This window comes from Diuraphis noxia, unplaced genomic scaffold, assembly GCF_037042655.1.
Source record: "Diuraphis noxia isolate RWA-SAM2 unplaced genomic scaffold, SU_Dnox_SAM2 contig0001, whole genome shotgun sequence".
Lineage (NCBI taxonomy): Eukaryota > Metazoa > Arthropoda > Insecta > Hemiptera > Aphididae > Diuraphis > Diuraphis noxia.
Genome location: NW_028301711.1, coordinates 91,667,818 through 91,728,765, shown reverse-complemented (window position 1 = coordinate 91,728,765; position 60,948 = coordinate 91,667,818). Strand labels below are relative to the sequence as shown.

The following is a 60,948-nucleotide window of genomic DNA, read 5'->3' as shown; positions in this document are numbered from 1 at the left end:
ATCATAGATAATAATATTATTTTGTACTTACATTATTCATTTCTTAGCAGTGAATACAGCCGTGTTCTATAACTAAAGTTAAACAATTAACACGTCTCACACTTAATCAAAAAAACTGTTTTCGAAGTAAAAAGTCTTCAGGTGTAATTTTCGTTTATAATCATGAAAATTATTATCATAATATTATTATTAATTTATCACGTAAAAATAAAATAATAGATAAGACTTTATTCGCGGGATGTAGTTAATTGTTGACTCAAAATTTGATTATACAATAATATTTATTGTGTAATATTATATTTTAACCAATCAATAATATTATATTTTTTAATTTGTTATTAAATTAAAATATAAATTACTATTGAATAAATTGAAAATGTAGCTCACCGCCCGTTTATGACGTCATCGCGCGAAGAAAAGAACTGGGTGCTTGCTCAAATTATTCTATAATTTCGACCACGACGACGACGACGACGACATACGCGGGTCCCCTCCTCTCTGTGCCATTACTTTTGCCGCATTAACGTACTAAGCATCGGCCATATGGCCCCATAGGGGCGGCCGCTGTACATTCGCGGCAAAAGTAATGGCATAGACACCAAAATATTAGAACTAAAATCACAGGCAAGAAAATTAATGGGGCGTAAGCATCAAATTATATAATAATATTCAATCTTTACTGATATAAGTGTTTAACTAAAAAAATGGAAGAACAACTGTCTTAGTACCACTCATCTTTTTTATTCTTATCATATATTTCTAAATTAAAAATATAATGATCAAGATGCAATTATTGTTGAAAAATAGTTTTTTTGCTCTCCTGAATAATTTCAAAAATATCGCTTATGCCCTTTTGCATTGTCACCATCGATATTTTGAATATGGTGTAATGCTATTAATTTTATGTTCAACAACAGTTATTTGTTTTAAATGCAGTTTCAAAATTGTATATTCATACATATTAATTGAATATATATTTTAATATTACATAATAATATGTACATAAACATAAGATACAAACAAAAGTAATGTATAAATTATAAAACTAAGATTTTAAGTACGTATTAAAAAAAAAATTATAATGCTGAAATTTAAAATGTAAATATGATGTATATTTTTTTCGTATAAGTTTATCAATAAATAGAAACAAAATAAAAACATTCAAATATACATTAAATTATTGAATAGACAAAATGTAACTTTAAGAAGTATGAAGTAAAGAATACAATGATGAGTATAGTAGAGATGGTATTTACTTTAATGAACTGATTCATTTTTTCAATTAAATAAACTGGTTCAGACTGATTCAGTGAATTATTAATCACTTTTAATTTAAAAATTATAAGTACAATATTTTTTATAAGTGGACAAGTAGAAAATGTAATTTAAAGTAATTAAAATATATACAGTATATTTTATTATATACAACACACTCAGGGATAAGGTCCAATTTGTTGTCGAACATAGCCATCATTTCGGTGACCAGTCCTCCTCAAAAACATAAACAAGTCACTGTCTCTGTTTAGTTGTTGTACTAATTATCTTATTATCCGTGTTGTATTTTCCCTTTCAGATCTGGAAGTACCATCTCTAATCTAAAAAAGTAAATATAATTGACATAATTCAAATGCAATCAAAATAACATATTAACATGTTTATTCAGAAAATTAAAAATTAATCAATTACCGTGAGGTTATTTGTGCACTGTTGAAATTCTATAAAGAACTGATTTTCAACAATAATAAGCCTTTCTGTTAAAAAAAAATATGTATGTTAATATTTAATAATATAATATTGTTGACGATAAAAATAATTTAAAGCAATTGTTTCATGCTACAAATACTCATAAAATAAATAAATAAATAAAATATTTATCAACATGGACAATATTTATAAAGCACAAATATTCACCACACAACTAATATTTATAATGCTAGATTTACATATAAGTTATTATTTTAAGTAATAATTACTTAAATTTTTCTTGGCAAGCTTGTCAAGGCAATAATAAACAAGTAGGTAGAGAAAATAGAAAACAAATTTTATATTAAAAACAAATATTGATGGGACTTACTAATTTTATTCCTAAGAATTGTTCTTACACTGTTGATCATATTAAACATGTACCTAACAACACAAACATAAAAACACATAACACAAACATTTATAGGATAATGTAACATAAAGATCACAATAAGGTCAAGTGCTACTATGACGACTCACGAAGAAAATCCCAAATATTAGGGTGGCGTCCAATTTGTGTGAGCAATGTTGAATGAAATGATTCCAAGTAATTGTTGGTCCGGTGATCTTGACCAAAAACGCTTAAGCGACTTGGACAAATTTGCAAAAACCAATAATCGTGAATATAGTCACTCAGGAAACGACTCATAACCTCACTGATGTCAGGAAATTGTAAGATGTACTCTACAATCTTTTGAAAACCATCTACCATACAAAAATTAGGGCATGCGGGATTACCCCTTTCAGCCGGTAGATGAGGCAATGCTAATACCTGAAATATAAAATAAAATTGAAATACAACAATGTTTACTTGTAAATAAAACTCAAATTTACCATTCTGAAAATACGAGCTGCCACTTCATTTCTCTTCACCAAATTCAAAACACCATTAACTTTTCGGTGACAATATCTAACAACTGACTGTAACATTCATATAAATTTAAATAAATATTATTAGGTTGATGTGGCAGATATGGTCATAAAAAATTGTTCTATATTACCTGTGTATAATGGAACCAACAGCAGAGCAAATCGCTATTTGGAAACGTTCGCTGGACAGCATTCATAAGAGCACGCTCATAATCAGTTACAAAACGGATTCTATCATAATTCAGAGGTAGAATATTGCGTATAACAGTGAATAATGCAGAGTATGTTTCTTCTGTTTCACTCCCCAAAAGAACATAGACCATTGGAAATGCCTAAATTGTAAAAAACAATATATTAGAACATTATGACAATAGTAATATACTAATAACGAATATCAACAGAATAAATTGCTTACTACACTTTTGTAGAGTACTTGAAATGTCAGAAAACTTCGCAAGTCTCCTGGCACTTGAGGAAGTGTCTTATATGTACCATCTATTCCAACCATCTCTACTGTAGCTAACTCTTGACGATATCTGTTAATTGCAGAAATGTTTGCAAATATAACTCCTACGCTTACTCCATTTACAATCAATTCTTGATTGAAAAATGCTTTAGAAGGAATTTGAAATGTAGAAGCGTAATTTAGATTTCGGGGATCCCTCAACATTTCTGATAGTTCATGGATGTCCTGAGGCAATTCTGGGCGCCTTGATTGTCTCATCTTTTTCGCTCTCGATAGTGTCTGGAGGAATGTATAGTTTATGGCAGCTTGAGGATGTCTACCAAAAGTCAAAGCTGGGCACTAACTAGTTAGAAAGTTAAAATTAAGTTAGAAAGTTACTTTTTAAGTAACTTTCTAACTTAACTAGTTAGTTTTAATATACAATAACTTTCAAACTTAACGAGTTGAATTGAAAGCGTAAAATAATTCTAATCTAACTCGTTGGAAAAATAACTAACTAGTTGTTTATTATTATTATTATTACTTTTTTTTCATTCCAAAATTCTAAAAGCTATATAAAATATATATATAGAATATAATATAGAATATGGATTATAGGCTCATGGATAATAATTAGTAATATTTACTATTTATAATAATGTACTCACAGGAACCATGGCTTTTCCGCTTAGTCCGTAGAATGTAAATATAAATACTATCTATACGGGTGGGTTAAACCGAGAGTAGGCATTTTACACGATATCGAATTTTCGTGGTAGTGTTATTGTTGGTCTTGGTTTGCCCATTTATCTATATAACTATTATTACTATTGTCTATTGCAGTATTACACTATTTTAAATGATGATACCAATGAAATCACATATGATGATTTTTTACATTTTGATACTATAGAAAATCCAGAAACAGATAAAGTTCAAAATCTATTTAATGATTATTCAAACTCTTCTCCTAAACTTTCATTAACTGTATTTTCTAAAGAAATACAAAAATTGTATATTCGATATAATACTAGTATTCCCTCTAGTGCTCACGTGGAGAGACTTTTTAGCGCTGGAGGGCAATTATTTGATGAAAGGCGTGGGTCTATGTCTGATAACAACTTTGAAATGACACTTTTGTTAAAATTTAATGATTATTTTAAATAAAACATAAAATATCTGATTACACTATGACTGTTATGTATTGTTATTTTATATTTATATTTTATGTTGTCATACTGTTATATATATTTTTTTATTTTGTTTCATCATTTATGTTCTAACTTAGTTAGTTTTTTTACTAAAGTAACTTAACTTCAACTAGTTAAAAAAAATGACTAACTTGCCCAGCTTTGCCAAAAGTATAACAAATTAATATATATTTAGCATAATTTATATACTTGAATTTCACCACAACAATGAAGTAAACTAACTTACCTAATTATTTCGCTGTTATAAAGACTTCGAATTGATGGGGTTGTAGTTGTGCGGTCAACAGCCTTTTCACCAAGTACGTTCCTCAAGAATGGTACATCTAAGTCAATTGCTTCTGGATTATGATTGTGAGGAGTTATAATAGAAAGTTGGTTGTCCATCTCATTTCTACTGATTGATGCTGAACCGTAACACTTATGACCTCTGGGATTTCTTTGCCGCTCACAAATTAACCTTTTTGTATTGACCTGTAACTTCTTTTGATAATATTTGTATCCCAAATTATCCACATAAAATTTTGAGTTGAGTCTAATGCCGGGGATTGTTCTGTATGTTCTTGGTTCAGCATCTATCACAAGTTCTTGTGCTCCATCTTCTTGTTCTTCATCATGTGCTGGTACTTCTTCTCGCTCTTCATCATGTGCTGGTACATCTTCTCGCTCTTCATCGTGTGCTGGAGCTTCTTCTTCTTCACCAGGTGCTAGTCCATCTTCTACGGTTTCTCTATCTTCTTCCTGTTGGGGCTGAATTGGAACTACAGGTAACTGTTGGACGTAGGTGTGATCTTGCAGGTGGATGTTTGGAACACCAACTTCTTCTTCTTCTTCTTCGTGATTGGCTGGGATGACGTAATTGTGGTCCCTCAGTGACATTTTGGAACTAAAAAATTTTCTAAAAAAAATGCTGAAAAACTTAAAAAATATTAAACAAACAAAAGAAATATAAATGATTAACACAACTAGTTGGCTTTAAAAAAAACCGTTTTTTTTTTTTGTACTCGCAGGTAGATCGCAGGTAAATCGTAGGTGTATTGCAGGTAATGTGCAGATAGACAGATCTATATAAAAATTTAAAATTATATCAGTATCACAGATATGATAAAATATCTATTCAATATAATTATTTTTTTGGTTACATTTACGTATTAAATTTGTTATATTAACGATTTATAACATAATTCATTAATAATTATTCACATTACTTAAACTGAAGTCGTTTCAGTTAAAAACATACATAATTTAGGGTAATCGAAATAAAGATTGATTACTAATATTATTTTTGGTGTTTTCCGTAGTTAACTAAACAATAAGTTAATTTTGCAAATGCTTAAAGTCATTTGATACAACATCATAAAATAGGCAATATCTAAAATTCTTCTAAACAGGCCAAAAAATTAATTTCTATCATCACTGTCATTAAATTTGTAAATTATTAAATATTTATTTGAAAATATATTAAATTGAGGAGTGCACACATAGTAAAGTTAATAATAGTGAACGAAAATTCAACTTTTCCAAACAGGACTGTTAACATACACCTATATCAATGAAGGTATATTCAAAATTTGTAAACATATTATTTAAAACAAAGTAAAAAGTGGCTTAAGTTTATCTGTTTTTAATTTTGGTATTAATACAGTTATTATTTTCATGCTATCATATCTTAAAATTAAATTTAAGACATAATATTATGATTGGGTTTGAATACTATTTTAATTAATTAGTAAGACATGTTTAAGAATTGATCAATTGTTTAACACTCACGACTGAGAACATATCAACATTTTAAACTTAAAATAAGGGTCTAAAAAAACCTCCAATGATCTGAAAATAGTGACCAAGTTTCACACTAGTCTTCCTATAATAATCCTATTTTTTCCAGAATGAGTAAACTTGAACAACTCATCAAATATCCATCAAAATATGTATAACCGTGTAATACAAAAGTTAGGTTTAAGTATTCCAGGAGTGACATCAAAATAGCCATCATCAATGACTATCACAAGGTCCATGGTTTTTACTGCATGAAATACATTTGGAAGATTTTTGAAAGCAGCATTTGGTATTTTAAAATCTGTAATTTTTGGATTTATTACTATAGTTTGTTGTTTGTTATACAATATATATTATTATTATTTATTATATCAGGTTTTTTTCTTTGCCTAGTTTAGTTGACTACAAAATTTTATAATATGTACAATTTAATTGTATTATCAATATTTGTGGACTAGTGTTGAAAATAAACTGACATATGCATGTGTCTGAACCACAAATATTAAGAAATTATCACTTATAATTATAATTTTGTTATTTCCTAATTAATCATGTAGTTATTTATGGTACAAAAATGAAAATAATAATAATATTAAAAATTAAGGTGAATATAAAATGTAAATCCATATTCACTTACAAATATCTTATATTTTAAATATAATAAAGCTAAAATAATGTAACTAAGCTGTAATGTAGTATTAATAACTTATGGATGGTGGAGTTGTGGGAGGAGAAGCCACCCACGAGACTATATTAAATAATGTTTCACATGGAACACAGTTTTTAAATTGTTAGATTGAGCTCCTCTATTTATTAATTCCCAATTCGAGCACTGATTATAAGTAACTAACTCAATGACAGAATACCTACATTCAGTGGTTAAAGTGAGGGGGGACGGAGGGGGACGGAGTCCCCCTTCTTATTTACGGTAAGATTATGCGTCCCCTTTAATTTAAGTCTCCAAAGTCCGGGGGGACGCTACCAAATTTTAGTAATGTATAAAATAGCTCACTCGTCCACACACACACATCGATTATTCACCGAATTTAAACGTATTTTATTTCGCGTCAATAATCTCCATGTTTCTAATGATAGGGGCGCGTGCAATATGTGATTATTAAATAATAAATTATAGTGACTAATATAGTGTATAGTGGTGTCTAATTATAGATACACGGTCGCTCGTGTAGATAGCCTGATAACACGTACTCGGGCTATACGTAGAAACATACGAACGCCAGAACGTGGGAATACCGTTTAGCGAGACACACAATAGTCAATAATATAACATAAATGATAAATCATAATATTCATAATACTATTGATATTTATTATTTAATGCTCTATTATTGATATGATATTGAGAATGGTTGTGATAGTGTGATTAACGATTTTAATGAGTAATGACCAATAAATAATTTTATTAGTTAATACTTACCATCAGTTGACAGTTGGTAAGTTTTCATTTTTTTGATTTTGGTGTTACCTATAGTGTACTTTTTACAAGTTATTACGATATAATATAGTAGGTAAGTTAATAAGTTTTAATAATTTATATTTTTATTGAAGATCTTTATAATTAAAATAAATATATTCCAAACCACATTTATATTCTAAATTAATTTCATTGGTAAGTTTGTTAATTGTTATTGAGTTACCTAGTTTTTAATTTATACAGAATTGTATCATGGCTGGCCTACTAAAATACAAATTTACCAAGATCAAAAAGACTGATGGTAGTGAGAATGTTGCACAAATTATTCAAAGTCCATGTACAGAAAATACGGTCTCTTCTGTCAAAAAATATGTCGCTGAAATACCAATAATACCAGACTCTAAATCAGAGTTTCCTGAATGCTGGGATTTTAAGCAGGTAGATATAAGTTATTTGATATGAATAGGGTAGAGGACTTATAGTAGTTTTAGCTCTAAAAAGTCACCAATTTATTTATTTATTTTGTATATTTAAGTGTAATACATTTAAGTATACAAAATAAATTAATAAATCTAATTAATTATGAATAAAACTTACTAATTGAATGTATGAACAATGAACTACTTACTTTATACAATATTGTTTAGGTTTTATAAATTTCAAAATTGTTGTTACTTTTACAAGTTATATATAATTATTTTATATTTAGTATTTAGCACCTAACACTAAATTAAAATTAATATATTTTTTAAAATTGTTAAGTAGGTATATAAAATATTTATTTTACAAATTCCTTTTATTATGTACAATTTAATATAGCAAATGATGAGTATTTGATAAAATATGGTATCAAGATATAAACATAATATAAAAATATCTAAACCTCTATCAGGATATTTAACATACCTTTTTTTTGCAATTAAAATTTTAAAATTTTAAGATATTAACTAAGTTTTGATATTAATTATTAGTATAGGTAATGTACCTATAGCCATTGATAAAATATAGGTACTATATATACTATAGCATATGAATACATTTAAATAAATATTATTATCAAACTGTTAGAATGTCTGTTCTATTTTTTTAGATTACTTATTTTACTAAAGAATATCCTTGGATTTATTTTAAAAATAAACATATTGGATGTAAGATCTGTAGAGATGTAAATCAAAATTTATTAAATCAAAAAGGATCACATGTGGCATCTGAATGGTCTAATGGAGAAGTTTATTCATCAGGTTCTACATTAGAAAAGAAAAAAACTAATTTAAGAAAAAAAATTTCTAAACACAAGAATTCTGCTGCTCATTTAAATGCACAAAAAGTTATATTTTTGTCTGAAAAAAAAGTTATTGATGAACATATTTCAATGTTGATGGTGACTGATCAAGAAAATACTGCAAGAATATTTCGCACAGCTTATTTAATAGCTAAAAATCAACGCCCTTATACAGATATGCCAAAACTTACAGATCTCCAAGAATTAAATGGACTTGATATGGGAAGAATACTTCAGACTAACGTATCATGTTCTAATATTATTGATCATATGATATATGATAATATTGATAAATATGATAATATTATAATTTAAATAAATTATTTATTATTTGTTTTTTTAATTAAATGTTTAAAAATAAAATGTAAACCCATATTTTTTTTTTTTAACATTTCAGGCAATGAATTGCAATTTATATTTTACATTACTTAGCAGGCATTATATATTTTAAATCATTTCTTTAGGAGAAAATTTGATTTTATATACTATTAACATAAACTTTTTGTGAAAAAATTACAAGGGTGTGTGAAAGAAACAAATTATACCTAGTGAGTAGTGGGTTTCTTAAAAAAGTTTGGTTAGATATAGACTTTGGAAGAACTCGGGAACGCTCCTCAATTTTTAGTGACTTTAGTCCCCCCTCAACATTTTTTCCACTTTAACCACTGCCTACATTAAATACAATACAATTATAAATCTAAGAAAAAATGTCACATACTTGGGTACAATTTTTTTGGATTTTATTATGTTTAAAAATATTTAACATCTGAAAATAATTGGTTATTAGTTGTATATAATTTATAACTAGTAGGTATGTAAAATATATATAACTGTAAAACATATTTATAAAGACTTTTGGGTCGTTTAAATAATAAAGCCCCAGGGCATTAAAAAAAAAAAAAAATAGTTGTTTACATAAGTTAGTGATTATTAATAAATAATTCATCAGTTTATTCTATTAAAATCACTAAACAATAATTAAAAAAAGTGTTAACAATTTTATTCATACAATTTAGTTTTGAAATCAATAATTGTATACATCTAAATTTGTGAATGCTGACCGACACATTTATTCTTTAAATTTATTTTAAATAACAATTTTTCTGTCTGTCAAATAGCTATTAAAAAATTTTATTGTTATGAATCATTTGGTTTTTTACAAAACATTATTATTGAAAGAAGATTTTTCTAACTTAAACAAGTTGTTTCAAAATTGTTAAAAATAGTAAGGTACAATTCAAATAAGTCCTGTAACACACGAAGGCAGTTTTTTAAGAATGCATCACATTCAAAATTGGTTGAATGTATGTTACAGCAACGGTTAAATTAATTATTAATTTTAGTTATTTAGAAGGATATTACAAATAACATAAAAACAGAATCAGTGTTAGATACCTATGTACAGCACAATAAAAAAAGGAAAATAGTACACAATATAAAATGTAGGTACTATGTTATTTGTAGCTTTTAAAGTATTATATTATTATAATAATAATTAGATTATTAACTTTGTCAGTGTAATAACATATGAGCTATAATGTTAAACTCGTGTTACAAAAACGTGTTATTTAGGTCAATAGTTGCGCCAATGGGTAAAAACTCAAATGTAGTGAAACATCTATGGATAATTAATATGAACACTCAGATAGGTACATTAAAAACAATTCTTCTACGAACCTATAATTAAAGTAAAAACTAAAAAAATACAAGTTTTACTTACGTTAACAATTTAACATGCTGAACCAAGCAGCCAAGCCAACGGCCAGCCATCGACCAGCAGCGGCAAACGTAAAATGAGTAACCATTTACCGTTAATAAATAATTAACGGTCATTCAATAATTTCGGCCGACGGATAAATAATGTATCTGGTCTTGAACGACTTGAACCAGGGTGAGAAATTCATATACTCAAAAATCGTACTGAAATATTTACAAGGCCTGATGGTTGGTATTAATTTGTATTTTTTTTATTTGAGGTTAGAGTTCGAACTCTTGATTAAGATTATCAGCTATAATTTCTTATCAAGGGGTCCAACTCTTATCACAGGGGTCTAACTGCACCACGATTAAAGATATACTGGTTGCCGAACGAGTAATAATAATTCGATATTTATTAACATTTATAAGTTCTTATCAAAGTACTCTGACTACTAGCGCATCCGGTGTTGAACATTTTAAATTATACAAAAATAAATATTAATATGAATATAAATATAAATATAAATAATATAATATTAATAGCTTAGGTATAAATATTATTCTTTATTTCTCATAAGTCGTTTCCTATATTTTGACATTTTGTAAGTATTCCATTAACTATTAGCATTGTTTAAATATACAGTAACTATAATATTATAGTATATTTAATCAATAATAGGTCTCTACTTGTATTTAAACACGTTATTTTAAAATCCAGATATAGTGCAGAACACCTCGACAGCCTATAATATTTAAAATATTCGATACCTATATAATAGCCTTGCCTATTTGTATTTATTTTTTCAATACCTGAATAAATTATTATAGAATATTACAAAGATACCTACTAACAACTTTAGGCTGGGATTATACATGGCGATATTTACCTCGAAATTCACCGAGCGAATTAAATACATAGGCACGACTTTTCTTTTATGAGCATTTAAAATTCATATTTTGACATTTCTCATAATTTTTAAAATTTACAAATTCATAAAATTTTCAGTTTTTATAGCTAAGGATTGAAAATTTAAATCAATAAGTTCTAAAGGTATTTGTCGTCTACATCTTACGAGAGCGTAACATAGCAAATTTAAGCTCAGCAGATGACGTTTAGCTCCGTTAGTTTAAAAATTAAAGTAAATCGACCTATTATAAAACTTATTGATGGTAAGAACATTATCTGTGTTCGTATATTGGTTTTTTACAATACTTAAATTTTTTAGCAAGTTATGCTTATACCTAATATTGCGTTAATTAAAATGCTCATAACAGTCATAACTCACTTTGAATAATCGTAAAAAGCCAACATACGAACACAGATCATGTTATACCATCAAGTTTCATAATTGGTCGATTCACTCTAAATTTTAAACTAGCTGAGCAGATAACAGCTGAGCGTAAATTTGCTATGTATGTTATACTTGTAACTTGTAAAACGGAGATAACTATAAACTAATACCCGTAGTAAAAAATCTAAATAACATACATACTTAGTTTAACTTTCCAGTAGATTTTTTTTTTTTTGTTAAAGAAAGGAAGACTTAATAGGAATCTTGTACTTATTCAATTTTCAAATTTTAGAAAAAAAAATGTTTATGATTTTCTACCTTAAAATAATATGCACATTTTCATGATTTTGAAAAATGTTGCCATAGTTCTAATTTCAGACCCTTATAAAAATTGTGGATTTACGCTCAAAATTTTTTTAGTTATAATTAAAAAATATTATGTATAGGTACTTGAAAATTTTAAACTATATTATGTCAAAATTATGGTAAATATTTTTTTTTTAGATTATAAAATCTCGGCAAAAATATTGAGCGAATCCGTCATCCGAATATTGCCGTATATAGCTCCAGCCTTACTTAACTTATTTTTAATTTAAATATAATAAATCAAATATATTATTAATTATAATTATTTACCGTGAAAGTCTCCTTCGTTTGACGTCTAAATTCGATGGTCGTCATCAACAAAATGATAAACATAGTAGGTAGTAGGTACATTAAAATAAAATATACCTATTATTATTATTATGAATTTTCGATGAATATACTGTAATATCGTTATAAATACCGAGCCCGGTTCCAATAACATTACTGGAATAACCCGCTGTCTCGCTGTGGTTGTAGCCATTGCTTCTCAACATTGTGCTATCAGTTATCACGCTGCCGTTACGTATCATACGAGTACGAATAATTAATAAATGAGTCAATCCGCCCTATAGCTATTAGAGTTACCTACCTATCCCAAGATGGATAAAAATGTATGGCCAATCCCAGGGGCGGCGTGTTTTAAGAACACCAGGAGCGCCTGCTCCTGAGTTGAAAATGGGTGGGTGTTTATCTACTATGAAGTAAAATATGCGAAACCAATATATAACTAAATCTTATAATTATTTAGCATGTAAATATAGTAAAGCCATAACAGCAAAACAAACCACAATGTAATAGACTATAGTACGGCCAGCGAAAAATGAGCCGCGACGGCAACGTTACTAGTGGTGCATTTTAGTGTAATCAGGGGTTCTCCGTTTAAAGCTATTGGCGCGCTATATAACAACATGTTTGGAATTAATGTACGCGGCAAATAGTTGTAGAAGCCCTAACGAAATTCGGCCTCCCAGAGCGTTGGTATCGCGGCTCATTTTCGCTGGCCGTACTATAATAGATAAACATAGCAATATAACAAACATGAAACAACTAACATGTAAGGATGTATATTACCTTTTATATTACCAATTACCTTTTAATTTATAATTGTGTATAAATTATAATCCATATACCTTGTATACCTACTATAAAATATAATATGGTATGTAAACGCGTTAACGTATCTATATCACGGTATAGTTATCTGCGCAGACATATTCTATACCAACTTATTATACAAGTCTGTGGTTATCTATTATCTGTTATCAGCTGATTATGCATAATCGAAGTGTAATAGGGGAGATTAGTGTGACGTCACAATCTATAATGATAACGCGTCTGGTTCCAAACAAACTGTTATCACGGTTCATTCCATAAGAAACGCATTGACCGTTTATTTTTTTTGATTCTTTTGGTTTTTAACCCTTTAAAAATTGATTTCTTATTTTTTAAACTGGCTTTATAGTGTTGTATATATCAGAAACTTTAGGTGTTAGGTCTTTTAATCGTGGTCAACTGCTGGGCACCCCAGTGTTCACATAATTCTGTAAGAGAATCGTGTTCTTTTTTTCGTTTTCCGACAGATGTGACACTACGAAATTCTTGGGCGAATTTAGTTAGGTAAGCTTTATTGTTTATTATATTATTGTGTTACTTATACTATTAATTCTATAGTAATATTATTATAATTGTTTTATTAGGAGGGCAGATTCTATTCCATCAAATAATAGCCGATTGTGTAGCTGTCATTTTAAAGATGGTTTGAAAGAAAACAGTCCGTCTATATTTGCTTGGAATGAAAACAAAATAATGCATTTTGTTTCCCCTGAAAAACGTAAAAGGTAATTTTTATTGTAACATATTATATTTATAATTATTATACACTTTATTTACATCTTACACATGAATACTTCATGGAAAATGGAGAAAAACCACGGTGCATTTCTTGTGGAACCAAACTAACTGTCAACCACTTAATCATTGAATGCCTCCAATACACAGAAATGTCTATATACCCAACATATAAGAAGCAGTATTTGGACAGACACAGACACCATCACACACATTTTTAAATTCTTAAGCCATACCAGCATGTGTTGTTTCCGTCTTACATACATACAATATAGCAAATATTTGTTCTGCGGAATCAATTTTATGCTGTTAGCTTTAATAATAGAGTAAATTTACTTATTATCAAACTTAAATATAATAATATTATCTAAGACATCTCATAGGCTTTTATTGATATTATAATTTTTAAATGAACTGTAGTTATAACAGCATAAAATTGATTCCTCTGAATGAAAATGTGCTATGTCGTATGAATTTAAAACGAAGACAGCACATGCGGGTATTGTAAATTGAAATTGTAAACTGTAACTAATGGCCTTTGTTGCTAATGTCAATTAAGATCAATAATAAAAAAAAAAACTAATTTAAAAATTACAAAAATGACAGTTTATAATAAAAATATGTTTATATTTATTACAATATTGCAATAAAAATAAAAATATAATAATTTACCTATTTGTTATTCAATTCATCATAGTTACCTACTCCAAATTTCCTTGAGTATATAAAACCATAGGCGTGTCCAGACCTTGGACGCAGAGGGTACAACCTGGTGCATACCTAAGGGGCTAAGGCCCTTTTTTGAACAATTTTTCTTAATTCATGGTGCTACATGAAATCGCAGTGGGTGCAGGTGCATACCCTGTACCCCACTGTGGACACGCCTATGTATAAAACTATATTGATGGCTAATAATAATAATATAGGTAATAATCCAAATTAATTTATAATTTAGAACTAAAACAGTAAGATGTAATGTCGAAGAACAATGTGATAATACTGCTGCAAGTGATTCAATTATTAATGAAGAATCTAATACTGAAAGTGCTGAAATAATTGTTGAAAAAAATACAATTCTGGAGAAAAATGTTGAATGTTATTTTTTGAAAAAAGAAAACGAAGACTTAAAAAAAGAAATTGAGATCTTAAAAAGACATCCATTTGGTCATCATTCAATTTCAAAAAATGATAATATGTTTCAATATTATACTGGATTAAGTGAAGATATGTTTGAAATAATGACAATAGTGACACTGTGTTCAAACGTTACATTTAATTACTACTTAGGTTGGAATGTCACTTGCTTTTCATTAAAAGATCAAATACTTATGACTCTAATGAAATTAAAGTTAAACTTAGGTCATAAAGACTTAGCTTTTAGATTTAATACCAGCTCATCAACTGTATCTAATATTACTTTAACTTTTATTATTTTATTACATGATATATTATTCAAGTCTCTAATGGACAATGTTCCATCTCAACTAAAAAATCAACTTTACTTTACCTAAACAATTAGATCAACAAAAGTTGACTTATAGTAATTATAAGCATAGAAATACTCTTAAAGGATTAATAGGTATAGCACCCAATGGGGTCATAACTTTTGTGAGTAAACTTTATCCGGGATCAATTTCAGATAAAAAAATTGTAGCTGATTGTGGAGTTTTAAATATATTTCAACCAGGTGATCTAATTCTTGCCGATAAAGGCTTTCTTATTTCTGATCTTCTTCCTAGTGGAGTTAATTTAAATATTCCACCATTTTTAGTTTCACCTCAATTTACTCCGAGTGAAGTTGTAAAAACCAAAAATATTGCAAGAGCTCGGATTCATGTGGAACGTGCAATACAAAGGTTAAAAGAGTACCATATTTTGTCCCATATTCCTAAATGTTTGTATGTAAAAGCTTCAATTGTTTTTCAATTATGTTCAGCATTGGTTAATTTTCGAAATCCTTTAATAAAAGAAATAGACAATTTATATATTTCTGATGATTAATTTCTTTTATAATGTAATAATTAAAGTAGGTAGGTACATATATTATATAACAAAAAAATTTTGACAAGATAGTTTAGTATGATTTACAATAGTATATAAATGTATATGAATATTGTATTATTCGATTATAATATAATATTTTAATAACGAAATTGTTTAAACTGTTTCATGTTTAATTTGTATTCGTATTGTTTTTTTAATAACCATTGAATGTACACTGAAAAATAAAAATCAATTAAGCTGTCAATATTTGTAACCCAGTTAATATTTTTTTCAATTTCCACAGCTACTATACTTTTAGTAGTCCAAATGATTAAAATACAACCTTCAGATTTAGTTAAATAGATTTGACCTTGAATTTGATCAAAATATTCATGTTTTATATTTAATTTATAATTATTTATATCTGCATCAAAGTATATTATATAATCTGAGTTGTCCGATAAACACTGTTTTAAATCTTGATTGCGATACTTAAATGGACATTTGATTTCAATACAATATTTTTTATTATTTATAGTAGCAAGACCATCAGGACTTGCACCTATTACTCCTGCTTCATGAATCCAAATACCAGTAGATAAAACATCAATTTTATATTTGCTTTTAAATTAATTTAATGCCACTTCTTCATGATTTTTACCCCATTGAATAGATCGTACTGAATTTAGATTGTAATTGCCTAAAAGTGTCTTAAATAATGATGGTGGAAACTTGTTTCGATGAATGCATTTCAAAACTTTGTGGAAATTGCTTGCGGTAATTCTATATTGTCTATAAAGGGACCATTTTATATTTTCTGATTGGCCGGTTGTGTATGTAGCTATTTTTTCTATTTTATTTTGGTCTAATTTAAATAAATTAGAAATAAATTCTTTTTTACTGATAGCACATTCAAATTCTTTAGAAAATAGTATAGACTCTAATGGTGGTAAATTTACAATATCATTTAAATGGTTAATAGGTTCTGGTTTCAGTAACCAAGAAAATCCTACTATATGGTTACTTAGTTTAAGCTTTTCAAAACATAGTTTTTTTAAATCGCAGTTAGTACTTTTAATTATAGAGAAATTATCTGGGTAGAGATCATCGATAGATTTAACAATATCATCATCAACTTTTCTTTTCTTTTTCCAAGAGCATTCAGAGTCAGTTACCGATATATGTTTATGGGCATGTAATAATAAAGCCATCATATGGCTACATTTAGTTTGTCCTACTGCACATGAGCATTTAGCATATTCTACAGAATTATTCTTTATACAAATCTGAAATATTAAGAAAGAAAAATCTTGTAAATGTGTAATATAATTTATAATTTTGTAAAATAATAGAGGCACAACTAGAGATGTTTGATCAATCTTAAATAGTTATATACCTAGTTATTTTTACATTAGTAATTGCACAACCTCAATGAAATCTAAATCAATTAATAAAAACTAAGTTCACCTCAACATCATTTAATTTATTTTTCATGCTAGAATGCACATTTCCTTTTAAAATTCCCAAAACATAATTGCAACTGTGGACATTTCCACTTTCAAAATGGTTTTCACCTTTAGCAATAATCTTAGAATCACTAATAAATTCAATTATCTTATGAATTTTTATTATTGATGGCATGTTTTAAAGTAACTAGAAAATATAAGTAGGTACATTGTAAAGATTTTATGTTATTCGTGTTAAAAATTAAATATAAACAAATTCTAACACTAAACAGCAAATAAATAAGTAAAATTTAATTTTTTTTTTATGCTAAATAATCAATAATTTGAACACTACTGAACATATAATAATATAATGTATACCAATTAAATATTATTATATGCTATATCTAACTTTTGACCAAGCATGTCAAACATTAAGAATAAACTGGGCCAAGAATATTGAACAGAAAACTATGCAAATCAATTGAAAAACGAACAGAGTCCGCTCAGCGTTTGGCATGCTTGCTTTAGGATATAAGTTTTAAATATAAAAGTGAATCTACCTACATGAATATTGGTTAAATATATATATTTTAATATGCATACAATACTATAAAATCAGTTTTATAACTAAGAAAGCAATTTTAAATGATGAAAAAACCAAAAGAATTAAAAAAAATAAACGGTCAATGCATTTCTTATGGAATGAACCGTGATAACAGTTTGTTTGGAACCAGACGCGTTATCATTATAGATTGTGACGTAACGACTAATCTCCCCTATCGTAGACGGTACTACAACTGGCCCTAAAGACGGGTTCTCACAACTATTTTTAAAATTATTGTTGTTGACAATATCCGTGTTCGCTGCTTGATTATATCAGTCCATACTGAATACTGATACTGGCCATACTTCATGTGAATAAAGATAATTTATAATTTCATCTGAGAAACATTTATGTTCTTCTTCTTCTTCTCTATTGGCTTCGGCCTTTAAGACCATGCCGCTATAAACAAATCTTGCCATCTGTCCCTGTCCTCTGCAACTTCTCTCCATCTGATTCCTGGTCCTATCGATTTTATGTCCTTCTTTACACAGTCTTCCCACCTCAACCTGGGTCTTCCTAAAGGTCTTTTCCCTGTAGGCTCTTCCTCTATTACCAGCCTAACAAGAGATCCTTGCTTACGCCAGGCATGACCTCCCCACATGAGTCTTCTTTTTGTTATCTCTTTAATTATATCAGGCCTCTGAAACTGCATTTGAATTTCATAATTATGCAATTTCCTCCACTCGTTTGTTTGGTTATCAAAGACCGGTCCATATATTTTTCTTAAAACCTTTCTTTCGAATACTCCTAGTCTCTGTTCTTCGGCTTTTCTCAGTGCCCACGTCTCAGATCCGTACATGACAATAGGTCGTAATAATGTCATGTACATTCTTATTTTTAAATTTTTAGAGAGGGTCCTAGATTTCAGTACTTTTTCTAACCCATAATATCCCTTATTAGCTAGTTGTATTCTCGACGACACCTCTGTTTTAAGTTCATTGTCTTGAGTAATAATAGATCCAAGATACTTAAATTGTGAGACTTTCTTAAAAATATGTCCTTCTAATTCAATATGTTGTCCTAGTCTGTAATTTCTGCTATTTCGGCTAACAGTTAAGTATTCTGTCTTATCATCGTTAACGGTTAAACCCACTTTCTCTGCAGCCTTTATAAGTTTTTTTCCCAGCCTTTTTATCGTCTCAATATCATCTCCTAAGAGAGCTATATCGTCCGCGTATGCTAAAAGTCCTATTGTTATTTGTCCCAGCGCAATTCCTTCTGAAACGTTCATTTCTCGTACTATTTTTTCCAGTACCAGGTTAAACAACACTGGGGAAAGCGCATCCCCTTGCCGGAGACCTGTCGTTACCCTCACAGGCTGAGATGTTGTGTTCGCTATCTTAACCTTTATATCCGTCTGGTTGATGCTGGCTCCAATGAGGCTTACAATTTTACTTGGGAATCTAAATTCTTTGAGTATATTTATAAGGCTTTCTCTATGAATAGAATCATAAGCTTTTTTAAAATCTACAAACAATATGTGTACATCCTTATTATACTCCCAACTTTTTTGGAGGATCTGTCTTATTACGAAAATCTGATCCGTTGTAGATCTATTCGGCCTAAAACCTCCCTGATAGTCTCTTAGTAAAGTCTCTGCTATTGGCCTTACTCTATCCAGTATACAATATGCTAGGACTTTATACGTTGTATCTAGTAATGCTATACCTCTATAATTACTACATTCTTGTGGATCATTTTTTTTGTGAATAGGACACACTAATGCGGTGCCCCAATCCTCCGGAAGTCTTTCTTCATGCCAGATACTCTCTATAATACTATGTATTCTATTTATTGCTCCGTCATCCAGGTTTTTTAGTACTTCTCCTTGGATCCCGTCCTCCCCAGGAGTTTTGTGGTTTTTTAGTCTATTAAGTTGTTGTAATACTTCCTCTTTGCTTGGAGGCGGACAATCAGTGTCATTAGGTTCCGTTGGCATCCATGTAAATGTATTGACTGGGTTTTCGCAATTAAGTAATAATCCAAAATATTGTCTCCATTTTTCCAATACCTTGTCTTGTTCTGTCACAAGGGAACCATCGTCATTTTTAAGGAACTTTTCATGTTTTTTGTACCCCCCGCCAATTGAATTTATCTTCTGGTATAATTGTCGAGTTCTATTTACTTTGTGATCAATTTCGGCTTCCTCTAATACATCTTTTGTGTATTTCCGTTTTTCATATCTAAATATATTATTTGCTTCCTTTTGACATTCTTTGTATGCCATCACTTTCTCTCTATTATAGGGATTGTTGAGCATTTGAGTCCTGGCTTCTTTTCTTCTATTAAATGCTTCCTTGCAGGAGTTGTTGAACCACGGTTTCCTTGTCCTGTTTTGTTTGCCTATTACTGTGACTGTGGCCATTTTTATAGCATCCTTAACCGCTTTCCATTTAGCATCAATTGTCTCTTCTTGATTTATGTTTAAACTGTTCATTGTTTCATGTAATTTTTGCTTGAAATTTCTAAATATATTGGTATCTTTTAGCTTATTCACGTCATATTTGTCCACTAACGTTCCTTTTTTAGATGTCAGTTTCTTGAGTTTCACCTTCAGTTTTCCTTTAACTAGTTAGTGGTCTGAGTCGCATTCAGCTCCTCTGACTGTTTTTATATCATGCATACAATTTCTGAACCTAGTATTAATCAGGACATGGTCTATCTGACTGACATATCTACCACTCGGTGCTTTCCATGTACCCTTATAGATATCTTTATGTGGGAACATTGTGCTCTTCACAATAAGTCCCCCACCACATGCAAAGTCTATAAGTCTGAGTCCATTTTCACTAGTTATATCGTGAAGGCTGTGGTTACCAATCGTTGATCTAAATATGTTCTCCTTCCCTAACTTGGCATTAAAGTCTCCTAGGACTATCCTAATTCTACTTCGTGGGATTTCATTTAGCATGTGTTCCAAATTATCATAGAATTCGTCCTTCTCCTCTTGTGTTTTTTCTTCTGTGGGTGCATGCCCATTCACGAATGTAATATCGAAATATTGTGCTTTTAATGTTAGTACTGATATCCTTGGGTTAATGCTTTTGAATTCCCTTACTGATGGTACTAAGTATTTATGTACTGCGAAGCCTGTTCCAAATTGACGATGTTTGTTACATTCGCCGTAGAAGATCGTTGTGTCTTGAATATCTAGAGTTCCGTTATCGTTCCACCTAATCTCTTGTAGGGCCACCACTCCTAGCCCATACCTCTCTGTCTCCTCAACTAAGCATTGTACTGCTCCAGGTTTAAAAAGTGTGCGAATGTTCCATGTTCCAAAAGATAAGCCATTTTTCCATTTTCCTGTCTTGTTTTCCAAAGCTCCACGGTTCCGAGGCAAGTTTATTGATAGATCCTGAACAATATTGTTTTCTAAGGCAGGGTTGTTAGCCCTGCGCTAAACCCCCAAACTGGAGGACCAGTCTACTCCAACCAATTAAGGTTAGAGTAGGGAGAACAGTACCAACTAATTAAAGTCAGTACAGTTCAGAGCTCGGGGCCCCGGGTTCGCAAAACCCGTCGCACTAGATAGTGCTACCCTGGGGAAAGAGAAACATTTATGTTGAACACGAAAAATGAAATGTGTCCTTGTGGCATCAAAAAACAAAAGTTGAATGCAGTTAACTGGCAACGACACATTAAGTCTTGCAGAATAAGAAAATCTCTTACTGGATGTAATCTGATTAATACTTATTACTCAAAAATTAGCAGTGAGTAAACTATTATAATATTTTACATAGTTTTTGCATGTATATATTTTAATAGTTAGCAGACTTTAATCTATTTATGTAATACTAATTTCTAATTAGTACATAATTATTAATTACTAGGGCTCGGATTTTAAAGCAAATGCTTCTTTTTAAATATATAAGATATAAATCTAATTTTTATAAATAAATTCGATTCACATCATTCTGATTCAAAATAAACAAATTTATTTCGGCTTTTTTTTGTGTAAATGCTTTTTTCAGTTTTTCTAGCTATGAAATTTTTATATTATGTTTCTTATGCTATAATAATAAAAAAATAATGTTTATTTAATTAATAAGAAATGTGAAAACCTGCAATAATAATTTATATTATAAATATTTAAAAATCCTATCGGACAATAGAGTAATTTTCAGTAATGAAAACCTAGCTAAATACATGGTAGTAAACTGTTTTTTAACTTAAATTAATTTTTAAATTTTTTTATTCAGTTTTATAAAATTATTACTAATTATTTGAGTAATTAATGTTAATTTTGATTTATGTTTTTTTTTGCTTTTTTAAAAAATAAATAGGTATGCTTCATTTTAGCTTTTTTTACAACAATTTTGTGCTTTTTGTTGTTATTTATTATGCTTTAAAATCCAAGTCCTATTAATTACATATTTACATGTAACTAATCTTATTCTATTCTATACTTTATAGCTGCGACCAATAGTTTGAGAAGTTTGAGTAATGGATCTTATGGATCTAATAATCAGTTAGAAGTTAGAAGTGACCAGTCCAACATGCAAGAGGTACTTACTAAAATTATTTTTTTTAATTAAATATGTACTTGTATTTTTATCATATTATATATATATATATATATAATATTTTTATTTATTATAAATGTTTAACACGAGTTTTTGTGTTAGGAATGTGTGACAGATTTTAAATCTCCAACTAAAAAAATTAAGCCATCATTGGACTGGAACAGTTATGTACAATATTGATACTGTACCAGAGACTGAACACATTGAACTCAATAAAGAAGGTAAATGTTAAGAATAATGACAAATTACAGTTGATTTTAAAAAATAGATTCAAGTAATCATTTTTTCCTCATTATATTTTATAGCTGCAACCAATAGTTTGAGAGTAATGGATCTGAAAATCAGTTAGAAGTTATGAGTGACCAGTCCAACATGAGAGAGGTACTTACTAATTTTTTTTTTTTATTAAATACTTGAATTTTATCATATTAAATAATATTGTCCATGTAGAACTAGCTAAATAGTATCCTTGTATAATATGGCTTGAGTATATTATTTGACGAAATTAATTTTAATTATAAATGTTTAACACACGTATTTGTGTTAGAAATGTGTGACAGATGTTGAATCTCCAACTAAAAAAATTAAGCCATCATGTGGACTGGAACAGTTATGTACAATTGATACTGTACCAGAGACTGGACACATTGAACTCGATAAAGAAGGTAAATGTTAGGAATAATTTAAAAAAAATGAAAAATTACACATGATTCAAAATAAAAAAATAATTTTATTATAATTATTAACTGGACACTAATCAAATTTTGTAATTTTATAGCTCCTAGAGCACCTTATGTAATAATTAATTTTTAATTTACCCTTCTTATAATAATAAACATTTTTGTTTAGATCAAAATGGCCCACCTAAAGAATATCTAGAAGAAAAATTATTATTAAATTACAATTACAATGACCCAGCTAATTTGGTGAACCAACAAATTACTCCTGAAGTTCTTTGTGATGTAATAAAACTAGATCCTTGCCAAATTATAAATCACAATTTTCCAAAATCAACAAGAACTAACCGATCATTTCTACCAGAATGGTTTAACAAAAATGATAAGATAATGGGAATTTTAAAGCGGAAATGGTTGTCATATTCTATATCGAAAGATATAATGTACTGCATTTGGTGTATCTTGCATGGAATCCATTGTGATCAGGATAAGAGATGGACAGTGCATGGGGTTAATGATTGGGTACACGGACAACGTCGAATATCATCACATGAAGATACAACAGCACATAGACAAGCGGCAATTAACAGAGTAACATATATTTCCAAGTATTCAGTTTTTGAACAAATTAAACAAGGAAATAATGAAGAAATAATGCACAATAGAGAAGTATTTAAAATTCTAATAAGAGATGTTACATTATATTTGGCCAAGCATTGTATTGCACTTCGTGGACATGATGAAAATAAATTAAGTCAAAATCGAGGTAATTTTGTTGATCTTGCTCATGTTATTGCAAAACATAATATAATTTTAGCGACTTATTTAGAACAATTTAAAAATTCCATAAAAAAAAGTAGATTATATTTTCTAAGTAAAACTAATCAAAATATTATGCTGCAATGGCTTGCTGAAGAAGTACGAGTCTCTATACTTGACAATCTTCGTAAATCTGGATATATGTCAATAATTATGGACACATCAACAGATGTAGCTAAGACTGATCAATTGGTTATGGTTGTGCGTTATTGTGACAATGAAGGTAATATTCATGAAAACCTTATAGCTGTTTCTCCAGCTGAAGATGCAACCGCAAAAGGTCTCTACGATTTGTTTACCGAAATGTGTGATTCGTACAACATTGATTGGCGTATATTGCTTATTGGTCAATCATATGATGGTGCAAATGTTATGAAAGGACAGGTAAATGGTTTACGTACATTAATACAGAAAGAAGTACCAAGAGCAATATATATTTGGTGCAATGCACATCAACTAAACCTAGTTATTGTTGATACATGTAGTTCTTGTAATGATGCAATACATTTTTTTGGCGTTTTAGAATGTTTGTACTCTTATTTTGGTGCTAGAAAAAGAAATGCTTTATTCAAAATCAAACAAGTAGAATTGTTACCAGAACAAAGGCCCCTCAGATTCAAAATGTTGTCAACTACTCGTTGGTCATCGCACAGTTCAGCTATACAAATGATTTTATTAACGTTTCCTGCAATTTTAGCAGCATTAGAAGATTACAAAAAGATAATAATTCAAACACAAAAAGTATGGCCAAAAGTTTAGTAAAAAAAACTAGAAAATTTAAATTCATTTTAATGCTTGTGGTTTTCAAAAATATTTTTGATATTACTTCACCAGTATCCAAGTATTTACAGTCAGCTAATATTGATTTTTTTCAAGCTGTTATATTTATTGATCGAGCTTTAGAGCAAATTATAACATTGAGATCCAGAGACAGTAAAAATTCTGTATTTAGTCAGATTGAACAACAAGCAAAAACCCTTGCTTATAAATGGAATATTGAACCATGTTTGGAAGTTAAAAGAAAGATAACAGCAAAACGAATAGTCGGAGAAACCTGTAGTAACGAGAGTTTATTAGAACCACTTGATAAATTCAGATCTGAAACATTCTTTGTTATTGTAGATGCCTTATGGTCAAAATTCAAATCTGATTTCAAAGAAAGTAAAGCTATTGTTAAAGAAATGTCAATCTTTCAAATTGATAAGATGTCTTCTGTTAAAAGTAAAACAATTGCACTACCATCTGATTCATTCAAAGCAATTTGTAATTGGTTACCAGAAATTGATATGACTCAACTCAAAGAAGAGTACCTACAACTATGTCAAAATCTTGAATCTATAATATCTGGTTCAAAATGGCCAACCACTTTTCATTCAAATGATAATAATTATGAAGACAATATTTCAAATTCTGATACCCATAGTGAACCTGAAAATGAAAGTGTGCAGACTCCACAATCAATTTGTGAACTTTTTAAACTGTTGAGTGCTTTAGACTTACGCTATACCTTTCCAAATGTATTTTTAGCGCTGAAAGCCTTATGTACATTGCCTATTGGTTCTGCTTCAGCTGAGCGAAAATTTTCAAAAATGAAATTAATTAAAACCAGATTAAGATCTACTACAAATGATTCAAGATTAGAACACATGATGTTATTGACTTGTGAAGGACTAATTGAAATCGATTTTGATAAAGCCATAGATCGCATGGGTACAATTTCATCAGTTTATAAAAAACAACTTATAGTAATTTTATGTTATTAAGAGTTAAGACATATTTTTTAATACAGAATAAACCACTTTATAAAATTTTATATTTTTGAAATTATTGTTTCATGTAAGAATATTGTATTAATCCTATTAAACTTAGTTGGTGTGTGTATTAGCATAACTATAAGTAAGTTCTTTTTTATGGGGGGGGGGGGGGTGATTTGCTGTAAATCAGTTATATTAGATATATTATGTCCTAAGTAAAATATGGATGGGTGGGTGGTTTGCTCGTGGAGCTTGCTCCTGGAGTTTTGTAGACTCAAGCCGCCTCTGGCCAATCCCATCCGTTTTTAATCCGTATTAAATAAATATCCGGTAATTTATTTATGCAACAGACCGCGATCCGCGGGGCCTTTCAATGCGCGGGGCCCTGTGCCACTGCACAGCTCGAACCGCCTTCAAGCCGGCCCTGGTCGTGTAGTGTATATTTGTATAGTTGTGACCGACGTCCGCTGAACGCTGAGTGCCGAAATGTTCAACACTGCAGAGTGTATTAACTATATTATAGATTTTACTGCTGTGTTAATTTACAAAACATATAATCAGTATTGGTAAATATTAAGACTTAAGTCCTATTATTATTAAAAACTTTTGTTAAAAATATAATATTTGTAGAAGAAATAGTAGGTTAGGTACCTTCCTTTAAGTGATAAACTATTATTTTAGTTTGTACAAGTAGTAATTATAATTATATACCTACGTACTGTAATTCCTATTTCTTATTTTATTTTCTAAACATTAGGTTTTTATTTTGTTTTACTCTCCTTATCATGGCTGATAATAAACGTAAAAAGTTGAAAAACTGTTCTAAAAGACACATTAGGCGAATTACAAATGAGTTTTGTAGGAGATTTGACAATGAACATTCTGATACTACTAGTGAAGATATTATTATTCGAGCACCAGAAATTCAATCTACATTTGTATGTGCATCTACATCAATAACTAATGTAGAACATAAAATGAATAACGAGAACAATGGACAAAAATTACCAATATTTTCTTTAAATAATAATAGTAGTGTGAAGGATTGTGAAAATGAAAATTATTCTAGCAATAGCTCTTCATACGGTTCTAGACCTATCAGTAGTAGTTCATGTGATTCTTACGATAGTAATAATATTAATCTTGTTGAAATTGATAATGTCGATAGTTTAATTGAAAATAATAAGGATGATAATACTGTAGATGATTGTAGTGATTTAGACATAAATAATTGTAGTTTGTTAGAAGAAAAGTTGCGTGAGTGGCATTTTAATCATAATACAACACTTGCTTCACTTTCTTCAATGTTAAAAATTTGGAAAAAATTTACAACTTTTGAGTTACCTAGTGATGCTAGGACTTTACTTAGTACTCCACGTGTTGTTAGAATAAAGTCTATAGAAGGAGGAAAGTACTGTCATTTTGGCCTTAAAAAAGCAATACATTTAATTATTTTAGCTCTGAAATTAGAAATTGGGAGTTTTAAAGAAATTAATTTAACAGTTAATATTGATGGACTACCTATTTCTCGGTCCAACCAAAGTTGTTTTTGGTCCATTATGATATCTGAATCGCGTTTAAAGCAAAAAGTTTTCATAGTAGGCGTTTTTCATGGTTATGGAAAACCTAAGTGTCCTAATGAATATTTAGAAGAGTTCATTTCAGAATTAGTTCCTTTATTAAACAATGGATTTTTAACTACAGAGGGTGAAATTATAGCAGCGTTTTTGTCTGCGTTAATTTGTGATGCGCCAGCTAAATCGTTTGTGTTATGTACAAGTGGACATACAGCATATGGTAGTTCTTCTAAATGTACTATACATGGCAAATACATTAATAATAGATTGTGTTTTCCATCTGATGGAGAATATTCAGAATTTAATTTGAGATCAGATGAAGACTTTTCTAAATTTTTGTACAAGAATAAATATCAACATGGAATTTCTATTTTTACTACATCTGTGCCTAGTTTTGGGTCAGTATCATGCGTTCCTCTAGATTATTGTCATGTGGTATGTCTTGGTGTGGTGAAGAAACTTATTTATCTTTGGGTTAAAGGTCCTCGTTTTTTTAAATTAAAACCATCCGATATCAAGGTAATTTCTGACAAATTAATTGAAATGCAACAGTATACTCCAAAAGACTTTGCCCGAAAACCGAGGGCTCTCTCTGAGTTTTTAAACTGGAAAGCTACTGAATTTCGACAGTTTCTTTTATATACAGGGCCTGTTGTTTTAAAGTCAGTTTTAAAATCTGATTACTATGATCATTTTATAATTTTACATGTAGCCATATCTATTTTAGTGAACCCTGAACTAGTTAAATCAGAGCATTTTATTACATATTCTCATAAATTATTACAGATGTTTGTTTTCAAATTTCAAAATCTATATGGAGAATACTTTGTTTCTCATAATGTCCATAATTTACTTCATTTGTCTAATGATGTTAAAAAATATGGTGCGTTAGATGTATTTTCAGCGTTTAAGTTTGAAAATAATATGATGTTTGTCAAGAAACTATTAGGAAAATCACAACATCCTTTGCAGCAACTAACTAAACGTTACATTGAAAGAGAAAATTTTTTAGTTAATTATGAACAGGAATGTCAGTCAAAAATAGTTCATAAAAATGAGCATAGTGGTGGACCAGTGACCTTTGATTTTACTGACTTGAATATTAAACAGTTTAAAACTTTTTCAAATGGCATATTGTACTTCTCTTTGCATGTGATCAGTTTGAAAATTGTTTTTGTATATTGAAAAATAAGAAGATTGTTCAAATTAAAAATATAATATTGTTTAATAATGAAACTAGCTTTAGGCCGCACCTACATTAGGTCCGCATTTCTCCCGATCCGATCCGATCCGACGTTGTCCGATGGTCGGTATCCGATGACGGCAGACGTGAATACCTACACTGGTCCCGACGTGATCCGTTCAACTGTATACTGTCTACCGTTCTACTGCAGTTTGTAGTAGACGTTATTGCAGTAAACACGTGATAACAAAATGAGTGATTCTGATGATGATTTTTTGTGCTGGTTTTTGCTGGAAAATAACGCCTTACTAAAGAAACGTAGTACAAAGACATGGGTCCATGAATTCAATTTAGATCGATCGAGAGGAGAATTTTTTACAACTTGCGTACCTATGCGGAATTACCCGGTTAAGTTCAGGGAATACCATCGTATGAGTATTGAAACATTTGACTACATTCTTGGAGGAATAAGAAACGACATAACTGGTCAATCAAACTTCAGGGTATGTGTCAGTCCAGAAGAAAAACTCACCATCACAATACGGTAAATAAACCTTTAGTACCTTTTCATTATATAGATATAATACATTTAAAAAACTAGTAACGATTCGTGAGCACAAGTTTACTTAATACAATTAACCAATTAATTTTTTTCAATAACAAAATGGAAGGATTGATTTGGCACTTTAAAAATTAGAAATATTCTGAATGTTTTAAATAAAATAAAATAAAAAATAAAAATTTAAAAAATCTTTATTGTTTCCAAATAACAAAATGACATATGAAAATGAAATCTCACAGATTCATAAGATTATAGAAATCCTGTTGTGAAGGTTGTACTTCAGTCTGATATGCTTGATTCGCTTGAAACGACATTGAAGATGATTGAGAATGCTCGGAATCTTCAGTACTGTATGGTGACGACAAAGGGGAATCAATGGGTGATGGTATGATTCTTGACGAATTTACTTCCTTCACGAACTGGTGTGCTTCCAATGCATCTGTGACATCGTTCATGATTTTCATTCATAGTCTCATTTTCTCAATCTGAGTTAGTTGCTTAACAGAAGGCAATAAGCTCATGAAGAATGCGTAGTCCTGATCATCTTGATGAGTATTTGTTGGTCGAGAAAAACGTTTTTCCATCAGGTTAATTTTCCTTCTTTCAATTTCAAGCACCTGGGAATCATAACTATTTTGTTTTTGTTTTTTTGAAAGAATTGTATCGTTATCATTTTTATTATTTCTTTTTAAAGAACTTGATGGTTGTTGTTTGCTTTGAGGTTTGGCAAATGAAGTGAATTCTGATCCAGATGCTTCAGGTTCCCTGATAGAACAATTGATATCTGCCTCTGTATCATTTGTATTTTCCTCATCTACATCTTCTAGCGTGGCGTTGCTTAAATTACTTGGAGACAGTTCATTTTCATCATACGTGAGAGGCAAATTTCCTGAGCTCTTCCTGGGTATCATCACGTCCCCTAAAAACATCATGATATTAAAAAAAGGCCATTTCACAATGTCGGACCTTCCTTGACCACTTTTGGTTTCAGTATCAGTTTTTAGTTTCCTTCTAAATGTGTCTCTAAGATTTTCCCATGCTTTACGAGCCTGTTCACCTAAAATACAAAACAGTTGTAACATGTCCATTTTTCTAATGATAATTTATTTGTAAATTTAGTGTAGAAACAAGTTTATTTATTTGTCAGTTATTTTAAATGTTAAAAAAATGTTATAAAAGTTAAAATTGTTTACCACAGAATGTTAGTAGAAATAGCTACAGGATTTCAGGAGCGGTGGAATTTTCCCCACGCTGTTGGATGTCTTGATGGCAAGCACATTCGAATTCTATGCCCGAAAAAAAGTGGAACTATGTTTTACAACTACAAACACTTTTTTTCAATAGTGCTACAAGCTGTTGCGGATCACCGATGTCGATTTATTTTTGTGGATGTAGGAGGATATGGAAAACAAAGTGATGGAGGAACTTTTTCCGCTTCTTCTTTATCTACATTTTTGGAAAATTGTCATACTAATTTACCACCATCATCACATATCGAAGGAATTGTTACAGATATGCCATTCGTAATACTTGCAGACGATGCATACCCACTTAAGACCTATATAATGAAACCGTACTCAAGACGCAATCTATCACATGAAGAGAAAATCTTTAACTACAGGCTATCAAGGGCTAGGAGATGTGTGGAGTGTGCTTTTGGTATTATGACAGCCAAGTGGCGTTTGCTTGGAAAATGTATAGAAACTAATGTTGGCAAAGCAGAGAGAATTGTGAAATGTATCTGTTTACTTCACAATATAGTTATTGACCGTGAAGACGGTGAATTCAGTTCCGCGACGTTGCAACAATCTTTAAATGAATCACCCCTTCAAGGAAATAGGTCTTCAAGAATGTACAACAGAGCTTCACAGGAGGCTCAGACCATTATAGACACCTTCAAGTCCTACTTCAATGGAGTCGGCGCTGTACCATGGCAAAACGGGAGCATCCAGTAAAAATAAAAATAATATTGTTATTTAATTTAAACAATGTTATGATTTTATTTTATAATAGTTCATAAATATTATGTTTGTATTATTGTAAGAGTAAAATGCTTAAAAATAAAAAGTTGATTAACTACAATTATTAATATTTGTCTAGAATGATTTGATATGTCTGTAGGTACTCGTTGTAATATTTAATCAATTCAAATAAATAGTTTTTATTTTCTATTCTTAAATTTATTATCATTTAATAATTTACACCACAGTTATTACTTTATCAAATTTTAACATGTTGAATAATATTGGATTATATTATAATTTATTACTCTCACACCATTGATATTAAATTAGATAAAACTAAAAATAAACATATACTTGCTCACTATTATCTCTATAATTATCAAACACAAACAAATTATTTACAAGCGTATTTAAATAATATATGGGTTTTCTATACATCGTTCACATACGGTGACGCCATAAGATTCTATTTCCGCGCGTAGAGGCACATGATATTTTGATGAATACGCTGCTTATAGTACCATTTAGTAACTTATTATTTAGTAGTTATTTCGTTAAGTATATTATTACCTGAAATTTGTTGAAGTTGCGTTCCAATTGATTCCCACAACTCAAATTTTATATCACGATTGTGGTAAGCTTTCACCCTCTGGTCCCATAGACGAGGTTCATCTCTCACAAGCTGTATTAACAACTCCTTATCAATTTTTCCCGTCATTTTTTAAAAATTTGATTAATATTTAACTTAATTAACAGCAAGTTTTAACTTTAGTACTTTACTAACTACGCGTCGGATTAGAAACGTTGGACTGGAATCAAACATGATTGATCAACCGTCAAATCGGATAGTGTCGTGAGTCGTCGGGAATCGAGAATTTGGAAGCTTCGTTTCAATTGTAGGCACCAACATTAAGATAAAGATGTTTGTTTTTCTTTCGACGTCGTCCGACCATCGGACAACGTCGGATCGGGTGAAATGCGGACCTAATGTAGGTGCGGCCTTATTGGTGAAAATTTAAAGAATTTTAATTATGACTTATATACTTCTCCCTGCAAATCTGATAAATTAGGCATTTATTGTAGTAAAGATCAAAATAGTTCGGATGGGTCTTGTGGGTTATTTACATTTAATATTGATGATATAAAATGCAAGTCTTGGTTAATGCCTTACAAAAATAAATATTTGCATTTTCATATTATTCATTCTATTAATAAAGACAATTTATAAATTACCTGTATAATCTATACAGGTACCTAGTTATTATATGTAAAAGTTAAAACTTGTACTATACATGCTACTATATAATGTGTATCTAACTACATCCCTAATATAAAAATACATTAAAATGTAAATACATTACATACCATATCCAATATAGAAATAACTTTAAAAAATGTAAACATTTAATATACTATTTAAATTGTGTTTAATAATTATATAATAATAGGTATTATAACAATACAATAAATTATGGAGTACAGTGTTGTTGAATTTACTGATGGCATCAATCTAGTTCCTACAATTTGGTTAACTGCAGATCGCAGAAAATGTCATTGGCCTTTAATTGAAAACAAAATGATTTATTCTAAAATGGTGTCAAGTCAAGTTGTGCCTAGATCTAATGATCCATCTTGGGGAATATATCCTATCAAAAAAGTTTTGTGCAGAACAAGTATGATATTAACATTTATATAAATAATATGCAATAGATATATCAACTAAATTTCCATATTATGCTTAACAATTAGTCAGTGAACATAATGTATTCTATAATTATATCACTATGTGCTGCGTATTGTGCCCTAAACTTTTGCTCATGACTTAATTTATTACATAGACACATACCAAGAAGGAATGCATAAACTAAAAATAGCTGAAAAGTATTCAGAAGTAGAAAGTGCTAGTGATGCAGATCCTAAGGCTAAACGAGCTAAAAGGCAGTTAAGAGCAAAAAAAAACTTGTTTGATAACTTGTCCGAATCTGATTCTGATAGTACTACAAGCAACCATAAATATGATGATATGGCAAATACAAATTTATTAAAAACTCAATCAACTTCTGAAGACCAAAGTAATACAGTTGAAAATGATCAATATATTAATTAAAAATATATAATTGTTTGTATTTTATTTTGTAGCTCAACATAATATACATGAAGATGTAACAATTTCTCAGTTTCCACAGTTTCCAGATCCAATCGTGGAAACAAAGAATTTCACTCCTAAATCGCTGACAAAAAGTATATAACACTAATTACTATATAATACAGCTTTAGCTCAGTACAACAGTACCTAATTTAAAAAAAAATATAAATTAAATATTACATATACATGACTATTCATTATTGTACACTTAACATATAATTGGTACATTTTAAACTGTTACAGAAGTTGAAAGTTCAAACATGTGCCAAACTGAAATAAATAAACATAATAAGTTATCCGAGAATAGTAATTATTTAGGTAATTATATTATATCTAAAATAGTTTAAATCCAATAATGACTGCTTAATTTTGAACAAATGTGTAGTATCTATACCCATCAGTTCAAATAAAAGCCTTATTATTGCTTACTGCATTAAATAAATATATTATATTATTTATATTTTAATGTAGCACAACATAGTTATACACTTATTGAAGATACATTAATTTCACAGCTATCAATATTTCCAGATCAAACTGATGAAACAATTATTTCTACTCCTAAATCGTTGACAAAAAGTATATAACACTGATAACTAATACTATAACATAACACTAGCTATAGCTGCTGAGTACTTTTTTAAAACTAAATTAAATATTACATTTACATGACATAATTATTCTATAATTGTATTTAGTATATTTTAAACTGTTACAGAAGTTCTAAGTTCAAACATGCATCAAACTGAAATAAACATAAGTCATCCGAGAAAGGTAATATTACTAAATAATATTGATAAAACCGCTTCATTTTTAACATATTTCTACTACCTGCTAGTTTTTACTGCTAAAGAAGTGTATAAAATGCTTTCAAAAATCAATTCAGAAATAATACAAGTGCGCGAAGAAATTGCCGATGTCAAAGAACATGTATTACAGCAGAACAGATCTTCTAACGATTGTACAGAACTTGCGAGCAGTACTCTAACTTTTGATACAAATCTCCCATATTTGACTGATAATCAATTTAAAGCAGCTGAAAATAAAATAAACGATCCTGCATGTTTAACTTTATTGGTAAAATTATATTTTAATTTTAATATTTTATAATTGTCAAACGGTAATAAGTTCTTAATTGTTATTGTGTTATAAACAAATTTATATGACTATTATTTGGCTTGGTTAGAACATAAAAATGATAATTTGTAATTATATATATGATTACTATATTAGCACTACTGGTATTAATTATGCTACTTTTCATATTTAATGAATTCAGGTTGACATTTATGATCTTCTTTTTATGTTTCAAGTCATAGCATTATTTATATTAAACATATTGGATTTGTTTATAACACATTATGTCGGTGAATGATCTCAAAAGATTGGGAGGAACGGATTACGAAGATGTAGTTAACAATGCACTAGCATATGTAATTTCTAATCAGTTAGCTTGTCAGTACAGTTGGAAAGGAAAAAGGTCAAAAAGTTCATTCAGCAATGAATTTAAGCAATTTAATAAAGCCATTTTAAGTTAGTTAACTGTATTCAAATAATTAATAAATTATAATATATATGCATATTTATACTTTTAGTCCACACAAGTATTTATATTATAATTCTATATCTATATGTATATATAATGTATAAATTTATGTAAATAACATAAAAGTTTATATATTATATAATGTTCTTAATTTTCTATAATTACTAATTTTTGTTCTCAGTACTTGTTCGTTTGACTAAACCTGATCTAACAAATAAAATGTATGGAGAAATTGTTGCCAAGTGGTTGGTTCAAGCTCCACAGCGTTTTAAAAGAGAAGAAGCGTAAGAATATTTTTTTTAATATTAATTATAATTAATTAATAAATCTATTATGCCATAAATATTTGATTATCAGGAAAAAAGAGAAGGCCAGGAGAATACTGCTATTGGATGAAGATATAGGTGACGAACGTTGAAGAATTTGCAGCTGAATTCAACCAATATTTTTATTTTTTATTTCCTATTCCAAACAAGACTAAATAATTTAAGTTTTTATTATTTGTTTATATAAAAGACGAATAAAATTTCAGTATTTCCCTAAAGTAACAATACCAGTTATACTTATTTATTATATTTTATTGTATTTAACTTATTAAATGTATACATATATTTCATTTAAGGGCTTGCTTAAAATTCTAATTTTTAACCATACATTATATTTTAACAGCTGAAGTTATTAGCTATTATAAAACTTTATTTCATCATTATTTATATATATTTATTTGCAAGGTTGCAAGATTGTTTTATGAATAATAATAAACATTAATATTATTACCAAAAATATCTGTATTATTTATTTTTTATTATATAGTAAATTATCCAGGTTACTTGTTGGAATAGATGTATACTGCAGTTAATATGTCATAAATCTAGTTTAAATATATACTTTTATTTTAAATGTATTGTGTATGATAAATATGCAATTGGATAAAATATGTTGGTTAAAAATGCATTTTAATGTAATATTCAGAATTAAGTAATATTAATTTTTACCAGTATTATGACATTTTTATTGCAATATATATCTATATAGATTGGCGACAAAAAGTCCCATAATACTGTACATATGGTATGTATGTAAACCTATGGTATATATAATATACATAATATAACTGTTATGCATCCGTACATAACATTTTAATAATTTTATAACTATAGTTATGCATAGGTGATCAACAATAGTATTCCTGTTATATATTAGAAGTATAACTATGTTACATTAATGTTATATAAAATAATGTAAATTTGTTTGTTATGAAAAAGCGGACATAGACGCTTAACAGTAATATAACGGTTATATTTTTGATAGATATTAATACGTAACTGTTACCAAGCTAATATTACAAAGTTATATTGCAGTTACATATATGTTATTCTATGTGCTGTTAGGGATACTAAACTTAATGACATTTTAATCATTAAAAATAACACTTTTTTCATAGTTTCAAAAATGCTCTGCCTTTGACTTTACTAATGCACGTCCTTAAATTGTATAAATTGTATTTATTAAAACCATGCTGAATTTCATCATATTAAAGAAACTTTACTTTGAATTTAATTATTGATAAACCTAAATTCAATGAAATTACTTAATTAAAATAACACTTTTTTTCATAGTTTCAAAAATGGTTTGTCTTTGATTTTACTTTTAGATATGTTTAAATTTTATGAATTACCTACATGTATTAAAACCATGATAAATGTCATTGTTTTAAAGAAACTTTACTTTAGATTTAATCATTGATGTACATAAATTCAATAGAATTATTTAATAAAAATAATACTTTTTTTCACTGTTTCAATAAACTTTATTACATTTAATGTATTATTTATATTTCATACTTAAATACAAAAATCACGCTTATTCTAAATCATTTATTTAATATAAAAAAGATAACAATACAAATAAATTTAATAAAAAAAAATAGAACAAAAATAAAGTTCAATAGAAATGTTTAAGTCGAATAACAGTTTCATTGGTTGGTAAATTACACAAGTTTATAGGAGGTCCTATAAAGTCATCAAAATTCTTAAGTATATAATTTGAAGTCACAGTTCTAGAAATAATATAACTGACTATATGTTTTTATAAGATAATACATTTAAAGATTCACAAAACAACAACACTTTTTCATCAATACAAATAATTTTTTTTAACCTATACATATTATTACCTACATAACATGTTAAAATATGTTCTGCATTATAGACAGTATTGCAATAAGTAATTTTATCATAGCAAACTGCATTATTAAGAAGTGTTAAATCATTAGGAAAAAATAATAACTTAATGTCTTCAAAATATAAGCATTGAGTAACTAAAGAACTAGTAGACACAGATGTCCATAAATTATTACCATTAAAATTTTAAATAAAGTCTGCAAAATTAATAGAATATTTGATTGCTAATGATACAGGAATCTGTACTCGAGATGTTATATTTTTAGTATAGGTTTTAAGTTCTCTGTGTTTAGATTCAAATCTATATGACCATAAATATTTTAAAGGCCCTGACTTTCTAATAATGTTACAATAATGAATGAGTAGATGGTGTTTTGGTTTTAATGTGTCTTTAAAAATGTCAGTGTATTTAGAATTATGGTATAAAATACAACTCTGTAACTTAAGTATAGTTTGTTCACTAAAACTAGGTAATAGCAACAGATCAATCAGTTCAATGAAATTAACTAAAAATAACCAAACCGAATCACATTCAGGTACTAAATCCCCAACCAATAATGGAAAAAAATGGACAAATGTTTGCATCTCTCTCGACGACATTTTAATTTTTGATTTATCCAATTTATTTTTCATCAAAGGAGGAGACATATTTCCAATTTCTGTATCACCATAATCAAACCCTTGCTTTCTTCTGTTTAACAGTTCTAAATTGAAATATCCCAAACTAATTAAACTATTGATAATATGACACATGTTGTACACACAAATACCTTCAAACAGGTCATGCATTATGTCAACTGCATAGTTATCCACAACATGAAATGAATCAATGTTATTAAATATAGATTCTTCATTAACTCCAGTACTCTTACAATCATTTTTTAATACATTTTCACTATAATTTTGTCTGTTGCGCAGTAAATCTGTGTCTTCAATAGCAAGAGTTTGAGTATGATTTTTGTGACTTAAGCAAAAACGACAGAAAAAATTTAGTAAAACCTAAAACTGTATTGACCCCGAGATTATCACCAACAACCAATCCCAAAACAAATTTTATTTTAACATTTTTCCCTGATAATATTATAGTCAACCCAATATTTTGTAATTCATTTAATTCCTCTATCAAATGGTAAAAACTTTTATCATTTCCAAGATTTTTTACATCTTTTGAATTAAATAAATCAGCTACAAAAAAGCTTTGTAAATTAGATTTTAAATAACTAGGAGCTGTAGGAAAACAATAGTAAGCTCCTAGTATTGGAGATGCATGAGAACCTAAAGGATTGTTTACCTCGAAATCATCGAAGTATAAAAAATATGGTATATATAATGAATCATCTTTATTAAAATTTAACATTTTTTCTTTCCATAAATCACTATTTAAAAAATTTGTATAATTTGTTTGGCTCTTTAAAAAATTGTGATGTTGAACAAAACTATCTAATATTCCAGGTGCACCAAAATATTTTCTCAGTTGGAATTTTAAAGGTACACATTTCGTTTTTTTTCAGCAATCATATTAGTATTGTGATGTACAATATTATCAACTGTGTTATCTAAACAAATTATTTTTGGTTTATCATAATAATCATTATTTGTTAAATATTTTAAAAATTTGTATTCTGATTCAAAATCTTCAAAAGGATTGTTTATAAAATTAATTAAAAGCTCTAATGATTTTTTTGTATTATTATCTATCGTTTCATTAATATTTAAAATGTTTTTAATTTGTTGTGCTATGGGACACATAATCATTTTAGTTATATCCTGTTGTAGTTGTAATGCATCTTTTCTTGAAAAATTTAATTTTCCATAGTAATGCAATAAAAATGTCATCATTGAATATTTTAAAGTATCTAAATTAAAATTATTACAATTTTGTTCAATTTCTTCTATTTGATCATCAGGAATTATGTTTGTTGAAGAGATATTATTTTTATTAGTACCATGTTTTTCGTTAATAATTATTGGTTGAATAGGATTGATATTACATATTTTTGATTTCATGCGTTTAGCAAAAGAACGAAACGATGTAAATGTTTGAGGACAGTGTAGTACCCCCCAACGGTATATACTTGTCGATGTCAATGAATGAACACATTTTAAATGTATGAAAAGTGTATTTAAATCATTAAATGTATTCTTACAAATATAACACCTAAAGTCCATTATACCTAGGAATAAGTGACCGTAAAAATATTATAATGCAAATAGAAAAAAGTAAATGAAAAAAAAATAATGAGTAACAAAATATTTTAGTTGGATAAATCAGAGATTAAAGACATCAAAGATGAATTCTTAACATCAGATTCACAGTGTATATTATAAAAATAATTCTGAATGAATGTCCAAACTAAAATAGACTGCCCAAATAGCAAAAAAATATTATTTACAATTGTTTTTAACATTATTTTAGTAATGACTAATAAAAAAATAATATTAATTTTTCAATAGAAAAATGTATAAATAATGTTTTTGTAACATTATAGTTACATTATTTGTCCAACAAATTTACATTAAAATAATGAAACTACGGTAATATTATTATTATATATTTAATATAGTAAAATAACATTTTAATATTATTATTTATCTATATTAATCGTATTTTTTAAATAAAATTTTGTCGATTGTAACAAATTAAAATAATGTTTTAATAACATTATTTCCTTCCGTAGTTTATTGTACTATACAATATCTTATACGTAGATAAACTACAATGTATAATATATAAATATAACAAATGTATAAAACTATTTATAGAAATCAGCAACGTGGCCAGAATTTTGGAATGCTGGTGGGGAGGAGGGGGTTTAGAGCTAAGAAAAAATGTATACTGTAATAGTTTTATATATGAAAATATACAGCCATATTGGCATGGTGTATTTGCCCTCCCCCTTGGCTATGCCACTGATTATAGGAGCATTATTAGTACTTAGTACTAATTTTGAATCGTCTGATCTTAAAAATATAAATTACAATAAATGTAATGAATCATTTACATAATACACTATTATATTATAACTTATTACCAATTATTATGTTATAATATGTACAGTAACCTCAAAATCCCAACTAATAATTTAGTTTAATATATGACTATCCTTAGATTTCTATTCAACCTACTAATGTAAAATTTGCTACCATACACTCTTGGCTCTTATTAATTTCAATGTATCATAATTTAGATTGCTTTACCCGGTTATATACTTCATTTCATACTCCTACACGACTATAATATCACCAGCAAAATATTATGCCAATTCCTCAATATAATTATTTACTAATATGTGCTGCCGTACATTATGATCCAAGTTTTTCACTCTAATATTTGTATACTTATATATATATATATATATATATATACTAATTAACCTGTTATACTGCATATTAATCAACTGCTGTATACATACATGTGTTTTTTGGGTTTTCATGTACTTATAAATTAAATAAATAAATACAAAATATGTAAAATAGACTTACCTAGTCAATTTTTATTTAGAAAACATTTTTTTTTTGTGTATAACTTTATAAGTTTTCAACAAAATAAATCATTATATACTTAACATATTATTATACATGTTTTAATTATATAATTAAAAAGTATCTAAGTTATTTTATATATTTAATAATAGTTAAAATGTTAATCATGTTTTTTATTTAAACGGGAAGTTGCTCCAGCAATATAAATAGTTAAAGGTGATTGTATATCAGCATTGGTAACATTTTCGTACTGTTTCATTTTTCTTACAGCTTCTAAAAAATATCAATTAATAAATTAATCAAAATAATCTATAAAATAAAATAACATTTAATAATTTATTTAATTCCATATATATTAATAATGTTAATGGTAATATTCTATTACATTATTGTTTTTTGTTTCATGTATACATCATGACCTACAAAGTAACCTATAATGTATTATTTATCAATTATTCGAATGAAAAAATAAATATAGATTTTAAAATAAATTGCAACAATTGCTTTTAACACTAATTCTGGACTGATTATATAAATTATTCCGTTGTATATAAATACCTGTATATCTAATTAAATAATTGTCAAAACTAATTGTTACACAAAGTTTCAATAAAAAAAAATAAAATAAAAAAATAAATAAATTGAATTTTAACCAATACAATAGGTAAATATTTAAAAAAAGGAGCAATATAAAACTAATATTGTATTATTGCTAAGCTGACTCAATATGATTATAATTTATATTATATCCTAATAACTGAATGCTGGTAAAATTTTATCAGTATTTTAATAATTTTGTTTTCTTTTTATTGACGGCAAATACTATTAAATATAAATGGCCACTAAAAAAAAATTGAGTTTTGGTTATTAAAAAACATTAATATTTAGACTTTTTACTATGCTTTTGATAAATTCATAAAACTATGGGGAAAAAACGAACTTGAATTATTCATTATTCTAATCGAATTTCATTTTCTACCTTACTGTATAATATATATATATAAGAGTAATACATATATGAGTAAATAAATTTAGCACATTCATAGGTTTGTAGGTTATAAATACCAACAATATAACACAGGTAATGAGCAAATATTAGAGTTATAGTTATTTGTATTAAATTTTACCAAAAATGACAGTGCAAGAGGTGAGGGTAGAAAAGACCTTTTTAGACTTTTGCCCTTTAAAACTATATTCTTTTAATAAAGAATCATCATAAACCGTTCTTAGTAATTGACGTACAGTTGCAGTTAAATTTCTTTTAGCATTTCGTTTCAATTCTGAAATCTGAAAAATGAGTATTTATATATTATGTGTTATAATTTTTCATATTATATTAATAAAACATACCAAGTTTGATTTAAAAGTTTTATCGCTAGATAATTTTCCTTCAAATACAGTAAGTTCATCTTCATTTGTAATTGGAAGCATTTCAAAGGAAATTTCTTGTTGACTGTTGTGATCATTTCGTGAATTTATGTTTTCATGAAAAATTGAATTTTTGACAACTGTTTCAAGCTGGTCTTGTTTTTGACTTATGGTTTCTACATCATACTTAGTTTTTAGCACTACTCTTAAAGTTTTTTTTACAATCTCTAAAACAAAAATTAAAAGCAAATATTAATAATTTATCTAAGTATATTATAATACAGGTCAGTCCAACAGATTACCTGATCAAGATAAATTATTTAATATCTATTTGTGGTTTCAACAATTTTTAAGTTTAGTATTTTAAAGTACGCTATATTATAATCTATATTATTCTATAGTTCTTAAAAAACTTACCTAAAATGTCTTCACATTTGAAACTACAATTTTGTGTTTTGTTGATCAAAGTTGATTCAGGCAAAGGGGAATCAGTAAATAGCTCATCTACAATTATATAAAAAATTAACACTTTAAACATACTACTTATTATTATTTATTAATGGTATAATATGAAATATATAGTTTACCGAAACTCAATTTTGGAGAACCTGCAATAGAAGACATTCGAGTGACTTTGAAACGGGAAGCTGAAGTATTAACTGTCCCTAGATCATCTAAAATAATTATTTTATTAATAAATATTATAAAATATATCTATAATATATTCATATATATTTCCGATAGTATCAAACACAAATTTCAATTCTAAAAATGTTTTATAACTTTACATTAATTTTCTTTTACCTTCATCGGAAAAACTATCAACGTCAAAGAGTTTTCTTTTAACTTGAGTTCGTGTACGAACCTTCATTGATTTTGCATTATATATTCTATCTATAAAGTACAAAAAATACAACACATTTTAAGAGTATGATTTTATTATAAGTATATTAATTACAAATATGATAATTTAGTTACTATTAATTAGTATTACATTAAAAATTTGCAAAATGAGGTATTAATATTATTGTTAACATTTTTATTTTTAATAGTTTATACACACCTTGACTATAGAATTTTTGATCGCATGATTGTTGTGTGGCTGAGTTCAAAGGAACACTACTGCTATATGTTTGAACAACTTTTTTAGGATTTAGCAATTGTGATTTTGTATGAGGAGAACCATCAACTGTTATTTTTATAAATGAAAAATAAGAATAATAAAATATAGGTACCATATCTTCTACTAATAAAATAGTTTGTACATTTTAAAACAATGAATAATTAGAAATTTAAATTTAAAAAAAATCTATTTAAATCAACAAATTAAATGATATAATTTTATTTCTTACTTCTCATAATATGATCAACACTTTTTTTGTTGTAATAAACACGATGGACTATTATCATGATCACCTATTAATTAATACAAAATTCAATTAAATTTAACCTAATATAAGTAGGTAAGCAATCTAGTAATCATATTAGTTATACACAAGAATTTAATCAATTTTAACATGTGTATATAGAAAGAATAACATACCTTTAATATTCATAGATGGTTTAAATGTAGACAGACCTGTTATTGATGACTTTGTTGTATTTGATTTTTTTTCAATCACACTCATTTTAGTTTTAAATTGATGAGATTCATTAACTGCTAAATAATTAAAATATTAAAATTGAAAATAGGTTAATCCAATTGATTTTAGTGTATTAGTTTGATCAAAACATTTTTGTTAATGCAACATAATATTTGGAATACATTGCTTCATGTATTATTAATATATTTTGAATCATCATTGATTTTACTGTTACCATATCATTTGTATCATTATCTATAATAATGGTATCATAATAAATAAATAATGATATTAAAATTGTTGCATTATTCTATATTTGAATGAACTTTCTGTTATAAGTCGTATTGGTATTATTTCTTAGATATTAAAGTTTTTATAATTTACCTTCAATATACTTAGCTGGCTTAAAGGAGGATCTCTTACAGGTGATTTATATTTATTTTTTTTCCTAAATGCATGTACATCGTCATCAGTTGATAATAAATCAGACATTACTTCAGCAATTTTTAATTTTGATTTGGCTTCCTGTAGATTACCTATAGTAAAGTATTTAAAATAAACATATAGATAGCTATTAAAACATATATATTATTATAAATAAAATCAGTTGATTTTTATTTGTTGAGGATCTAATGAACATATATAATTGATTAAATATAAGTATGTAGTTATGTGTATTCACCGATATCTTTTTTCAAAAGTCTGGCAGGATAGAAATCAAAATCAAATTTGTTAGGTTGAACCCTTCGGTTTATTTTTACACGTTCATCTTTTTAGGCCAAGCAAATAACCCATCTCTAAACCAGTTTATCGGGACAGCCTCAACTGTATTGTCCTTTTCAAAAAGAACAACACTCCACATCCTTAAAATTAAAAATATTTAATTTTAAACAAGTTTTTAATTTTAAAAAAAGTACATACCTAATACCTTGTGGTGAAATTAAGTATAAACTAACTTAGAAGATACATAATTTGACAATTTATTGATTATTTACATGGTCATTTGAATATACATTGTTATTTATAAATATTATTATATAAATAGTAGCTTTTAATATATTTATTTATTTATGTATAGGGCAAAGCCCTTTACAACACGTTAACACAGAACCATAAAAATTAAGATACCATATAAGTTTAAACATGATAATAATTCAAATATAGTAATAATAATAATATTAATAAAAATAATAATAGGTAATATAAAAAAAAATAGAAATAGTAAAGTAGAACAAAAAATTTTTCAATATTAAAATATTATGATAAATGTAGTACTATATATTATAGGTAAGCATCAATTTTACTTTTAATGCAGTAAAGGTACTGCAATAAATTTGTTTTCAAAACAAAACAAAATTATTTTATTTTTGACATTAGATATAGGCCAGGTATTTAATCTGTCAGATAATTTTTTCACTATAAATATATCAAAATATGATGAATTAATAGGATGCTCATAAAAACTTTCCGAATATTCAAACTTTTTTCCTATTAAAACAGCATTACCACTTTCTTTAGAATAAGCTATGTTAACTGGTTTCACCACTTCATTTTGTTTTGTATAAAAATACGAATCAGATCATTATTAATTTTAAGAATAAATTTAACAAATGAAATTGATTTATACTGTGGATTAGTTATAGTTTCATCAAATAGTGGTCCTTTATTATGTGGTCCTAATAATTTGTATGAATTTTCATTGGTACTAGAAAGAGTTAAATCAAATATTCTCAAACTCTCATAATATCTGTGAATCACTTGTTCAAGAGGTTTGTCAGGTTTTCTGATCATAGACTTTAATTTTTTCATGTAATTTTCAAATGGGAATGCGCTACATCTATCCAAAGGTCCGTATATTTCATAATCATCTGCTATATGAAGTAATCCATGAATATTGTGTGAAATTAAGTGACTGCCATAGATTTGTTCAAACATTTCAACAAAGTACTTTAATAAATTACGAGTATATTGTAAGTAGGAAGACAAATTTGGACTCAAAAGTATAATCATTGCAACATTAAGTGACATAAAATGTTTAAAGCAATCATCTGATACCACATCTTTTAAAACTATTGGACCAATATATAAAAGAAATGTCCGTAATTCAGTAGCCTTCCATCGAGCAATTTCATCTAAGCCTCTGGGTTTTCTGGAAAATTCACAGGGGAATGAACTTTTTAATCCTTTAATAGAACCTGACAAAATGTTTATTTTATGTGATGGTAATCTGACTCTCAAAGGTCCTTTCATCCATAATTTGATAAGTTTTTTCATCGTACCAAGACAAACCATATGCATATAATCTAATGAAAAATTAGATACTACATTAAATTCTGGCAAATCAACAATACAAGAAATGCTAGTTGAACTAGAATGATATTCTTCTTGAACTCTCTGAATATAACCATCATGAGTTCTAACAGATGGTTGAATTGTTGATTGACTAGGAGGAAAACAAGTTCTTTTAGTTAAATACTACCCCTCTATTTGACAACGAGTACAAGAAAAAAATCCACAGTGGCCTTTGATTTTTAAAACAAATGACTTAGCCGGCGTGTCACAGCAGATAAAATGAATCCTAACGCTATATAATTTATTATTGATTCTAATACCATTCAAAATTAAATCTTTTGCTTCAGAAACAAAGTCAAAAATAAAATCATTGCTGTCTGCTGGTTTTTCCATCCCAAGATATATTCCAATAGGAAAAACTACATTATTGTTTGGTACAATATATCCTAAAATTGGCCAAAACTGTTGAGATGTACTCTTTGAAATTGGCAGTCCATCAATACCAACTGCAACTCTAATTATATTCTGTGAAGGATTATCTGAAGATACTAATGGTAAAGTATTATAGTTAGTAATAATGCCATTCTTTAGACCAAAATGATAATATTGACCAGGATTTACTGATCTTATTATGTTATTCATGGAATTAGAATTCTTATTAGTACTTAAAATGGTTCTAGCATCTTTAGGCAACTCAGAAAAACATGAGTGTTTTCTTAAGCTAGATAAAAGAGAATTAATAGCAATATGCGGAATATTAAAATCAATAGCCCATTTAGCAATCATACAGCGGATAGAAAAAACATCATCAGTATAAAGATTATGTTCAGTTTCATTATCAATTGGGTCTTTTGGTGATTGAATATTATGTAGATATTCAAGGAAAATATTATTATGTTGACAATCATTAAGACCGGTTTCTTGAAACATTTCACTGACATGAGGTACAAAACTACTCAATTTAATAGAATTTGATTCTAAAATCTTGTTTGTGACACAATTAGGAATTTCTTCCCAGACATCTTCCATTTCATCTTGGGTTACATTTAATAAACTATTAGATTTAGTAGTTGTGGAAGTTTCACTTTTATATATTCGATAGGTTAGGTTAGTATATATTAGTATATTAGGTTAGGTTAATATCGACATATTCGATCACCAACAAATAATGGAATCGGAACTACAAATTCCCAATTCTCTTTCCGCTTAAGAGTAACTATAAAAGTTGGAACTCCTTCTGTTCCTTTATGACATATAGCACACTTTTTTGGCATGATGAGATACAAAGTTTAAAACTACTAAAAGTGTTTTCAATTAAAAACGCTCGTCGTTCGAGTTAAATTACATAACAATATACTTTTGTTTTTATACATTTTAGCGCAATTTTTGTTTATGTATTAGATTTAGGCGGGGAGATCAATGTATTGGATTTACAATGTTTTTCTTTCTGTGTTTGTATACACGTTTTATAGATGAAAAAATGCTTCAATCTTTAAATTTAATGAGTATTTCTGGTAGCTTTGTACTTTTATTTGTAGGTATTCGGAAAATTTACAGTACCTAGGTACTTCACAAAATCGGGAAAACGATAATTTTTACGAAAAACAAGATTTCAACAAAATCAACTATTTTGTTTTCGTAATTCCTTATTCTAGTAATTAGTATATACTATATAATCATAATTATAGACGTACATTTTTCTTAAAATATTTATATTAGCATTTTATAGACATAAGTCCAAAACACTAACACATAGGCCCCCTCCCATGCCCATATTTCTAAAAAAATGTATACATATTTTAAAAATGATTACAAAAAAAAAACATATTATAACATCCAATATTTTCCAAAAATTATGAACCCCCACCCTCACCAACCATGTCTCTGAAGCCACCCTTGACTCAGGCACGTATAGGTGTAATTACACTCGAAAGTCGAAATGTAGTACATGCTATTTATTAATCAGTAAAACAAATGCACCTGAGACCGTGGTTTCCGTTATTAAATAATAATGAAAAACATTAATCCGCTAGATAGTGACACATGTGCATGACTATTCTCTGTCCGGTCATTAGTAGCACGGATTCCATTATCAAGTTGCCAGACCTAATAATCTAAGACTAGAATAGATCTAAGAATCTAAGAATCTAAGAATAGATGGTGGAGGCGGTAGAGTACAACTGGTACAACAATAATCCGTTGTCATAATATAATTACTGATAGCGCAGCGCGTGCAGACAGTGCCCACAAAATAATATAATATAAATTATCCAGTTATTTTTAGAATAAAAATATTTATTTACTACGCAATTTGACTTCGACAATATATTGACGGACGATGGGAGAATATATATATATATATACCAATTAATATTATATTATGATAATAATTAGGTAATAATGGATAATCATCATTATAATAATATTATATTATTTTCTCGGTTCTTTTAAAATAATATTACAAGTGTATTGTAAATATGACGATACTATATTGTTTTATAAATAATCATATGTTACTAATGAATTAATATAGTGTGATTTTCTTATTGATTTTAAAATAATATAATAAGTGTATTGAAAATAAAACGATACTATATTGTTTTTTTAATAATAATTTATTAATTTCATAATCAAATAATAATAATAGAATATGATGTATTTTTCATAACGCAAATAATATTAGCAATGTAACATTAATAAAATAGTACTATATTATTTTAATTATATTATTTTAAATGTAATGAATTAATAATAATTTAATATTATTATAATAACTTTTTTGCTATCTGGGTGAATTGGGTATTTTAAATTAAATACCTACCTGGAAGATTTTAAAACAGACGTCAACTGCCCTTATGATACTTGAAAACTTGTAATATGTGTTAAGTAATACACATAAAAATCTTTTGCAATTTCAAAGTCAACCCCAACCACAAATTAAAGGCTGCAATGTTTTTTTTTCTTTATAGCAGTTATCAATTTCGATTTGAATTGAGGTATGTAAATCATTCATTGAAGCAACTTGATGTAAAAATGATTTCCGTGCATCAGATATGGATGTTTTTATAATACGTCTTTTATTGGTAGATTCTTTATGATGATACTTAGATGTAGGAACAAGCAGAGAATTCATAAGATCAAGTATCAAAAGATTTCTAGCATCTGAAATAGAAAAATCATTTTTACTTTTTTAATTTAATTTGATCAATTGAATCATCAAGATTACAAAATTGCAATCAAAATAAATATATTACCTAAGTCAGTTTCTTGTACTTCAAGTAAACATTGTAACAGTACTTTACTATTTCCATCTTTAATCCCACTTGACATAAAAGGAATGATTTTAAGAGCAAATTGATTCCATTTGTCAAAAATTAAATTGCCCTTAGAACTTGTAAACATGCACTCTAAGTCTATATCAATCTGAAATTAAAAATATTTATTGTTTCTGTTGAAACATTTAATTTTATGGTAGATACACTATATTCTTGAATATTTTAATACACATAATATATTAATTTAAAATAGGTAACTCATAAATAACTTAAGATAATAAACTAAGAAACGACTAATCTAAAGGGAGAAAATAACTCCAAACAAACATTAGTAAAACATACCAAACAATAGCCAAATGACTGTTTGTATATTGGCCATTCATCAAGAATATCATGGATAGTTATATTAGGCGAACAAAGGTATCGTCTACGAATTTCAGAAGTTTGTTGCCACTTTATTTCAACTTTGCTCATTGGTTCTACATTAAATTGAAGCCATTGCTTAGCGCTATTTAATTCAGCATCTGTAGAAAATTCCTCACCTTAATATTTTAAATAGGTGCCAATTTCAATAATTAATTTTTTTTTTAATTTACCTTCTGATTCATTATGAGATAATTCTCCAAAAGAGTTGGTATCTGAGTTATTTTCATTAAATTCCAATTTTTTAGTACCACTCCATAAATTATAACGGCGCAATTTGGCTATGGTATTATGGTATTTTTGATACAACAGTCCCTTAGGTTTTTGCTTCGGTACACTGAGATAAAATGTTTCCTAAAAAGAAATTTAAAAATTTAAAATTTACCTAGGTAATACAATTATTTAAAAATAGAATACAAACCTTAATTTAGATTTGAAAACTTCAATAATACCAACAGAGATTTGTTCAAATAGTTTAGGTGACGCATGTATTTCCTGTTGAATCAAATGCTCAATAATAACATCTGTCAATATTTTTCTTAATTCATCAGTAAGCTTGTAATTTTTTTTAAAAAAGGATAAAATTAGATTCCCTTTTCCAGACAAAGTCAAAATGTCTTCAACATTTATCTAAAATATAAATAATTAGTAGGTAATACATTTATTGAAAGTTTGATATAGGTATTTGCTATAAAATACTATAAAATATAAATATAATACAAAATGTTTATAATAATTATGATAGTAGTACTTATAACAAAACATATTTTTAGAATTTAAAATTGCTATTATAAAAATCTAAATTTCATAATTAACATTTTTAAAAACACCACCAAGTGACTTTTTTTAGATACTTTTTAATAAAATGGTTATAAAATAAAATAGTTCCTAAAAAACCTTTTGTTAAAAAAACCAAAATAATGTTTATGGGAATATAGAATAAGAAACCAAATATACACAACACTTTAAGTGTTTAGTACTGAAATAATAATTAATAAAATAATAATTAGAAAGGTATTCAATATTATGAATTTATTATTATATAAGTACTACTATAAGACTATAACCTGCTCTAATTCAGTAATATCTACTTGTGCACTTGGTAGAGGGTAGTTTGAATCTATTATTTAATAATGTTTTTTGTTCTAGGTACCTTTATTATGTTTTTCTTAGATAAAATGGAATTCTCAGAATCTGACGAATATGAACTATCTGAATTTAATTTATTCACAACTTTAGTTTCTTCCTGAAATAAATATGATATAGATATATTATACACATTACACAATACATTTATACAATATAAAAGTCACACAAAGGAAGTGTATACTGATTAATAACTTACAGTAATAAAAGATGCCTGCCACTTAATAAGATGATGTTCGAAGATAATTCTCTGACCATACTTATTCTTGGGACAGAGATTATTTAGATGGTTTTCTGTCATGTATTGCAAGCCTTCAGTTGTAACACCATACTCTGGAGTATTAAATATATATCATATTTGGTGTTTTATGGTTTTCATATTATCATTTTAACACATTAATAGACACCAGTATTGATATAGCAGTCATTTTTAAATTTGATGTACAATATATATCTTACAAATACTATATTAATAGTCCAAAAACTCTTTAACTCAAAAACTACATAAATGAATTGTTGTTTATCCTTAAATCTTCCTCAAAGTTTAAAATATGTAGAGTAAAATACACTTCATATTTTAAACGTACAATATCAATGACAAATCAAAAAAAAAATTTTAAAAAATAAGTTTTTTATAGAATTTTACTATTTAGTAATATAATATAAGATCAAAATATATGAAAAAGTAAAGCAGTGAATTTCTTAAAAATATATTTGGAATAATATTCTACTATCCTACTTGTCTAGTGTTTATACATTATATTATTTATTAATTACAAACTAATAAATATATTTAAAAAAATTGTGGCTATGTATTCTTATAATTTTCTAATCACTATAAGAATAACTTATGAGCAACTTTGTATTAAATTTTCAAGTATTTTGATTGGGCCAATAAAATTTATGGACAAAAAAAATTTTTCAGAAAAATTGAAAATTTCAGTTGTCTATAAATAACTCAAAAAAAGTAATATATATAGTATATAGATAACGCTAACATAAATATTTGGGGAAAATGTTAAGTATTTACAGTGATTAGTTTTTGAATTAGGTACAACCATATAAATAAATCGATTTGGTCGAAAACTGGTTTTGCGTAAAAATTCCCGCTTTTCTGTCATTTTGTCTTTGTTTTTCTCGATTTTTTTGTAAACTGTTGGAAAATGTTTACTTTTGACCCCTATAATGCACCAAGGATATTCACTTTTACACCAGAAACCATCCCAAAGTTTGAAATTGAAGCATTATTTCGACTAGTTATGCTGTACACAGACACACACACAAAAAAAAAAAACAACACATAATAATTGTAAAATCAATACATTCATTACTTCGTTCAGAATCTAAAACACATGTCATTGTAAATTATCAATAAAACAATAATAATACATTCTACACTTAGAATCTATATAAGAAATAAATTTTTTTGCTATACCCATATAGGTGTATTTAGGGAAGAACTTGTGGGGTAGTTAAGCTCCCAAGTTTTAATTTTAGCTCTTCCTCAGTTTTTTAATCATAATTTTGTTTAGAATATTTATTATTAGGTTTTGCACTGTTGATACAATTTTAATTCCAAAAATTTTCCCTAGTTAAATTTGTGTTTGTACCCATATTATATTCATATCGATACCACTATACTAGTATTAGGTAATGTTGGTCTTGGTATGATTTATAATAACATTATTATTGACCGTTGTTCTTTTTATGTACAATTCAAATACATATTTACAATTAATTTGTTGAATTTAAGACAGTGTATTTCTACGCTTCATTTGAAACTTTCAGCTATTGTGACTTGTGAGGCTAAAACACTACACACCAGTTGCCATTGATTCAATAAAATAAAAAACATATGTTTAAGTACCTACCTATAGTTGTCTGTTATTTTGTTATTTAGCAGCTCTTTGACATAATATTACATTATAACGATTTTGCTGAACAATTAACAACATTTTTTGAATTATAGCCTTCTATATGTCTAATGTCTATTTACCTATATAGTAGCCTAAACTTAACACGAACACTAATATAATATACCTATTTGATTATTATTCGCTTACAACTCCATACGCAATGCGTCATCCATATGTGCAACAATATGCTTTATTAAAATAAGGTTTATGTTTGTCTTAATAATACTCCCCTTACCTTGCAACGCTACCTAGTACTTAGTCAGAGGCGCAACTAATGGGCTAAGTCCTCCCCCCCATGATTACAATTAAGTCGCACATAAAAAAATGTTCCTTATTGATTTAGATATAAGCCCCCTATGGTTTTTTTTAAATATATAGTTTTGTTTGGTAGTCTGTAGACCCCAGAATTTTAACCATAGTTGCGCAAATGTACTTGTTCTACTATATATTTATTATTTATCAATAGAATATACGTATACCTAATATAATCCAATTGAGCGCAAAATGAAATCATTTTTTTACAGCCCTTTTTCTTCCACTGTATGTTTCTGAGCATGACTCTGACCTCCACTATAGTATAATATGGTATTTTGTTCCATTTTCAGATTTTTTTGTTCCTCTATTAAATTTTATGAAAGGATCAAATTATCTTCGAAACTGAATATCTCCGCGGAACAAAATGTCACTCTAGTATTTTTTTGTACCCGTTTTAGGATTTTTTGTTCCGTTATTATTTTTTTTTTAAATGGATCAAATTATTCACAAAACGGAACAAAAAGTCCACCGAGTGGAACAAAATATCCCCGCAGAACAAAATGTCGCACTAGGATATTTTGTTCTGTTTTAGGATTTTTTGTTCCGTTATAATTTTTTTTTTAATGAATCAAATTATTCACAAAACGGAACAAAAAGTCCACGGAGTGGAACAAAATATCCCCGCGGAACAAAATGTCACACTAGGATATTTTGTTCCGTTCTAGGATTTTTTGTTCCCCCTTTTGATTTTTAATTAAAGGAACAAAATATCCTACTTTTTTTTTGTTAAAATATTAAAAAGGATCAAAATGTCTCCGTAGAGGAACAAAAAATCCAAAAACCGAACAAAATGTCTCAAAAGGGAACAAATTATCCCGCGGAACAAAATATCCCAACACCTGTGCATGGCGATTAGGTATATTATTTATTTTTTTGTTTTGTATCTTATTCATACAAGAATATCTAATGTATAATGTAGGTATAATCAATTAGGAAATGTATATAAGTACTAACTTTTTTTAAGACTAATAAATTCTTATTCTTTTATTTTAATGCAAAAATGTAAAAATAATAAATATTACAGAAAAATTAATCTCGTAACAATAGTTGTGGGTGGTAGGTATTTTCCGTAAATTCGTAATCGTCGTCGTCATTCTTTTATTCTACTATATATGTGTACAATTCATATTTATAATTTTATTTTGATATGTATATGAAATATTCAATACGTAAAAGTAATTTTTTGGTTATCAATTAAACCTCCCTTAAATTCTTTTATCGTGAAAAAAATTAGATACCCATATGTTTGCGTTCTTCGGGGTAGTATATATTCTCATAAAAAATGATAGGAACATCACTGGTCATAAATTCTTATTCAAAATAGGTATTCAATTAATGTGTAGGTGGTTAATAAAAAAAATATAAATAATTAGATACCTATCTGCTTCCTGGTTTTTTTTTTTAAATTAGGTAATAATATAATTGTTTGGCGCATAAGGTGACCACAATAATAATGGAAGAGCCTTGTCGCTATATAAAGAAAAGATTTAGTGGACTGTATGAAGAAAAATATAATTAAATAAATAAGAATAAAAAATGATAAAATAAACTGCCTGGTTGGCAATATAATCAACAATAATTAAAACATCCAATAATAAGATAATAAGTATATATATATAAATATGAATAAAATAGCACAAATGACCACTTGGTCCAATACAAAACAATATAATATTATAATAATAATAAATCACAGCCAAGTTGACTCCAAAAGGAGAAATAAATAAAACAATTGACAATAATAATAGTAAGTTATACAAATAATAGTTATAAATAACTTATAATCAATCTTGCTTTAAACGGCCCTTATAACAATATAATAATATCAATGGCGCCTCAGGTGGCTTTTGTACAAATAATATAACAACAATGAGGTAACTAAATTACTAATATTAAATATTGAGCTGCAGCTCACACAAATACAAAAAAATATAATTCACTTACGTGGCCACATAGAACAAATGGTACCGACACAAGACAGCTAGCAAAAAAACAAAGGAACCAGGTGCAATTCGCAAATGCTGGACCAACAGACACAAAAATGTCAAAGTTGCTCTATTTCTGGTAAAGTGACAACCCTAGGCTAACAACACAAAATTAATAAAATATTCAAATTAGAGTTGCCGAACCATAATTACCAGACAATAGGAACAAGAAACCAGCGTTGATCACAGCAAAAAAAAACCAATATAAAAAAATCACCATACACGAGTTTTGCTCACAAAAAAAAAGGGCTGTTACATAATATAATTTCTGGGTAATTACCACTAAGACAGGAAAAACTTGTCGACTTGTCCTAATGACGGACGAAAAAGAAAAGAAAAGAGAATAATTTAAAAAGAAAAACATATCAAAAAATAACGAATATGGATGTAAGCACTATCGCCGCCGCCGTCGATAACAACTAAGTGCTGCCAACACTAGTGCAATGCAACGGCAAAAGACACTCACAAATTATTGGCACCAACATACAGGCATAAAACCAAACAAAAACAAAAAAAAAAAACTAATAAATACACGAAACATTCTCCCCCCCTGAAAGGAGCAAGCCTTTCAAGAATATAAACTTGAGTAGATTAACAAAAAAAAAAAATAAATAAATAAATAAATAAAAAAAAATAAAACAATATAACAATTTAAGTAGAATCCAGGTTTCCTTCAGCTTCTTCTTCAGGCCCAGGAAGTAGTGCAATTTTGACCACTGGTCGCTTGGTGACTGAACCATTAGAACCTTGGACTGACACAACACGAACAATACCATCAGCACCAGGATGAAGGTCTACCACTCGAACCATGTTCCATTTCATGGAGGCTAGATTTTCTGTTTTTAGGATAGCCAGGTCCCCAATTTTGATATTTCGACTAGGCTTGGTCCACTTTCCGCGTACCTGCAGCTGGGGTAAATATTCCTTACTCCAGCGCCTCCAGAAGCCTTGAGACATTCCGCAAACTAATTTCCAACGTTGCAACTTGTTGCGAGGAACCTCTGGATAGTAAGGTTCAGGAGGTAACAATAGATTTCCACCCACTAGGAAATGCGCTGGTGTTAGTGCAGTATAGTCTGACGGACAGTTAGAGGCTGGAGTCAATGGACGACTGTTGAGTACTGCTTCAATTCTACATAAAAGTGTAGCCATTTCTTCAAAGTTGAGAAGCGCACTACCTGACATTTTTATTAAGTGTGCCTTAGTAGATTTTACCGCTGCCTCCCATAATCCGCCAAAGTGGGGTGCTGCTGGAGGTATGAAATGCCACTGTATGCCATGATCTGCTACGGTTTCTTGGATTGAACGCTTACCAGATACAATCTTAAAATATGAGGTTAGCTCCTTTTCTGCACCAACAAAGTTGGTGCCATTATCACTGTAAATATGGGCGCATTGCCCGCGTCTAGACATGAACCGGAAGAGGGCAGCCATGAAAGCACTTGTTGTTAAGTCACTAACGAGTTCTAAATGTATTGCCCTGGTAACAAAACAAACAAATACCGCAATATAACTTTTAATGGATTGGACCTTGCGTATGCCACTTCGTATGTGTATGGGGCCACAAAAATCTACACCTATTTGTGCAAAGGGCCGTTCCATCGTTACTCTAGCTCGGGGTAGGGGCGTCATCAATGGTACTTGTAGAGTAGGCTTGGTTTTGTAACATATGAGGCACTTATGTACTACACTTTTTGCAATTATTCGTCCCCTTATTGGCCAGAAGGTGCCTTGAATATGAGCTAGCAATCCTTGTGGTCCAATGTGTAACAAACGTTTGTGCTCGTATTCAAACAATAATCGAGTTAGTCTGGACTTTGATGGCAGTACTATTGGAAACTTCATGCTGTCTGACAAGTTTGACTGAGACAAACGACCGTCCACACGTATTAACCCGGAGCTGTCAATGAAAGGATGTAACCTTTTTAACTGACTTTGTTTGGATAGTTGCTGATTTTTACTCAACTTGTCTAAATCATTATGGAAGGCATACTTTTGAGTAAGAAGTAGCCAAGTTGTTTTTGCGTTAGATAACTCAACCACAGTCAATGGTCCTTTCTTCCTGAGATGACATATTGCTGAGGGAATACTACTGTTTGATTTAAATCTTAATATCCATGCTGTGATGCGGATTAAACGCATGAAATCAGAATATTCATCAAGCAGGGTGGTAGTAGGCAGAACAGTAGCAAGAACTAGTTTGACTTGTCGGATTTCAGGAACTTCATCAGTCAACAGAGGACACTCCGGCCAGTATTTTTTATCTTGGCTTAACCATGAGGGACCGTTCCACCACAACTCGTGGGTACTGAGCTATTGAACATCGATGCCTCTAGTTATTATGTCAGCAGGATTACTGCTGGTGGGAACATGCGTCCATTGCATTGGACTGGTGAGGTCAATTATTTGTGCTACCCTGTTAGCAACAAATACCTTGAGTGGTTTAGAAGTGTTAATCCAAGACAGCACGATTGTTGAATCTGACCAAAGTATTATGTTTGAAGAATTTATAATAACGTTCACTTTGGCTAATTCAAGTACAACATTATGAACAAGCTCAGCCATTAGAAGCGCCCCAGAAAGTTCAAGCCTTGGAATTGTAGTTGGCTTCAGTGGAGCAACCCTAGATTTTGATACAATCAGTGACACTGATATGTCACCACTTGGGGCCAAAGATCTTAAATAAACGCAGGCCCCATAAGCGTCTTGCGATGCATCAGCAAATCCATGAAGCTCAATTATTGAAGCGTCGACATTAAGAACAGTTCTAGGCACTCTAATGTGTTCAAGCTCCTTAAATTGATGATAAAAGTGCTTCCAACGTAACACGAAATCAGTTGATAATGGAGAGTCCCATCCAAGTTTCAGAGTCCATAATTGTTGCAAAAATATCTTGCCTTTTATAAGCACAGGCGTTAATAGCCCAAGGGGGTCAAATATTTTGCTTATGTCCGATAATAAAGTACGCTTGGACATTACTACAGGAGGATCCCAGTCCTTGAATGTGAATCTAAAACAATCAATGCTAGGCTGCCATGTTAGCCCTAAAGTACTTATGGTGTCTTCATCATTGAGTCTCAATAAGTAAGATGGATCTTCTTCAGTATGTGGAATTTGATTGAGTAGTAATGGAGAATTTGAACACCATTTTCTTAATGGCATGCCTGCTGCATTCAATACTCGACATAGTTCAGTATAAATAGAATAGCATTCGTCTATAGAAGAGGCTCCAGTGATTAAGTCATCGACATAAAAATCCTCACTTATTGCACGGATAACAGACGGAACAGTGGTGTCATTTGCTAGTTGAGAAAGACATTTTGTAGCTAAAAACGATGCGGACTTTGTTCCATACGTTACGGTGAGCAATCTGTAATCATTAACAGGGTCTTCGGGAGAATTTCTGTACACAATACGTTGCAGATTACAATCTGAAGCGGATACCTTGACTTGTCTATACATTTTTTCTATATCTCCAGTAAGGACGTATCTATGCACACGAAAGCGCAACAATATTGAGAAAAGTTCAGGCTGGGTGGCTGGCCCGCGTGACAATATATCATTAAGGGAAACACCGGACTTGCTTTGCGCTGAACCATCGAAAACAACACGCACCTTAGTAGTGAGACTATTTGATTTTATAACTGCATGGTGAGGCAGATAGTAGGATTTAATTTCTATTTCATTCGCTGGTACTACTTCCATGTGGCCGAGAGCTAGATATTCTGCCATGAACTTGCGATATTCGGTGGCTAAATATGGATCTTTAGCTAAACGTTTTTCCACATTAAAAAGTCTTTGAACAGCCATGCAACGAGAGTCGCCAAGATCATCAATTGGTTGGTGAAGTGGTAATCGCACAACAAATCTACCATGTTGATCACGACTAACAGTTTCCAAGAATTGTCTTTCAACTTCAGCCTCCTCTTGCCTGAGTGATTCAGATTTAGTACTTAGCAAAGCTAAAGCTGAATTACAATTGGGATGGTATGTCGATATTTCATTATTTATTTGAATTGACGATAGAAAAGCCCTACCCGCCAATACCCATCCAAGAGCTGTATGATGTAAAATGGCACTATCTGCTAAAGGATACCTTTGTCCACTAAAAATGCTATAGGACACCTCAGCTCCAAGCAATATATCAATCGGTCCGGGAATATTGAAGTCTGGATCTGCCAATTGAGCCTTAATTGATTCAGGAATTTTCAGCGTACCAGCATCAAAATATTGATGAGGCATTTTGTTGGTTATGTTGGTAAGCACGTGGAATTCTAGTTTAGTGCAGAAATGACTATTGATGCGCGATGACAGCTTGGCATGGATGACAGAAGAAGCAGTTGAATTGGTCATTCCTATGCCAGAGATAGGACATGGTGATGATTCAAACGGTAGTTGCAGTCGCTTAGCGCAGGCTGTAGTTATTAAGCTGATCTCAGCACCAGAGTCAATTACTGCTTTGCATAGTTGAGGTGCACCATTTATGTCACTAATGGCCACAACAGCAGTAGCTAATATGATCACATTGCTAATTGATTTGGAACCAGCATTGATATTGTTTTGTGATGTAAGAACTTTAGCGAGACAAACAATTTTTTCTGACTCTGATGACGATTGATCCAACGGTGCGCTATTAACATGTAGTTTTTCATGATGACGCTTGCCACATTTAGGACATGACGAATGTCTACATTTGCTTACTCCGTGTCCATAGTATAAACAATTGAAGCATAATCTGTTCCTTTCAACAAGGTCACGGCGCTCATTCACATTCATTGCATCAAACTGCATACAACTGGGCAATCTATGTGGACCTGCGCATAAGTTACAACGTGGAGCCTTATAAGGCTTTTGTGTGTGTTGATCATTATTAGTATCTGCTAACAAAACCTTTTTTGTACGAGCCTTGTAGGTCATGTTGTTTTTGACTGCTTCATCAGAATAGGATACCGTTGCAATGTCACCTGCTTCATAAACCGTTATACGATTGGACAAGAACACTTCTAAATCTTTATACTTGGGTAAATCCTATGTGTCTTGTTTGAGCTGCCACTCAGCAACAGTTACATTATCTAAACGGGTACACATGAGGGTCACTAGCCAGGCGTCCCATTGATCTACTGGTTGATTGAGGGCTGTTAGAGCATTAATATTTGAAGAAATGTGGTAATTTAATCGTTGTAGCTCACTAGCCGAAGCCACCGTCACTTTAGGTGTTGTAAGCAGGGACCGTATATGTGACTGAATAATTGAACTTTTATTTTCAAATCTCATTTTCAATACATCATAGGCTACTTGATAATTTTCTTCAGTTGTTTTAAAATTTTGAATTACTTCTCTTGCAGGCCCTTCAACACATGTTTTTAAATAATGAAATTTTTGAATAATTGCTACATCTTCATTTTTGTGAAACATGGTATCAAAATCATCAATGAAGGCTGTCCATTGTTGCCAATCACCATTGAATGAAGGAGGCTTGAGAGTAGGAAGTTTTAACATATTGAATTTTTTATTGTTTAAATTACGGCTATATGATGGAGTGGTTTCTGACTCATGGGCTCTATCATACTGCTCTAAAAGCTCTAACAACGTTGACTTTGTATCAAATAAAAGTTTTCAGAACACGCTTCTGGCCTTAATACATTCTTGTTCAGTCTTTGTACCATCACTTTCTATTTGGGCTTGGCAATCCTCAAATTTGTCAGCCATCGTGGAGATTTCTTCAAGTTGTACCTGTAGTTGTGCTTTGGTATTGTTTTCAGTTGTGAAGTCCCTAGAAAATGCATTGATTTCATTCAGTGTAGTTATCATAAATTTGATTCGAATTGCTGATGTTGTAGACATGATGACAGAAGTAACAGTATTTAGTTTTATTTACAGTATATATAAAAAAAAAAAAAAAAAATAATCCTAACCGTTACAATAATATAATAAACAAATGGCTTCTATATGACTATACAAGAAATTTCAGAATATAACAACAACAAAAATAAAATAACATATGTATTTAGATATTAATATAACCAGGCTAGTTAATATAACTGTAATTTATTTAATATTCAAATCCGGCCCGAAGGACCAAATGTTTGGCGCATAAGGTGACCACAATAATAATGGAAGAGCCTTGTCGCTATATAAAGAAAAGATTTAGTGGACTGTATGAAGAAAAATATAATTAAATAAATAAGAATAAAAATGATAAAATAAACTGCCTGGTTGGAAATATA

General features: G+C 28.9%; 5 protein-coding genes and 3 pseudogenes across 6 annotated transcripts; 2 read left to right on the top strand and 6 right to left on the bottom strand.

Annotated features, from left to right (window-relative positions):
* Positions 1-1,238: 1,238 nt before the first annotated feature.
* On the bottom strand, positions 1,239-5,400 carry LOC149062457 (uncharacterized; annotated as a pseudogene). The gene is made up of 7 exons (XR_016191173.1): positions 4,496-5,400; positions 3,029-3,395; positions 2,745-2,945; positions 2,578-2,664; positions 2,224-2,515; positions 1,687-1,751; positions 1,239-1,595 (listed from the first exon to the last, which is right to left on the bottom strand). The product of XR_016191173.1 is annotated as an uncharacterized LOC149062457 (transcript).
* A 9,792-nt stretch (positions 5,401-15,192) lies between these two features.
* Positions 15,193-15,967, top strand: LOC149062456 (uncharacterized; annotated as a pseudogene).
* A 4,606-nt stretch (positions 15,968-20,573) lies between these two features.
* LOC149062455 (protein CFDP2-like) lies at positions 20,574-21,640 on the bottom strand. The gene is made up of 2 exons (XM_089215336.1): positions 21,557-21,640; positions 20,574-21,356 (listed from the first exon to the last, which is right to left on the bottom strand). The coding sequence occupies exons 1-2, from the start codon at positions 21,638-21,640 to the stop codon at positions 20,574-20,576; spliced, it is 867 nt and encodes a 288-aa protein (XP_089071462.1).
* A 1,050-nt stretch (positions 21,641-22,690) lies between these two features.
* Positions 22,691-25,814, top strand: LOC149062454 (uncharacterized). Its single transcript, XM_089215335.1, has 7 exons — positions 22,691-22,745; positions 23,085-23,189; positions 23,374-23,967; positions 24,190-24,404; positions 24,572-24,761; positions 24,855-25,730; positions 25,810-25,814. Exons 1-7 carry the CDS (start codon positions 22,691-22,693, stop codon positions 25,812-25,814), a joined length of 2,040 nt encoding a protein of 679 aa, XP_089071461.1.
* An 18,861-nt stretch (positions 25,815-44,675) lies between these two features.
* Positions 44,676-46,690, bottom strand: LOC149062453 (uncharacterized; annotated as a pseudogene).
* Positions 46,691-55,372: 8,682 nt separating this feature from the next.
* On the bottom strand, positions 55,373-56,863 carry LOC107172891 (uncharacterized). The gene has a single exon (XM_015523187.2). It carries the CDS (start codon positions 56,861-56,863, stop codon positions 55,373-55,375), a length of 1,491 nt encoding a protein of 496 aa, XP_015378673.2.
* A 171-nt stretch (positions 56,864-57,034) lies between these two features.
* LOC149062452 (uncharacterized) lies at positions 57,035-59,638 on the bottom strand. The gene has a single exon (XM_089215334.1). The coding sequence runs from the start codon at positions 59,636-59,638 to the stop codon at positions 57,035-57,037; it is 2,604 nt and encodes an 867-aa protein (XP_089071460.1).
* Positions 59,639-59,749: 111 nt separating this feature from the next.
* LOC149062451 (uncharacterized) lies at positions 59,750-60,220 on the bottom strand. The gene has a single exon (XM_089215333.1). It carries the CDS (start codon positions 60,218-60,220, stop codon positions 59,750-59,752), a length of 471 nt encoding a protein of 156 aa, XP_089071459.1.
* Positions 60,221-60,948: the final 728 nt, after the last annotated feature.

Excerpts from the sequence above, each read along its gene's own strand:
- LOC107172891 (XM_015523187.2), bottom strand. The coding sequence starts at position 56,863 with ATGCGTTTAATCCGCATCACAGCATGGATATTAAGATTTAAATCAAAC.
- LOC149062454 (XM_089215335.1), top strand. The coding sequence starts at position 22,691 with ATGTACAATATTGATACTGTACCAGAGACTGAACACATTGAACTCAAT. Across the intron at positions 23,968-24,189 it reads TAAATTAAGTCAAAATCGAG|ATGTAGCTAAGACTGATCAA; the intron begins GTAATTTTGTTG and ends ACACATCAACAG. Across the intron at positions 24,762-24,854 it reads TAATAATTCAAACACAAAAA|TATCCAAGTATTTACAGTCA; the intron begins GTATGGCCAAAA and ends TTACTTCACCAG.
- LOC149062451 (XM_089215333.1), bottom strand. The coding sequence starts at position 60,220 with ATGTTAAAACTTCCTACTCTCAAGCCTCCTTCATTCAATGGTGATTGG.
- LOC149062455 (XM_089215336.1), bottom strand. The coding sequence starts at position 21,640 with ATGTGTCGTTGCCAGTTAACTGCATTCAACTTTTGTTTTTTGATGCCA. Across the intron at positions 21,357-21,556 it reads TTTTCGTGTTCAACATAAAT|GATCTATCAATAAACTTGCC; the intron begins GTTTCTCTTTCC and ends AATATTGTTCAG.
- LOC149062452 (XM_089215334.1), bottom strand. The coding sequence starts at position 59,638 with ATGACCTACAAGGCTCGTACAAAAAAGGTTTTGTTAGCAGATACTAAT.